The sequence below is a fragment of the Centroberyx gerrardi genome, chromosome 12 (assembly GCF_048128805.1).
Source record: "Centroberyx gerrardi isolate f3 chromosome 12, fCenGer3.hap1.cur.20231027, whole genome shotgun sequence".
Taxonomy (NCBI): domain Eukaryota; kingdom Metazoa; phylum Chordata; class Actinopteri; order Beryciformes; family Berycidae; genus Centroberyx; species Centroberyx gerrardi.
Genome location: NC_136008.1, coordinates 18,094,772 through 18,158,340, shown reverse-complemented (window position 1 = coordinate 18,158,340; position 63,569 = coordinate 18,094,772). Strand labels below are relative to the sequence as shown.

Sequence of the window (63,569 nt, the reverse complement as noted above, 5' to 3'; positions counted from 1 at the left end):
CCTCTGGGCTAAGAACCTGATGTCCTGCAATCCTAGTCCTGCTCTTGCACGATAGCCACAAATCAGTTTGGATCTGGGAAAAGTCCTTGACCTTTTGGCTCTGAGGTCGACCTACGTACCTGGAGAGAGGAGGAGGGAGAGGAAGAGGAGGCTGAGGAGCGTCTTCATAGCAGGTTCACTGTTCCTGTCTGTTGTCCAACTGAACGTTTACCTGCTGGAGTGTGCTGTCAAGCCTGTGTGCTGGCTAGGTCCCGTGTGTCTGTGTGTGTGTGTGTGTGTGTGTGTGTGTGTTTTTCCTCTCGTTCGTGTGTTGCAGAAGCACTTTCTCACAGCAGTTCCACCCATCACACGCATCATGATGGCATCAAACTGAAAGCATCCCGTAAATGCTGTTCTGCTTTGTGTGTGTGTGTGGTAATGTGCTAGAGGACATTCCTAGATCTTGTTTTGGTTTCACAGATACTTATCGTCTCTGCATGCGCTGTCACAGAACACAATGCAGCTCATTCAGGTCACCAGCACACGCACACACACACACAGAGCAGCCGTTCATTCAAACACTGTGGAGGCTGTGTGGCTCTGCTGGCTGAGGCAGCAAATATGATGTCGTGGGTTAATTTATGTGCTGCTGGTTCCTTTCTTTAGTCAGGAGGCGACTCCCATTTTACAATAAAGCCACCACCAAATCTATATAAAATAAGTATACTAGGCAAAAGTCTCTCGAAATAGCAGAATTGACATTGACAAAGTATTCGATTTGTACATAAATTTCAGGGGGGATGGTGGGGTCTTATGACAAACAATTTGATAGTGGCAAAGACAGCATGGAGGGTAGGGGACCAGCTGTTTACCCTTTTGTTTATATTGTAACAGCACAAAGGTAATTCTATATTCAAAAGACATGCAAGTTAGGGATGTTAGGTGTCAGATACTCCTGCCAATGCCCTTAACCAAGGCACTTTAAAGTAGTCAGGATGGGTCAAATACAGAGGACAAATTTCCCCAGGGGGATCAATAAAGTGTAACTTAACATAACTTAATACTCATGGCACTTTTATCTTATCCAAACTTTAAATTTATAGTTATCAAACCTCTACTCATGCTCGCTTTGTCATCCTCTCCTGCACAAAATTCAGCACATACGAAAGTAAACGCCTTTGTGCTCTAAGTCCCATGATCCTTAGTCAAATGTTATTTGGGCTTACGTGAGATCGACACACAAAGGGCTTCCTCCCTTTGACGGTGATTACCTGCCACTTGAACAAGAAAATTCAAACTAGGTTAATGTTGACTTCCCGTTTATTGTGTTGCCTGGCAACATTCTGTTGAGGGTGAAATATGGCCTAATGTTTTTTTTTTCTTCATTAATATAATTTTATTGTTAAAATGTCAACTAGATATCTAATCTCTGTTTAATCTCTGTTTCTCTTTTGCCCCGCTTCAAACAGTGTAGGCTAAATTATAGAAAATAATCATTATGACTCCTGACGTTTCTCACTCCTGTAGTTTTCTTCTTTTTGAAGAAGTCCCGCAGATCTACCTGCCCACCAGCCCACTTATAACAGCCAACATAATATATCAAGGTGTCATAGCCGCGTTGCAGGTTTTGCTGCGCCATCAACCAATAAAAAAACATGCATCCGTATCAGTGCAACACTACTACAGTACTATAAATTGTTCAGATCAGAATAAATAAGATCACACTATTTTGCAGAGAAAAAAGCATAATAACTTCCACTTTGGAAGCTGCTCTCAACACTGATCAGACCTTTACTGCACCAACATGACGCTTACACTTACAGTTTGGCTCCCAAGGTGATCCCAGCTATGAAATGAAAGACACAATTATATAATTTGCCATTTATGTTGATTTTAAAATCTTTATTATTTGCAGACATTCTTATCATGACTTCAGGCAGCCACATCGTCCTCATACCTGCCTTTCATATCACATCTGTCCAGTGTTAGAGAGAGGAATGCACCAGCACACACCCATTACACACCCATCACACGTGCATGCACACACACACACACACACACACAGACACACACACACTTGTGTTATACTTATTAGGACCCTCTGTAGATTAACATTCATCCCCTAAAACCAAACCTTAACGGGATATTGTGAAGGTAATTGGATCCTTAAGTAAAAAGACAGCACACACACACACATACAAAAGTAAGCAGAGGGTGAAACTTCCTTAACAGAAACCGGTGAAACAGTAACCATAATTACAAGTCTGTTGTCTCTGTTTGGTTGTCTTGTCTTGTTACACTTGTTGATACAGACACAGACACACACAACACACACACACACACACACACACACACACACACACACACACACACACACACCTGTTCAAATTTAAATAGGGGTTGGTAGTTCAATTTTTGTTTCGATTCACATGTTGTCAAAAACTACTTAGCAAGCAGGATGCTTTGCTCCAACAATAAAAAGTTAAACATCATGCACATTTGCTAACAAGCAGAGAACAGCGCCCCCTGCTGAAGTGATTAGTGTAGTACAAGCAGGGGAAACAGTAGGTTACTTATGTGATCCAGATTCCCTGAATGAATGAATGAAACAAACTCAACACAAACAATAAGGGAAGCGAGTCTTCATGGAGCCTTCAGTCCCACCTGCTCCTGGTCATGTGATGTATCGGTGTTCCTTGCCCTCAGATCATTCCTGCACTCCTGTGATTCTCAGAAGGGGCTGCAGAGGAGCCGCCTGTCGCTGCACTTGTTCCCTTTATTTGGGAACATATATAACTTACTATTCCCCTTCACCTGATACACTTTTGAGTCTAATGAGGAAGAGAAAGGGAACAACTTGATACATCAGAAAAACATATTTTATTTCAAATTTGAATAATTCATTCAATACAATGTTGCATTATGCCTATCATAGATGAATGTGTCCCATATTTTGTGTTGCATGAGTGTTCTGAGTGAAAGGGAACAGCTTGATACTTCAGTGAAACAGCTATATGTTGCATCTTCTAATAAATATAAAGGGCAGACTGCATTACTGGGATGTCATAGACCTGCCAGCAGGATATTTGCAGGGAACAGATAACTCTCCAACAATGTTACAGTCTTTTTACAATCCATTGATGGTGGAGACAGCCAAATATGTAATACTAAACATTATGCAAAAATCCCCAAAAAGATTTTATTTACTGACAATTTAGAAATATGAGATTTAGATTGGAATCTACCCACAGGGAAGTGTGTATCCCACTACTGTGTTTTTTTTTATGTGTATTCATCGTATTTTATAGTCCAACCTGACCAGACTCTAGGACTCTGGACCTCTCACATCAGTGTTTCATTATACAGCTATATGATGAGGGACGTGTTTGTGTGCAGCGTCAAGCATCAGGAAAAAACTTCTGTCATGGTTAATGCAGTCATCAGTTACCTATGGGTTTTTTTTTTCACAGCCTGGATATAAACATGATGAACAGAAAATGTGATTTGTGTGATCTGAGCAGAAACAATCAGACTGGTGACCATGTGGCTTATCTCTGTTGTCAGTTATCAGTGCCAAAATAAAAGTTGATTCAGTCAGCAAACACACTAATCATAAAGTTCAATCGAGTTACAACTAATGCTCGTCCAATTATATTTGGGGTTGAAGGCTCCGTCCCTCATGCTAAAGATTTGTCAGGAAGCGTTATGAATAAAAACCCCCAAGGGTGCTTAGAGACCAGAACCAAGCAGACACACATCCTCCTGGTGATGCAATACTGCCGATATAATCCTTAAAAAAACATGGCGATCCAGCATAACATCTACAGTAGAGCGCATCTCTAGATAACTGAATAAAAACCGCTGCATGGTGGAGGCTGGGGACGGTGGAGGGAAGCTTCATCAGCGCCAAGCAAAAAGCAGCAGCATCATGAGAGCGCAGCGGGAATGAGTGACAAGCAGCTCAGCTTCAGACCAGTTGGCGTCCTGCGAGGCTTCAGAAACCAGATCTTCTGTGCCCGTGTGGATCCGACTAAGACACAGGTTGTCTGTTCATTCATTAATTTCGGTGTTGAGTATTCATTCATTTGTTCATCCGTCCATCCTTTCCTCTCTCTGTTCCACGTACCCCTTCAAGGTCGATTCATTCCTCTGTTTTTCTCATAGATGCGTGTTTGTGTATTCGTGCATCATGCACTTCTGAAATAATTCATTCGTCCCTCTGTCCGTTTGTCTTCTCCTCACTGAGTCTTGAGTTTCTTGCTGTGGGTCCCAGGCTCTCGCGCTCTGGGCCTGGGGGCGGAGCGGCTGTTGGAGATACGAGGTGAGAATAGGATCGTATTGTTGTCATTTCAGTAAGCAATTCTGAACACACACATACAGAGAAAAGTCAGATAGGTGGATGGCACTTATCCAAATAGAAAAATACGCATCCCAAAGTTCTTTGCGTTTATTTGGAGGCCGTCCTCTACTTGGGACCAAATTTGTAGAATGGGACAGATGATTTGACATTAAAGTGTAAAATTTAAACCTCTTAGACCTGATTTCTCAACTGCTAGCCAGACTTGGGTCAAGTAGTATTTGAAAATACATGAAATAGTTTTAGCAGTTTAGGTGCCTGGAGTGTGGGGTTTGCCAGATAAGACAACATAATGTGAGGCAGAAAGTTGTAGCATGATTGAAAACCTGACACTATCTGAATGATACAGTAAGCCCCTCCCACCTGGTACTCCAAGCAGGTTAAAACTATTTGATATTTAATTGATTCCCGTAGGGAAATTCTCTTTTTGCTTGACCTCCTATCCAGGAAGGTCAGAGGTCATATCAGGATCAACTACAAAACATTAACTCCCAATAGTAACCTCTCAGATCAGACCATTCCACTGGTACCATGCTTTTGTTTACATTATCAACTGTATCAGTGCTGCTTGACTCAATTTTTCAGGGATTTAAAGAACGTCTTATTTCCATTTGATTTGATGTCGCAGCATTTTTGAAATCATAAAATGGGTTTGGATGAGTTTCATGGGGCCGAAAGTCATGAAACTCACTCAGCAGGATCATATGACTTCAATTATTACATTTAAATTCAAGTTTCAAGTGTTATGTGGTTTTCATGTGACGGTGAAATATGAAACAGTAATGTGTGTGTGTGTGCGTGTGTGTGTGTGTGTGTGTAATGTAGTGTGGGGGTGTGTTGTGGGATGCCTGGCCTTCCAAGATGTCAATTCAGCAAAGCAGACACAATGAGACACAATGAGCCAACGCAGAGTTCAACTTAGCACTGGGGCATCAGGGTCCCACACTGTGTACAATGCTCTGCGTATATGTGTGTGTTTGTGTAATATTATGTGTAAGCGGTGTGGGGCGTCCTACCTGCGCTGGTAGAGGTAGAGGAGGAAGAGGAGCTCGTCTCTGAAACAGGAAAGTTGATGGGAGGAAGAGTAGGATCCAGAAGAGGAGAAGAAGGAGACACAGGAGCACAGATCTGAGATCAAGGTGTTCACTCCCTGGAGAGGAGAGGAGAGGAGAGGAGAGGAGAGGAGAGGAGAGGAGAGGAGAGGAGAGGAGAGGAGAGGAGAGGAGAGGAGAGGAGAGGAGAGGAGAGGAGAGGAGAGGAGAGGAGAGGAGAGGAGAGGAGAGGAGAGGAGAGGAGGGGAGAGGAGAGGAGAGGAGCAGTAAGATTAAAATGGTTCCCCAAATTATTATGTAGAAACTGATACCCAATGATGGAACAAATGTGCTGCCAATTCCTTTCCAAGTCACTGTCAAGCAAGGCAGGATGAACAACATGAAAACTGGCTGCATTTTGTTAATGTAACCATCAACCATTTCTGGTCAAAGGATTCTTTTTTGTTAAATGTGAGTTCCCAGAAAAAAAGAAAGAAAAAAAACAGTTTGAGAAGCAGAGAATAAGCCGGCTGCTCTGATCTCTTGGCTACAGTGGGGATATCTGTAGTTGCAGTAATAGCAGTACTCACTCTGTACATCAGCACCGTCCCCTGCAGATGGACCACAGACTTCAACTGATAGAGAGTGAGGGGTGGAGAAAGGGTATATGTGTGTGGGGGGATGAGACAGAGAAAAACAGAGACAAATTACTCCATTTCAGTCAAGACTACAGTCAGATATTTTGGACCTGATGACATTTTAAAGGCTGGACTTGCTCTCTGGTCTGGAGGCGGGACAGACCTTGTGGTTGATGTAGAGCTGCGGAGCCATCGACAGGAAGCCAAACGCATAAACTCCTGACAGGAGCAGAGGAGAGTCAGGGAAAATTAAAGGAGAGGAGATTTATAGTGCCATTGTAGCATATCATTAAGGGCTATTATAAAACTGAATGCTTCATTTTAATTTAATAAGGAATACTGACAAGCCATCACTTAAGTACATTACAGAGCGGTACTGATAAATGAACAGATTAGCTGATCAATCGGTTAAATGATTTTTATGTCTGCTCCCATGCAAGCCAACTCACCAGTCACCAGACTGTTGATTAACCAGGAATAGTAGCTGTCAACACAACACAACATAGTGTTAACTGGATCAGAAGCACATATTTGGTATCTGTATTGGATCTATGAATTACTGTAGTATCTACTCAGTCACTGTATATAATGGCAATGAAATTGTGATAAATATCAGTATTAGTTGAAGTTTCCTCCATTAAAACAAACATTAAAAGCATGAGTAAACACCCCAGAAGTGCTCAAGACAAATTCAGGTCTGATTTGAATCTGTCTGCCAAAATACTAGGAAAAGTTTATACCAGAAAGTTCCAGCTAGGCTAAACAGATGAGTTGTAAAGTTGAACCCAATGAGGATCCAGCTCACCTCTTGTAGCGCAAGTAGGCCAGGGAGAAAATAGCTCCACTGATACACAGAGGATAGACCAAGTAGGACAGGTATCTGGCAGCCTAGACAGATAACCATCAACAAAATTAAAAACGCCTCAGGCAGAAATAAAGATCAGAGCCGTTTCACACATGCAGGGAAACATTTCAGATAGAAGCATACCATACCTGTGTGTCATACTCCACTGTCTTCCTTTCTTCTTCATCCAGCTTATTTACCTACACACAGCAAGAGGGAAGGCCATCAAAGATCAGAATGTATTCAACATCTCCATTAGGGGTGCAGCCAAAATGTTAGAGAATTGGCTTTTATGTAAATGCACTGTACTCACGTGAATGATGGACTTGGAGCTTTTCCACTGCATCTGGAACTTAAACACTTTAAACACCTTCCATACCTGGAAGGATGATGATTAGGGGGTTAAAGAGGACAGTAAGTAGCAGTTATCAGTCTTAATCTTTATCTTATATATATTTATATGTAAGAGTCAAGTCATGGTAACTGTTATACCTCTATGCATGCTCCCATCCCTACAGGAACCAGCACCAGCAGACTGGTCTCCTCTAGCAGGTGGAGGAAAATCAGCAAAGTGCTGAGACAGCGCCACAGAACTAGAAACACAGTGGGAGAGAAAGAGAGAGCGTGCCACAGTAAAGAGCTGTAAAGCCCGAACTCACAAAGAGTTTTTGGGCTGCATCAAAAGTGCTTTACCTCCAAAATGACCAAATCACAGTGTTATGCTTCTCACTAATCGGGTGCAATGATCAGTGAAAAATACAGTCACATTTGGCCTGTACTGGTCAAGCATATGCAAATGTCAATAATAAGGATTTTTACATGATGCCAATTAGGCGTGCAATTCATTAGTGCTTAACAATAACAGCCCCTCCAATTACTGTAGTGTAAATAAAATCTTTTGGAAAGTGGCAGTACGTCACAGGACATTACACACAGTGTGTTTAGTTTGGCTGCTCAGAATGGCTGCTGCTATTTCTGCCAGACACAGGGATTGTTGCCAAGTCAAGCTGTAAAGAGAGAGACAATATTCCTCCCAAGAAGATATCTATCCTCCAACTTTCAGAAGAGGAAGTCATTCAGCAATACCGTGTGCCTGTCTACCACCTGTGTGCCATATGGGCAAATCACATGCTGGGGCATTGCAAAAACCACTATCCAGCGCCTCCTTAATCTCCTTCATCTTGCACTCTACCATATTGTGGTAGATTCCATTTCCAGCAAAAGTATGATGAAAGAAATGCAGTTGTTCATGGAAATATCGCCCACCTACACTGACTGAAAATGCTGCCTGTGCAACATCGCCTCCAGTGCTACAACCTAGATCAAGAAGTGGAGATTGTGTGATGTGATTACGATGATAACATTTTCTCACCCGACTTCCTGGACATTCCCATCATGCTCTTCTTTTTTCTCCACGAGCTGATGTCATTTTTAAGGGCCAGGAACTCACAGATGAGCTGTAAAACACCACAGAAGAAGAGAACATACATACATTTAATTCTACAAAGCGTAACTTGTAACACTCCTGGACCGTCATATGCCTCTTGGAGTCCGACAATAACTCACAGTATGTTGCAAGAACTTTTACTGGGCAGCACTTGTCCTACTTGAGACTGGACTGGGTACTTTGAGACCCCGTCTTCTTGGCACTACTGTGTCATGATTTGATGTGTCAGAAGCTTTGTCTCACTAATCATTAGGCATTACCCTAAGGATCTTTAATTGCCACTTACCTTGTTAGGCAGAAGGAACCAGGGCAGCCTCATAATGTGTCTGCACTCTCAACAGATTAATGGTAATGCCCGCTTTATGTCAGACAATAAGAAGGTTTTCTGATTGCAGGCAAGTGGCAAACTGTGGTGGATTTTCAGGAAGCTGTGGCATTGGCCTTGGATATTGGATTTTGCTCATATTGTGTATTTCCTCACAGTAACTTCTTGAGTAACCTGTAGCTTGACTGGAGCTGACATTTTTGGATAACAGCTTGTGACACGGACCTGGACACCACAGCTCAGTCTCACCTCTCTACCTCTTGGAAGTCCAGACATCCTACAGTGTAATATGTGGTGTCGTATGGTCTTACATGGAGAGCTGTGACGAGTGCAGTCAGGACGAGCAGGTAGAGGTTGGAGTCCACCAGAGTTTCTTTGATCTCATCCACGTTCTCCTCTGTGAAGCCTGGACAGACACTTAGGTTTATAGCATCATGGTGAACAAAGTTTGTGATAAACTCATTGTCAAAATCACTCCTCAAACATAATTACATTTCACCAAAATAGAAAAATAGAATAGATTATCACTGTTGTGACCTCTTTGTTGTCATATCCATTAACACACACACACACACACACACACACACACACACACACACAGGAAGGAATATGTTTTCTATCTGTATTTATGTAATTTGTTGCTCTTTGAAGCACAATGTGATGAACCGGCTTTGTTAATATCTTACTAAGCCATAACTAACCAAACAATCATATCCAACCAGTAACTCACTAAACTTATAATCTTAACTCACCAAACTGTCGCAGGGAATAAACCACGTCTTGTAGGTGGACCCAGAACCTGAATCTCCTTAGAGAGATTCCCTCATAGGACACAGTGAGGGGGAGCTGGAGGGTGCTGCTGCTGATCTCCTATAAACAGTTAGATAGATAGATAGATAGATAGATAGATAGATAGATAGATAGATAGATTAATTCACAACACAATAATGACTAGATAAGGCCAAATTTAAATAGGTTATCTCCATAACATTAGAGTGTAAGTGTGTCGTACCATCAGGTCTCTCACTCTGAAGCTGAGCTCATCAACCAGCAGCAGAGGCAGGTAGGTCATCTGTCTGCCTTCCTGAGAGCTACAGGAGAGACAGACAGACAGGCAGAGAGACAGACAGAGAGACAGACAGACAGACAGACAGACAGACAGACAGACAGGCAGACAGACAGACAGACAGACAGAGAGACAGACAGACAGACAGACAGGCAGACAGACAGACAGGCAGACAGACAGACAGACAGACAGACAGACAGACAGACAGACAGACAGACAGACAGAGAGACAGACAGACAGACAGACAGACAGACAGACAGACAGACAGACAGGCAGACAGACAGACAGACAGACAGACAGACAGACAGACAGAGAGACAGACAGACAGACAGACAGACAGACAGACAGACAGGCAGACAGACAGACAGACAGACAGACAGACAGGCAGACAGACAGGCAGACAGGCAGACAACTTTGTTTAAAAAGGCAATTTGTAAGAGCACATTCTCATTTACACCCTGGTGGAGCTGCAGGGGGAATAAGGGGGGATTTTGCACACACACACACACACACACACACACACACACACACACAGACATAGTTCAACCTCAGTCTTCTGCTGCAGGTCACTGAGCAGTTCCACTGGAGCACTTGCCGATAAACTGTCTTGCTCAACACCTCTACAGTCGTTTTCTGAGAGAAGGGAGTGTGTGTCTTTTTCACTTCCCCCATCCAGATTTTCCTAACCTGACTGTGAATTTAAACTGCCGACCCTCCACTCAGCAGCGATCACACTGACAAATAGAAGTGCTGCCGCATATTTTCCCCACTTTTCTGTTGTTTCAGAGGGTAACTGGCAGTGGGAAGGAGTTACATATGAGTGAGGACAAAAGTTACACATTTAACCCTTGTTCAAGTTGAATCACTCATATATACAGCCATTAAAATACCTTGTACTCACAGCATTCAAGCAGTAGACTACAGAGAAAATAGCAGTTTTATGATGAGTATAGCAGCATCACACCAGAGACCAATAGCTCTCCTGCTGGAACCCCTGCAGCCCTTTCAGGGACTTCTGAGAACCGCCAAGGCTTTATGTGACTTACACTCTCATGTAGCGTCGCACATCGCTGGGAAGCCCCGCCTTGTTGAAGGTGAAGTCTTCTGACATCATAGTGATTGACAGGTGCGGCCTCCAGTGGGACACAGGATCCTCTGATCCGGGGGCGGGCTTCTGAAGGGGACACAAAAAAGGTACTTATGTCCACTGGGGTTTGACTCTTCACAGTGTGGTTTGCACCAAATGTATTTGATTTACAAATAACATATTGTGAATATTAAGCATAGGACGATTTGCTTATCTCACAATACGATTCCATACACAATATTGGGTTCACAATTCGATACAACCACGATACGATGTAATAAATAGGAGTTCAATGTCACAAATCTTTCTAGCAATGGCATTGTCTTGCTAGAATGTAAACAATTTAAAAATGTCGTTACAAAGTGTAAATAATATAATTTGGATGGAGAGCTTGAGAAATTATGTTGGGCAAGCCGTTTCATTTGTGATTACTACAGCAGAATGAAATGTAGCTAATACTGCGATTAATTTTTCTGCCCAATGATACGTATTGTCACATTTTTATTGTCACAGTGATTATTGGCTCGATAAACTGATGACTTTTTGTCCCGTCCGTTCTACCTTCTGCATGTCTCTCTGCCCCTCTGAGTATCTGAGGGTGATGTAGGAGGTGAGCAGAGCCGCATAGTGGACTTCTCTGCTGTCCTCCAAAGGTGAAACACCGGCTTTATGAACGTACACAACCGCATACAGACTGCCATTAGCACGAGTCTCCTCTGGCAGAGAGACATTCACCTGCCTGGAGAGAGAGAGAGAGAGAGAGGGAGGGAGGGAGGGAGGGAGGTGAAAGGGACAAAAAGGTGAAACAGACGGAGAGGAAAAAGACACAGACAGCCAGACAGACACAGATGGACAGATATAGAATGATGCACATAAGCTTTTTCATCCTTACTGCAAAATATTTACTGTCGATGACCGATGTGCGGTTTGTGTTTTGTACATTGTTGACCCCTTGTTTCTCTGCTTCTACTTTGTGAGAGGTGAAGATGTTAATTGAGGTGATGAGATTTATTGTTTGAAATGTAGACCGTTTTGTTGTTTTCCAACCATATTTCAATCTGCAGCCTCGATCATTTCTGACCAGTCACAGTAGCAAACAGCTGTGCTCACATGAATGTAGACAGAGGCCATATAGAGGCCAACCCACAGGAGTCTAACACTGATCCACTGTTCCTTTCAAACATACATTTAATGTCAAAGGTGCCTGTCTTCTCTTCTGTCTTCTCTTCTGCACCCACTACTGTGCCATGTGACAATTCAGGTGGTTACTATTTAATTGAAAAATTTTCCTATAGGCTATAAATTTGAAATCACTTCTTTGCTATATTGCAACCACTATGTTTCTGCTATGACAGTGAATAGGGTAATGATGATACTGAGCATTTCAGTGGAGTAAAGCTTTCATGGACAACCAGACATCGTATACAGTGTTACTGTACTGGACTGGTGGTAATGAGCATGACGACTTGTCCAAGGTAAATTATATAGTAAGGTTAAGAGACAAGATAATGGTTGTTTGGTTGGAATATCTCCATGTCAAACCCACCTTTCAAACGTAGAGTGAAGGTCAAATGGGTCTATTTTCATAATGAGGTTGAGCTGGCTGTTATCTGGCACCAGGCAGGTGAACACACTCAGCTGGATAACACAGGGGAAAAGAGAAGAGAAGAGAAGAGAAGAGAAGAGAAGAGAAGAGAAGAGAAGAGAAGAGAAGAGCACACTGCATATAACTCAACATATAACTCAATGATGAATTCATTTTTTCCCTTCAAGATTCATTATTTTGCTTAATTAAATGCAACCACTGATGTGTTATGTGTTATATTTAGGCAGGATATATGGTGGCTATATGGGACCTGTAACAGGTTAAGCATAGCCAAATTTCATTATTTTACTTGACTAAATGCCATGCAGACTATACATGATTTATCATGGGGCTTCATGCTAAGCAACTACAACACTGAAAAACATGGTCAAAGAGCAGATTAGTTTACCTAGTTCAACAAAATGATCAGGCCCTCAACTTCATGCAGTTTCTCAATGTGGCCCTCACTGAAATTGACTTTGACAACGTGATCCTATATTTGGCATGCTGATGAATTTTAAGTAACGTTTTTTTAAATAGATATTATAGCAGCATTATGGAATGAAACTCTTTAGTCATTCTTAAGCCAAAAATTAATAGAAGAGGAATACATTTTGTTACTGTAAATTACAGTAGCTTATCATCCTCATTCTTTCAGATAAACTAACACCATGGCAGCGCCCAAGTCGCAAAAGAGGCCATTGTGTCATACGTTTGTATAGTTTATAAAAACACGTTTAAACACACAAACACGGAAAACAGCGCAGGCCTGTACTGACCTGTAGTCTGGGTCTGTATGCCAGGTAGGAGGAGATGCACTGCTCTCCTCTGCCTCTGTCGCATGGCTTGGTGTTGAGGAAGCCGTACAGCAGCCAGGCGGTGTGCAGCATGTAAACCACAAACACCCCGAACAGGATCTTAGTGATGGAGGTCCTCTTACCCCCGCTGTCCCCGGATTTAGAGCAACACGACGGGAACATGGCTACAACAGCTTCAGCTACACCTTCAGTATAACCTACGTTACCAAATGCCAACACTGGAAAAAACGGACGTAATCTTGGTTTAAGAACAGTTTTTTTTATAGTATGATAACCTAAAATACAAAACCCAAAGTAGTCTAAGAGTATGATAGGCTACCAGTCAACTAAAAGACTAAAAATGTCAACACAATAAAGCCCCTTGCTTCCCCCTGCAGCGGCATCCTTCCGGTCCCGATCTCATCTGCATCCAGAGGAAAGATGCTGATGCTGACGATGGGCCAAAACACGCCTCAACGGCCGTGTCTACACTGGTGCTTTCAGCGCGATTTTCTGTGATCGTGTGATTTATTTTTAGATCTGATTATATACTATACACTAAATCTGTGCCCCACGAAAAATCACTATAATATTCCTATAGGGACTTAGTGTTTCTTTGGTACTTAATAGTGGGTTTGTAATGACCTTGGGTATTTTTTTATGTGTTGGAGTTCTTTGTTGTCTGTTGTATCTTGTGTGTGTGCATAAACACCTGTGAGGAGGATGAAATCAAGAGCTCTCACTCTGTGAAGGATCACTCTGCCCTTATTTCTAGTTGGCCAAAAACGTCATCGAGAGACGCGGTGGGGAAAAAATGCAGGCCAGTCTCCTCTCAGTGAGATTATTTCATCTAATGTTAAATTGGACCAAATTATTCTGAAACTTTTGTATCATCCGGAGCTCGTCATTTTATCTGTGATGATCAGTTTTTTGAGAGAAACAACTTTGTTTCAGGTCTGTAACAGACCAGTCACTGCGGTAACTGGCTCTGCTCACTCCATAGAGATAAAACAGTGTTATCTCTATGACTCTCTGCCTGAGACAAAACTGCAGGAGAGCGGATGCTATACGCTATGGTTATCGCCAACCTTTGCAAACCAGTAAGTGGACCAGTTTTAAAAAAACAACAACAACAACGAGTGATTTGCTTCGAAATAGACGATCTTTGACATACAGTACGTCACACCGCGGTGCATTGTGGTCAGGTACAGTGCTCTTGCCCCTGTCCTCCTGTTAGTAGCCATACTAGCCTTGGCTGTATTCTTGGACTAAAACACAGCTGTATGTGTTGATTTACGATTGTCTGCAGTTAGAGGCAAGTAACTGACTTGTATAACTTTGTCTCTTATCTACACAAGCGACTGTCACGACGAATATGAGATGGTCAGTAACGGCACAAGTTGTCTGTGGATGCTAACAGCTAACTAGCTAACATGCTGCACTGCATAACTGTTTTGACAACACTGTGAAGGAAATAACCTAGATAATGTGACTGCGTATTGTGCGTAACTAAACGGTTGGAAGGAAAAGAAAACTAGAAAGGAAGAAAACTAAGAGCATTTTCGTTACAACCGCCTGGCCTGTCAGCGTTAGCTTGCCTTATCCTTGTGTTATTGTTTTGCACTCTTGGTGCAACTGTGGAGCTGGTCTCTGTCGTCTGACTAACTAACTAACTACTTTACATCTGCTGGACAGCCTGAGGGGCACTTCAGGAAGACCAGAGGTGACTTCAGCATCCATCCCTTCCCTATTTCTATCCAATGGAGACTAAGTTTGCCTGCCTTTCCCCCAGCATCACTCCCTGCTGTTTTGTGCATTCCTGATCAGCCCTCCAAAACCAGTATGGTAGCTGTGTGTTGTGGCGGTGTGCGGGCACAGGCAGTGGAGATGAGGCTAAGCAGGGTGCTGCTGGCCAGCTGTATAAACTGTAATAGGATATACCTGCCATTTGGTGGAAGCTTTTACCCAAAGCGCTTTATAAGTGCTGTAAGTCCATACATTTCTAGCACGGGTGGGAGTCGAACCCCTAACCCTGGCAGTGCTAGTACAATGCTCTACCCGCTGAACTACACCAAGCTGGGATGGTACAGCAAGAGCTACAGTAATGTCAGAGCAACCGGCTGCTGCAATCAAATATCACCCGTGTTAAGAAGACCTCAGTCTGCTGCGGTGAGAAAGGAGACCCTGCTGCAAGGAGGTGCACAGTGGCATGGTAAGGATGGCAGCTTGAGTTACTAAATGGCTTACTGTTAACAGATGATTTGAAAAAAACACGATTCACTTTTACATTATTCTGTTTTGACATTTTATTCTCAAGCATTTATTAAGTTATGTTCTTCTCTGTTCAATTGGACAATTTTGACCATCTATTGTTAATCATTAAATTTCCATCTTTCCCCACTGTAATACTTGGTATGTTTTTGCATTTCAATATATCTACGTACTATTTTTTCTATTTTTGAACTAATGAAAATTTTTGCTGTGTCTCACTGTTCTGTTACATTCTGTTTTATAGCTGTGATTGAGGAAGGCATTTTAAATTAACATTGTCCTGAGCTTTGTCACTTTTCTATTCTACTCTTCATTCTACCCTTCTCTATAGCTACTTGAGATTCAAGACTACGTGTGCTAGCTGCCCATTGTAATGCAGCTGTGTCCAAGGCCAAGGTCTTGCCTTACATGTGACATAGTTTTTCCTTGCATGTGACACAGCTTTGCCTCTTCTTTAAACAGTGTCCCTCGTCCGCACCAGAGTGACAGAAGCCTCCCTCTCCGGTGTGGCTCCTGCTTTTGTTGTGGTAAGATGAACATCAAGCCCAGTTCATCAAAAACATCTTAGTGGTCACTGGCCATAGTAGGCACTTTGTCATCAGTTCTGTCCCATGGCCTGGCTGGACAGGGACAGAGATCTAGATAAATCCAGCATGTACTTCTTGAGGCCAAATGTGGATACACAACAACATGTTGTCATAACATTTAATATGATCACATCGCACAAATCACACACAATTTTAAGTAATTGAGGCCTTAGTCATGCCAGGAAAATGGGTGAATCAAACGGCAAAATGCATTTGGAGAAACGGATCCAGACCAGTGGATTTCACAGCTTTCACAAGTTGTTATCAGCTTACATAACCAGGAATTACATCAGGCTGGATTTGGACCCATATTTCCCACATGTCTAACCAAAAGTCCCGTCATGCATCATGCATACATGTATTGTGATACAGCAAAACTGGTGATTTTGAATAGTGAATGTTTTCAGTCACCTATTTATTGTTTTTTTTGTATTTCACAGATGAAGTTTGATACAGAAGGAAATGTGACATCATTTGGTGAGTGTTGGAACATGAATCTATCAGTGTTCCTTTGGTTTGAGCTGTAAAATTGTTTCTGCATTAAGTTTCTGTATTAAGCAAAAGCAAGAGTTCCTCTCAGTTTTCATTAAGAAATTTTGTTGTTGAGACTGATGCTGGGTTATCTCCCTTGTCCTGTGATGTGACCACTATCACCAGAGTGTACGTATCTTTTTCAATTTATCCCTCAAGTACACTTTTAAGTCCTAGCCAGTGACAGTTGGACATATAGACTTCATCTGTCCTCTTGCTGTGTGACTTGTAGGTTGTCCTGTAGTGTGTCCGTCCCCTGATGGTCGTGTTAGCCCCGTCTCTGTGTGTGTAATGTTTGTTGTCCTGCAATGTGAGTTCTGGCTTCACCGTTTTTATTAAGAAAAAGCTGAGAGTGGTGGATGCAATTTGTTGTGACCTCTGCTTCTGGTGTGCTATTATCATGGCTTAAGAATATATAAATAGAAAAGTGCACACTGGTTTGCGTATCATTCACTTTTTCCCAAATCCTCTTTTATAACTTAGACATTGACAGTTGGATGTGTGCACACTGCCTCTGCTCTGTTTTTTGTGTGTGTCATTTTTTTTTTTGGTTCCCTTCCCAGTTATGTTGTGTGTGTGTGTGTGTCTGTTTTTTTGTTGTGTTTTTTTGGTTCTGTGGTGTGAATATTGTTCTTCTGGTGTGACCTCTTACAGAGAAGAAGAAAACAGAACTGTGCCAGGAGCTCAGTCTTCAAGCCAGAGACCTGCGCTTTCAGCACAGCACCAGCCTTACTGCTAGAAACAACTGCATTATAATACGGATGGAGGTATGCTCTCTTTCTCTCTCAACACACAGTTCTAGCTCAGCACCGGCCTTACTGCATCATCATATGCACGAAGGCAGAGTATAACTTCTCCTGCAGCGCTCATTACAGCCATCACTTCAACCGAAGGCATTTAGTGTTGGTTTCTAAACTTGTCTGTTTGTAAGTGATAAATGATGTCATCTAGAGGACAATGTAGTGAAGTGAAATGATGAAAATAAGAACAAAAATGTGTAGCCTAAAGCCCCATGGAGGCATACTGTCAGGAAATTATTTAAGTTTGTGAATTATTTTATATATTTATTAAAGCAAGCATGCCCTTTTTTTTGGAATTCAAAACAAAGCGTTAAAGCCGAATATCTAATGAACTTATACCCATTGCGAAAAGCTGTCTCGGAGAATCACTTACACCACAGACGGAGACAAAATGGGGTTCTGCGTTATTACAGTGAAAAGGCCGCTTTCAGTCATGGCATCACACACTCCTTCCCCTGGAGCATCACTTCCCCAGTCCACATTCCTTGGCCTGCACCACAGTCGCCTGTCTGGGGGGCCCGGTGGAGACGGCGTAGTAGAAAAAGCAAGAGTCCTCCTTGCTTATCATTTTACAGAGGTAAACCGGTGTCCCTACAGGCTGAGGCAGATCTGATTTGGTCTCCACCATTGTCATGTTTAAGTAGCCACACTCTTCATCACACCTGATGATGGATGAGAGAACACGATCAATTATAAAACACCTTTTCAGGCAAAAGGACTCCAGTTAATTGGAAAACAAACTATTGTTAATGTTCCTCATTAAAAGTAATGGGTAGTCCTATGTGCAAGTTGTTGAACCAGCTTCCAGTTAGCAATATCTATTTTCAATTATTAATGCTAACAAGCCATTTTTTGAATAGAAAAGGACACTTTGCCCTACAATATAACAAGTACCTGGTGGAGAACAATAACTGAAACTAAAAGTCAAAATGTCCCGGTATCCCTTTCAAGAGTGAATTTGTTGGCAGAATAAAAAAGAAAAAAAGAAAAAGGCAGAATAGTGGGAGGAGATGATGCGGGGGAAAGTTTCACACACTGAGGCAATGTCCAAAACAGCATTTTCTACCTTGAATATACCGTACTATACTGAATTTGAAATTTGCTCTCTTATGCTGACTCAGAACTAACTGATCTATGCTTTGTTATTCCAGAATCCATTACTGAAACGCATTGCTCTCTGTACCTTCATACGTTTCTAGATTTGTATTTTCGCTTGTGTAGAATAAAAAAAATATATTTGTAATTTGTTTTGTAGCACAAAAAAATCTACAAAGAGTCATAGAGGTGAACAAACATTTGAGCATGACTGTATGATGTTTCGCGTTTCAAAAAGACACCAGAACCTCAGAATTCATCATTTCAGCCGCTATAAGGAGCGATGAGCAGCGACCTTCACAGAAAACCTAGAACTTCTTTGTCAGCTGGAAAAAAAAAAGTTAGTGTTTCATACCTCTTCATGCACATTATCACAGCACCTTGTGGTAAAAGCAGCCCATTCTCACCTGTCCTTCTTGCCCCCCGTCCCGAACGCCCGACACTCCACACACTCACTGTGCAGCTGACACCCCCCTGCACAGAAAGGGCACTCCTCACAGGTTGGGCCTTGGTATGGGTTGTTACATCTGCAGCTCCCACACTCACAGTTCCCGTGGCCGTTACACAGATTGTTGTTGGTCGCCATACAGGAAGCGGTTTCCATGGAGCAGCTGCAGTCGTCACCGGTCCAGTCGTCGTCACAGATACACTGCCCACACTCGCACCTCCCGTGGCCTCCACACATTCTGTCACATCAAATTGGTAACCGTTTAAATGCAGCTCTCTCATTTCTCTACGACAATATAAACGGATTTTCTCAAATTTCAATCAAATATAACGATGTGACTAGACATTATTCAGTCAAGGTAAGGTATAATAGGCTTGTTGAGCCAGATGAGACCAATGTTAGATTTTGTAACAGTCTAATCACAGTGTAAAAATGGAAATAAGGAGCTGTGATCTTAAGTGTTGCTTAATAATCCTTGCGTACCTGTTGTCGTAGTGTGGACAGTCAAAGTTGGCGCAGTTGCAGAACTGTCCGCTGTATCTTTCTCCAGGGTTTGCTCGCTTGTCACACTCACAGAAGCCCTCCACGCACTTCCCCTGGCCGCTACACACCGGGACATTTGGGCCAGCGCGACAGGAGTTTTCATTCGTATCTTCATTCGCCGAAAAAAATGAATCGGAGAGTCTGTGGCAGCGGCGTCCAATGTAAGGCAGGTCGCACTCGCACTGACCACACACCAGAGCCCCGTGGCCACTGCAGGCAGGGCTGTTTTCCACACGGTCTTTCACGCAATCACACACACCTGGGTGAAAATTGGTTAAAAAGACCACCTTAATACTTGATACTTCAGCATGTTTTTTTTTATGTTAGTCCTGGCTCTGCAGTCGTACTCACATTCCAATGTTAGCTGTAGCTCCAAACTCTGTGAGAAGCTTCTGGGTGTGATTTGGACTGACCGGGATCCAGTACTGTTCTGCTTCTGGTTTGGGTTGTAGTTGTCACTGTCACTGAGACACTGAGCAGCCTCCACATTGACCTAGAGTTAGGGTTAGTTATTTTGATCATATTATATAAGGAAGGTGTTCCTATGTTTTTTTATATACAGAGTATGTGTGTATATATCCATGACAAGTATGCTGACCTGTATGACCGAGGGGTTTCCAGTAGTGATGCTGCTGAATGTAATGTTGACTCCTGCTGGCACGGCGCTGGTGTCCAGGGTCAGCTCAGTGACCGGCTGGTCTTCAGCCAAGGTGATAGTTAGAGGGAAGGACTGGCCCACACCCGGCCTCAAACTGAGGTTCAGCTCCTGGGGCTGGAGGAAGATAGCCATGGGCTCTAATGGCTCAGTTCTGCAGAGGTTGAAAAGAGATGGGAATATCAACATCTTAGAAACCATTATGGCCTGCGACAATCTACAATATAATCTTTTTTCTACAGTCTAATTTGGATTGAGTTGGAAACTCACTGTATATCAATTAGGGGGAATGGGACACATGTCTGTTGCAGCCTAACAGGTGTATTTTACATAAAAGTCTTGCCTAGTGTAGCTTTAAAGTAGCAGAATTGCAGAAAGTAGCAGAAAGAATTGTATATTGGGGCTTTAAACAAGGCCACCATACCTGCTGTCATTCCTGACAACCTGCATGCCGCCCTGAGGGTGATGGATATGTCTTTTATCACAGCCTGTCCTCTGCAGCTTCTCTAAGGTGTGACAGCGAATTTTAGCTCTGGGGTTGGCACACCATGCACACCCCGGGCCAGCCTGGATGCACTCGCTGCAGTTGGAGGCAGACTTGGGGCACGTTTCTTCTTTGGCCCAGCTGGGACAGAGTAGACCCAGCAGCAGGCAGAGACAGAGCAGCTTCACAGCCATCCTGCAGTTACAATGTGGCATTAGGATGATGTACTTCAAGCGAGCAATTTAGTTTAGTAAATAATCAGTTTAATTCAAGGATTTCAATAAAATAGAGAACATAAGACAACACAAGAACAAAAAGCAAATAAATTCAGACAAATTCTTTTAGTCTTGGCTGCTGAATGGTGAGGAGCAGCCTACATGAGGATCTCAGGCTGTGCTGCAGCTACAGGGTTTAAAGGTCTGCAGTGACGCTTGAGGTCAAGCATCACTGCAGAACTAATCAATACAATTTTGAGGCTAGATTTTGAATCTTTTTGGATAAGTTCTGTCATTTTTAATGGAAGTGAACATCCTATCAATAGAAGGGTCTTTGACTGTAGCTAAGAGAAGGAAATAACCAAAAATACAATTATTAAAAATATACATATGTTATCAGTTTCTTTTCAATCTGGAAGAAAACCCCATTAATATTCAGTGACCTACCAGTCTGTCTGTCTGATGACCGAGAGAGAAAGCAGTCAGAAGAGAAGACAGTACAATAAACTCTAATCAGTCCAAGTGACCGCAGCATAGAACCAGTAATATACGTGTTATATAGGCCTGCACTTTGCTTTATGTCTGACAGCATGTTGCTGCTGGCAGTCTTTCTTCATGTCTCTCTGCTTATGTAATTGATTATGTGCTAAATAAACTACAACAAATCAAACACAAATAAAATGCAGTGCCAGTACATTACCTGAAGTCTGGGTTATGTATTGAATCTTTCCCTTGCTGCTGCTGCTGCTTCTTCTGCTAATCACCTCTGCAGACTGTGACAGACAGAAGAGCTTCAGTCAGACTTATATTGACTGGCTCTGAATGGAACTTGCATAAGTGTCCACTGATCCAGTTTTTACTTTGTGGCACTAAATGTCTTGTCAAGTAATATTAGGGACACAGAAGGGTGCTTCTTCTGGATCAGTGTTCCTTGTTTCACAACCAGTTTTTCATTGATTGGGCCTGTTCCCTCAAATATTTACAGATCAAAGTTAGCTATGTGACCCCCAATCATACAAATGCTACTCCACATACACAGCCATGCATGCCCTTATAAGCGCACACACACACCCATAACGTGAGGGTAACAAAATGCCAAAATCAGACAAACCTGTGAAGAAAAAGCCATGGATCAATTGCTAGAGACATTCAAGTCATTTAAAACGTTCAGGTGCTTTTTAAAGGATCCCCTCTTCATTTTCAAGAACATCATTTGATAGAACATCATAAAAACGAAACAGGACGGACAAACCCTGTCTTTATTTGGTCACATGCAACCATCTACAGCGCATGCACACACACACATGCATTCAATGGCGCCGTGAAATCTATCCTCCGCATTTTCCCATCTTGGCCCGTCCTTCCTCCGCGGGGCAGGCCAGGAGCAGTGGGCAGCTATTTACAGCGCCCGGGGACCAACTTCTTTTTAATGTCCATCACTGGTCAGGCGACGATCTTCTTGCATGTTTTTAGTGGGGGTTCTTATCGATGTTATATGGAGGAAACCCCCCAAGTGAGCACAGGGAGAACATGCAAACTCCACACAGAAAGGCCCTTTTTACGAGATAGCCCACCTGGGCACTAGGCACCGAAGGCATGGGGGGAACATCATCACATGGGCTTTGATAAATAACCTGAAAATTCGGATTAAAATATAGATATTTGGCGTAAGCATATTGATCCAATATTGTGGCTGAAAGTACATATTGCAGTGGGTTCTAAAGGAGCGATCGCCCTGACAAAAACATGCAATCAGAATTATCTCCCCTTCCTTCTTCCTCTTAATCCCTCCATCCCTCTGTCCCTCCCCAGTCTTTGAAAGCCATCGTGACCCCACAGTGCCTTTTGGTGTTGGATTTCCGCGGTCTGGGTTTGGAGCGTTGGTTGGTGCTGGAGCTCGCCCCACAGCTCGCATCACAGACACACTCTCTGCCCTTCGAGTTCAGAGCACTGGAGGCCATTCTGCAGCACAGGGTAGGGGAGTTTAGACATTTGTTTTTGTGTGTGTGTGGGGGGTGACTGTGGTCTGAGCTAGATGAAAAAACAGGCCTTGTGAATTGAGGACACAAAGGGAAATGAGGCTATGCTCCAACACGGAGTTAACTTGTGCGTAAGTGTTCATATGCCGATATCTGTCTTCATGTGTCTGTGTTGAATAGGTGAACACTCTGCAAGCCCGGCTGAACGAAGTCCATCCAGTGATACTAGACACATTGGAATCCCTGGTGGATCCTAAACTGCTTTCTGCTGACAGAAGTAAACTACATGTACTGCTACAGAACAGCAAGAGGTAACACACACACTCACAAATATGCGCACACATACGCATATACAGTATAACATAGTCATAGAGTGAAAATGGATTCTAACTGATGGATTTGAGGAATTTGGTTGGTATCTCTGGGACTGGACTGCTTTTCATCTTATCTGTCAAACAAAGTATTCTGTCTCCATTAGTGATTGTGTCTTCTACTTCACTGATCACGCATGCCGTGCCTCAAGGCTCAATTCTTGGACTGATATTGTCTTCTTTATGTATGTTACCTTCTTGCCCACAGCATTTGTCAGCATAGCATCTGCTTTATCCTCGCAAAAATTCCCTTCAACTTAATTTTGAAATCCTTGTCACTGGCCCTGAATATATCTCCAGGCAAATTCAGCTGTCTCTTGGAGCTTTAACACTGAATGCCTCTCTGTCTTTTTCTCTCACTCAGAGTTAGACACAGACATTAAGGCGTTTAAGGATTCATTATCTCTCTCCTGTCTCTCTTCTGCTCTCTCTGTGTCTCTGTCAGTTTATCAGAGTTGGAGACGGACATCAAGGTGTTTAAGGATTCCTTGTGGAAGATTTTGGATGAGGAAGAGATCATTGAAGAACTCTGTCTCACCAAGTGGACAGACCCGAGAGTTTTGTATGTTACACACACACATATATGCACACCGATGTAGATTAATTGTTTTTTTGTTTGTTTTTAATGTACTTGGGCAGAAAGTAATTCAAACCAAAACCATTGAATTTGTAAATGTTAGGTAATGCTGCTTTAATGTCCTGATCTGTGATTGCAGTATGGTGCCCTCTGCTGAAACACTGACCACCCAGCACTGGCTTGTTTACATACTGATTTATGGAATTATCACCCTAACATTTATTGTCTTACCTTTTTATACAAGGACTGGCAACGAAACAAGGTTGAACATGTATTTTGAGGTAGTAAAATATTTGTTAACATTTGTAATTTTTGTTATTCAGTAAAATGCACCCGTATTTTCAGCTATGAGTAAAGTATGCTCCAAAAAAACGGGTTTTCCATCTAAAATTAAAATTTTTGAGAACTATTGGAACATACCCGAAGTATAGATCATCAAATGAATTGCTGAAAGTTTTTTCTTAAAAATGTTGGCCTTTTTCTGCAACTTTCTTTTTTCTTATTTTTGTATATGTGTGTGTCTTCATGTCTGTTTGCGTGCCTTTCTAGTGAGGAGAGCAGTCTGGGTATTGACCATGCTGAGGAGATAGAGCTCTTGCTGGAGAATTACTACATGCAGGTAGTGCTGCTGCCTGTTCAAAACCAAAACCACATCTCACTTCCCAATCACATCTAAAACCTTTGCACTCTCTCTTCACAATTCAAATGCTTTAAATGTAGAGCTTGATAAGGTTGTCATATCCAACCTCTCCTCCTAAATGGAGGATGTATGCTTATCAGTAAATTAATGTGCTTCTATTTATATTGTGAATAGATTGAACTCTGAAGGGCTTTGACCCCAATGAAGAGAAATGGTACTTGGAAGGGGATGTGCAAACTAGTCCATACATTAAGATCTGACCAGTCTTAAACACAATATTTTCTATCTGTATATGTTTATACTGTGAACTACTTCCTTAATTGTTGTACTTGAACCTGTCCACTCGTCTTTCTTGTACCGTGTAATGTCAGAAGCATTGATGCACCAAGGCAGATGCCTCTTACATGTAATGGACTGAATCAATAAGTGATGTTGATTCTTACTGACTGACTGACTGAGAATGTACACACCAAGTCATATTTGTCATACATGTAATGTACTACTGATAAACTTGGTTTTGATAGAGATTGTAAACGTCTCCATGCAGGCTGAAGAGCTGGGCAACACGACCAGAGAGCTGAAAGGACTGATAGACGACTCTGAGAGTGTCATCTTTATCAATCTGGACAGGTACACATGTACAGCATATGTATGTGTATAAAGATATATATATATAAAGTCTGTCTGTCTGTCTGTCTGTTCCCTAAAAGACACTTTTATTCCTCTTGAAATGAAATTATATGAGCTGTTATCTTCCCCTTTTGCTTTCTGTCTTTCCCTAGTCATCGTAACGTGATGATGCGTCTGAATCTACAACTGACGATGGGAACCTTCTCCCTCTCCTTATTTGGTCTGATGGGCGTGGCCTTTGGAATGAATCTGGAGTCCTCCTTTGAAGAGGTGAGTCAGCTCCCTGTTAATGGTCTATCCCAGATCAGGAGTTTGACGCCAGCTGTTGGGCCACTGTTGTTTTCCACTGGTTTTGCTTAGATTTTCAGTTTCATAATATCTCAGTATGTGCACATTATAATTCAAATGCAAACTTTTATCATTTCCTCTGGCGCTTTATTTCTTATATTAAAAGTTGCAAAGAAATTATTTTCCATCAGCTTAAAAATATATGTGTACATACCTATATTTGATCTATTAAAGACAAGCAGGATTGCAGCTAAAATACAGAGTTGTCCATTTTAGTTTTATTTCTGTGAAATGTGATGTTTAGTGCTGTATCATTTGATTTTGTGGGTATGTGCATGTGGACCTGCATGTGTCTGATGTTAAGCATTCATGCCTGCCTATGTGTCTGTGTGTGCTTACCTCTGTATGTGTCTGTACCCACTTAATGTATGTGTGTTTGTCTGTTTACTACCAGGACCCGCGTGTTTTCTGGCTGGTGACAGGCTTCATGTTCTTGGGCAGTGGGCTGATATGGAGACGACTGTTATCATTCCTAGGACGACATCTAGAGCCTTCCATACCCCGACCGGTAATGAACACACACTCGCACTGAGGGGGACACATTAACATATTTTGTCCACCAGACACACTGATTGGTAGATTCAATAAATCACTTTTTTTGTTCTGTTGAGTTTTAATCAGGAATGACTGATGAATGAGACCGATTGAAGATTAAGTGACGTTTCTCATGTTTGTGATTGCCCCAGATCCCCCCAGTGTGGAAGAGAAATCTGAAGGCATCAGACGTCAAGGCCGGAGTCAGATGATGGTGGCACTGCACCCTCTGCTGCTCCACCACAGACCTGGAGCCTCCACAGCTTTAAAGGTGCTGCTTTTACCGCCCTGGACCTCCTGACTGCTCTGCAAAGGCTGGGAGCATTTATTTTAACACTTCACCTCATTCTTTTACCGCTCCGGACTCCCAGCAGAGGTTGAAACTAACTGTATCCAGATGTCTGAAGACAACAAAAAATGCATTTGACATGGTCAGACTTGTCTTTGGGGATAGTCTGGGAACAGCCCTTTTTGTTAATGTGTGTTCCTGTGTCGCAGACATAAACTTTCTGACATCTGTGTCAGCACTGTGTCAGACGTTTGGTTGGTTTGCCCATATAGAGTGTGGATTAAGTATGTGGGCAAAAAACATTGCTTTGTTATTACTGGCTTTTGTGCTGGTGGGAATGGATGGATGCCAGAACGAGTGTCAGCATTGGAACCGAGACAGAGAGACCCAATAACAACAAAACTAATACGACTACTACCTCACCTGCAGTTATAAGTCTTTAATTTGATAGGTGAAAAATGCATATTAGATACATGAAAGCTTATTATATGAAATACATTACTATATGACCTTAATGAAGTTGTAAAGTCTATTGGTTTTATTAATGTTCATACAGAATGATTTCTTAGATGATAGTTTGTATGTTCAGTAAATAAGAATTTTCCCTCTCTATATATGCAGTTGTTTAACAGATTTACAATGAGTACAACATTGTTGCATCAGTTTGAAAACAAGAATTATTTTCGAAATTCCTGAAAAGACTAGGTAAGGCTTTAAAAGCAGTGATACACAGGACAACCTTTTGGGCAATGCTAATGGAAAACAATGCAGCATTGTTGCCTCAATCACATAGGAATAGGAATTTGAATAGTTTTTTGACACTGTCTCATTTTGTTTGCCCGAAAATTGCCCAGCATGTCACTACCCTAAAGGTCCACAATACATGAAGAGCATGAAGAGTTTGACTTTAAAGCCGCTATTTACTTTCTCTTGTCCCCTTCTGAGTGAAAGTCACTTGTATTCTTGATGTTGAAGGTGGAACTTCTGTAAAAAATCCTCTACCAAAGCAAAGCTTTGCCATTCCGGGCATTGCTGCTTTCGTCCAAAGCTCTCAAACACTCTGCGGCCGTGGCACACATCTATGAGACAGAAAACTCCAAGGCATACCAAAAATGATTGCTTGGAAATGTCAAATGAACATGTATGATCATAAAAGGTGGTCGGCAAACACAAAGAGACAAGAACTTGGAGTAAGAAAGTTTGATCAAAGACTTATTGTGTTGGAGGTTACAGAAATAGTTTGGTTTGACTTTGGTTTTCTCCCACATTCGAGCAAAATCTACACACAGCTGAGCTCAGTCCACAACATGCTGACTGACAACCAACCACTGCCTTATAGTACTATGCATTTTCTCTAACAAGTCTGGCTAAATCTCAACCACTTGACCACTGTCTCCCTCCTATTAGTATTTATTGAACAGGTTCACTTTGACAGTATTGGTAGAGCCCAAACAATGAAGGATTTTCACATGTAATTTACTAACATAAATGTGTGGATATGAGCTGATGCTGATAATATCTGTGTCCAAAATATACAGTATAGTATCTGTCCGCTCTAATTATGGTGTCCCAGTCATCAAGAAGGCAATTCCCTCTCAGGTAGTACCATGTTTTTCAGTGTGTATGTATGGAAATTACCTATTGTGCTGACCACTGTGATAGTAGTAAAGTGCCATTTTGTCTATATGCCAGAGTACAACTTCATGTTGTATAAATAAAATCTACTAATTCAGATGCATTTGATAGTTGTGGAATATTTTTGCCATAGAATTAAAAGGAATAGAAAGGTGTACCGTGGCAAATTCCTTTGGCACAAAGAAAGCAAAAAGTGGCCACCATAGACTTTTGATTGATTTTTTTATTTTTATTTCCTGTTTCAGTGTCATGTGTAAGGTTTTTCAATGTGACTCAGTTGGTATGTGATTTTTAGTTTGTTGGAATAACCCCTCTTCTGCACTAGGGGGAGACACATCTACTATTTAAAATACAGGCAGTTAGCTGATGCTCCTCTACATACAGCAGTGGAAAAAGTGCAAACTGGTGAGTCCCATAATCCCAGGTGGCCAAGGAATGAACAAGTGCAATGAAAAACAGTGTGAGGTATATTGTATTTGAATTTTATGTGTTTATGAAATGCTGCATAATAAAAGGTACTGCAACACATGTAAATATAAACTTGACATACAACCAGTGTTGATGATTATTTAACTACTTGTAGTTCAACCACTAGTTTTGTTTATCTACATTTTTAGTTGCATGGTGGTTTATTAAAATTAAATTGTTGTTGTTTTTTATTTTTTTAGTTTATTACATTTGGTTATGTAGATAAATACAAACTAGATATTTATTTAAAAGTTACATGATTGTTTTTTTTTATCTCCCCCTAATTCCACCTCAACAACTGGATATAGCTTAACTACTTTTTCCCACACTAGTGTTTGTTTGGGAAACTATATTATTTTTTAGAATAGTTAGGATGTAACTTAACATCTTCCATTGTGAGATAGTAATTTGGTTTCCCCAACGCAGTGATGCTGTGGTATGTAATAAGGTGGGTAAATTATAAACTAAATATAGAATCACCAAAATGGAGAACAACCAACAGGGCAGACAAAAATAATTAGTTACATTTTCAGAGTAGTATTGATTTGTTTTATTTTCGTAAAACCTAGGTCAGCCTAAGACTACTTACTACAATATATTCCAGTGGTTCTCAACAACATATTCTATGAACATATTAGTTTATAATGGTAGGTAAACAAACTCCACTACATCCCTGCCCAAGTCTATGTGACACAGTCCAATAACAGTATAGCTGCCATTTTAAATATCTTTTTCGGGAATGTAGTGGAGGGTATGCCCAACTAAACTCAGTTCACCCACTTTTTATTTACAGAACAGAGTTTTTACCACATTTTTAAGCTGACATAAATCTTTATGAAATAAATCCATAGTACACATAGTATCAAACTGGTGTAAGTTAAATGGGTCTTTATGGGGGATAAAAGCATAAATAAAAACTTTTCTGAAACTGTTATTGAATTTTGTTTGTAGTGGTGGTTGTTTGCCTCAGGATGATCACTGACTGGAGGTCATAGTGTACCCATCTTATTATGCATTTGTTCCCAATACATCCATGATTTGTTCATTGAGGAACCAACTGCTGCTTCCTCAATTAACGTCACACCGTGCTGACGTCACTGCGGGGCCACGCTGCGCTGCCAGTCCAAACAAGCTCCTTCCCTTCCAGAGAGAGAGACCATACCTCACCGGGCAAAACAGAAAGAGAGAGAGGGAGAGAGAGCAACTCCACATCTGATCAACGCGTCTGGGAGCTGTTCAGAAGTGCAGAGATTTGACAAATAGTCGTAAAGATCCGCGATAAACACGCCGACGTGCCGAGGAATCAGTTGAACGACTTTTTTTTGTTTCTGAGCGTATACAACTTAGTTGTTTTTTTTTACAAGTCTATTTTTCCTACTTTCACTGTCGTTTCTTCTGGGAAATTAAGATGAGGAATCTTTGGTTGGTGTTCGTCCTCGGACTGGCGACCGGGTTTGTGAGTGAAAAAGTAAGTCCAGCTGTTTTTTTTTTTCTAGTTTGATTCATTGTGTTGCCAGTTCAGATTTAACTACCTGGATATTAGGTGATGTGATTTAGCGTCTTTGTTTTTATCCTGTTAAAAGCAGCAGTAAGCTGTAGGATAAGTTCCGTATATGATTTTAGGGTTAGAAAAGGTAAACATACATAGATGTTGTTCAGCCTGTAGCTTTTAATTTCTTGTGTTTCTCCCTAGAAAACCACAGGGAGACCGTTTTAGCCTATATGTGAGGTATTAGGAAAGGTTAGCTTGTGCTCTAACTAGTTCAGTATGTTTTAATTTTATTTTCCCCCCAGCTGGCATAGCCTACTTATTTCACATTTCTTTTTGAGCTGTGAAACTACAGGACTAAAGTGTGTGGTAAAACTAAGACACAAACAACAAAGCAAAAGAAACTATTTTTGAATCGTAAACAAATGCTATGTTCTCCTTATCTTCCACGAAGCAACAGTATTTACCCAAGTGATGTGTTAGTTGGCGAACTGAACCTTGGTTCACTGGTATTTAACCAAAACACAGTGTGTGTTCAGTTGGTGTCAAGTTCACTCAGGGCCAGAGCCAGTTCAGCCTGACGTTCATACCCAAACCCCACTGAACCAAGGCACACTGGATGCCGACTTTCTCACTTTCACAAGGTTTGGGTCAAGTTTTAAAATGCACAGTGAACACTAGAGTAAGTCATGCTGTGTGAATAATCACAAACAGCATAATAATGAACATGTGGAAAGGGACAAAAATGCTAAGAATTAGAAACGGTTACAGTCTGTCTGTCTGACCTAACAAGTCTGTCCTGTCTTTAGAAAAAGCTCTCTCTCTCTCTCTCTCTCTCTCTCTCTCTCTCTCTCTCTCTCTCTCTCTCTCTCTCTCTCTCTCTCTCTCCCTCCCTCCCTCCCTCCATGTGTGTGTGTGTGTGTTTTGGAAAAGTTGGAAAACACCTGGAAGTGGCCGGGGTAAAGCAGAGGGTCTGTACTTTGTCACAAACGCACAAATATGGTTGCATGATTTATAGACCGTGGAAGTGCTGAATGAGAGAGAGAGAGAGAGAACATCGGCACCTCTCCAGAAATACAGGATGTCTGTGATTTATGGACTGTATATTCTGAATGGGAGAGAGCTGAAACCTGAGTCAGTCCCGCTGAATTTGTGGACTAAGAACTGGAAGGGCAGCAAACTTTGGCCAAAATATGAGTTCAAATATTACAAATACTTGAAACCATATTCAGATAGATTTTTTTCCCCCAGGGTGTTTGTGGGCTTTAAAAAAAAGTCTAAATGTATGGCCTTAAAATATATAATTACATTTTAATAAAAGGGAGAGATCATAGAGAGGCAGAAAGGGGATGGACATTATAATGTAATTTGTTTTCCATGTAAACCCCATGAGCCAGTGTTTCATCTTGTAATGATTTTCTAATTTGCTCTGTGGCGCTCCAACAAGCTTTGACTCCCCTTAAGTTGACATCATAAACTGTTGGGTGTGATTGGTGGTGGTGATGATGCTGCGGCGGATGTTGCAACCGTCTCTCTCTGGAAGGTATGAGTGTGGCTGAGCTGGCTTTGGAATGACTGGTTGCGTTTGATTGTGTTGCTCTCATCTGAAGGATGAACTGTCGAAACAGGCTTTCTGCCTGTGACGGATCGTGAGTCGGAAGTTGTGTCACTTACTGGATGGATGGATGACTCATGAGTCACGGTGCGTCCCAGCCAGCAGGCAAGTCCAGGCAAGCAGGCAGGCAGCTGTGTGGGAAACACTGAATCCTGCCCACCCAGAGGGCAGCGTGTAGGGAGCATGATGAGGGTGGCACCAATCCTCATTATTATTACTCATTGTTTTGATGGTGTTTCCGGAAAACACATTTCGGAAGCATACATACACTAAAAAAAAGACTGAATTCAAAAAGAGATAAATAAATGGTAACTAATAATATAAAATAATATTGAAAATGTGGGTTGAAATCCTCTGCTGTCCAGTAGTGTACATGCTCTGCCCGCTGTACTGAGGTCAGTTGTTCTGTGTCTGTCACTTGGCTAGATTGTCTCACTGACCTTTCATGTGTTATCAGGTTATCAGATGTAGCCGGTGCCTAGTCATACCTGGCTGGATGACTGTCTCTCTGTCTTTCTTCGCATCTGTCTGACGTTTGTCCTACTTTGTAAGTTGTTGGTCTGATTTTCCAATCTCAGCATGTCCTTGGGGGCTGTTCGCGCCTACATATCAAACAGAAAAGGGTTTGAAAATAGGGCTAAATAGGTTGTTGCTGTTGGAAATGCCACTGAAACATGCTGACCCTTTGGATTTCCACATAGATTGGTGGTCGGGGAAAATCACATCACTTTCTGCCATGTTGCACAAATACAGCTCTTGGGGAAATTCTCTGATACTTATAAACTGTTTTAGCCTGTGATTAGGCTGATATCCAATGCCAGTGTCTGTACAATCCTACCAAATTCTATTCAGACATGCAGAAGTTGTATCAAACTAGACAAAACACAGAATACCCTTTCACTCTAGGACGGCTCTCATTTAATTTATTGGTTAATAATGTGAGTCTGTAACTGTGATTAAGGGCGACACAAATAAACTTGACTTCCGGGGTTCAAACATTTTTCGTGACTTGTAGCATTGGTCAAACACACACACACACACACACACACACACACACACACACAAAAACATGGTGTGGCGTGCTGCTGATATCTAGCTGATAGATGATGACAGGTCTGTTGTGTATTTTAGCTGTTACACAACCTGACGGCTCTCTCATTATCACCGGAAACGTAGTAGGAACGACGCACAAACTCCAACAGTATGACCAGCTCATAGGGGAAATACTGAACAATAATAGCTGTTAGCAGGTTAGAGAGACACTAGAAATACTAATTTGCTGATTAAAAGAGTTAATATGCCCTCAGCCCCGCCTCACACACCCACACACACCCCTCCTGTGATGATAAATCTACTGCATGTCTGTAGTGTTACACCACTGACCTGGCTGTGGATTGTTTCCATAGAAAACTGTCTTCACTGTGACAAAGCACTGGGATGCCAGATGGTTAACGTATATACGATGTGTGTGTGTGTGTGTGTGTGTGTGTGTGTGTGTGTGTGTGTGTGTGTGTGTGTGTGTGTGTGTGTGTGTGTGTGTGGATGTGGATGTGTGTGTGTGTGGCATGCACATATGTATGTTTTCCAGATGTGTGTAACCTTTTGAGCCACTGAGTCAAGTCTTCCTGTTAATGTAAGCATGTTATGTACGCATACAACTTCTCTCTGGCAAGATGGATAAACAGACAAATTATTTTAGTTGATTCTGTTTACCTTTATTATTTAATTCAGTCTTTATTTAGATAAGAGAGGCCTGAAAAAGCTACATGCCCCTTGGAGTGACTGACTAATTGGCTTGCTTTTTGTGTCTTGTCTGCTCATCAAAGGTAGTGACATAGCTACACAGCATCAGCAGCCATGGCCAATGATTTTTCAATAAAAAAAACAATAGGTGGTCTGATTAGAACAAAACCAACTTCCCTTTCATTGCCTCTCACTGAGTTGTCTCCTTCAACAAAGTAGTGATGGAAGAGACTGATATAGCTAATCCTAAGTCTGTATTTGTTCCTTTTTTCCTTCCTACATTCCTTCCTTCTTTGCTTCCTTCCCTCCATCCTTCCTATGTGTACAGTAAACTGTATCTGTTCATATCTCCATGGTCCAGGTAGCTTCACTGCTGAGCCTGTCACACACACACACACACACACACACACGCACACACATACAGACATACATACATACAGGCAGTAAGTAGTTCAGAGTCAGGAACTACTGCCTTGCTGGGGAAGTGTTTGTGTGTGTGTGTGTGTGTGTGTGTGTGTTCGAATACATGAGTGTGTCTCAACTCGAAGTGTGTGTGTGCATGGGAGTGATTTTGTTTAAACTATGTAGGTGGTGTGCTTGGCTGTCTTTCTGTCAGTGCTACATCACACCAGTAGGCCGTAGCTGTAGTGGTTGTTCTGGCCTTAAAAGGGAATCCCATTCATTTTAAGAATGTACACACACTGACTGTTCCCCTGGTCTGGGACAGTCCAGTCAATACGAACATGGACGTGAACTAGTTTTCTCTCAAAGCCAGAAAGCAGAGAACCAAGACTACCGACTGTCATCTCCCTTTGAAAATGAATGATTTTTAGTTTGCCCCATCCACCCCAATCTGAATGCAGCATCTGGTTTGTCTCACTGTGATGTTTTTCTGTTGGTATAATTGTGTTATGTCTCAGCTGTTCAGTTGACAGTTTTACTCGTCCAATGCACAGCCAGCTGGAAGAAACGTTAGATAATATTCTGCATCAACTTGTGTCTGGTTTCTTAAATTGTGGCTCAGCACACAAAATGGGAATTTAGCTGAAAAGTTGAGCTTGAGTCTGGAGTATCTAGCGACTCTGTATCCCTGCTGGTCTGTCTCATTAGGTGCTGCTTTATTGACGCCAGTTGTTTCGTTAGTGTAAGAATGCCATCAGTATAGTTGTTCTTTTGGTTCAACATCAGTCCACGTTAGTAGGGGAAAAAAACAGTTTCTCATCTGTGTCACTCCTGATCTCTCTTATTCCATTCCCATTCTGTTCCTCACGGCATCAAAAATGATTAATCCACCCTTGCAAAATAGAAGCAGAAAGTAAATATATGTATATCAACATTAGCTGTCGGGTTTTGTTTGTTGCCTTATGTTAAGTTTGGCCCACTATTGGGCAAAAGTGGCCAGACTAACAGTGCGCTGCAGAAAATAGTTCCCATTAACATGCTAGTATTGGCATAATATCATCATAACAAGCCTCTGTAAGAATTTATTTAACTCGGTAGAATGTTACTTCACTCAACTGTGAATATTTTATGCATTACCAAAAGACATTATCTACTATCTTCATCACTTGTTACTAGAAACATATTATCCCTCTCTCCCTCTTTCCCCTTTCTCTATAACTTTTCCCACTCCCCCTCCTCTCTCTTTCTCTCTCTCCCTCTCTCAGCACCTGTGTTAGTGGAAGCATACTATACATACCAGACATACCTCAGGTCTCAATGGGCCATATTCATCCGTGTCTGTCTGTGTGCGTGTGTGTGTGTGTGTGTGTGTGTGTGTGTGTGTGTGTCTTACTACCAACATCTGCTGAGCAAATCCTCTTCCTCTCTGGTTGTTTTTCAGACTGTTCATGAGGTTTGCTTTCTTAGATTCATGTGTTTTACTGGTCCGTCTGAGCTGTATGTCATGCAATGTCAACTCTCCGCCTTGTTTTCTTCTTGATTTATCGTGGCTCGTTTTATTCAGCCATAGACAATCTCATATCTCAGCAACTTTTTTCCACCTTAGGTTGAGGCTTGTTCTCTTCCCTCAGCGTAGGCTTTAGATAAGACAAGTAGGTTTTTGGTTTCCATCACACTCATTTCTGTGTAGTGTCAAAGGTTTGGCTTGGTGGGTGGTTTTCGTGGGCTTCAATTTCAATATACTAAACAGAAGTTTTGTGTGTGTGTGTGTGTGTGTCCTCTTGTCTGTTCTGTGCATTGTCTTTGAAGCTGCGTCTCTCTCTCTCCCTCCTTCTCTCTCTCCTTTAGATCCCCTCTGTCTGGCTCTGTGTAGCCTCACAAATTACTGTCACAACACATGAAATCGACAAGAAACCAGCCTCCATTTACATGCTACAATATAGATGCAATACATACTATGGATACACACACACACACGCACACACACACACACACACACACCCTGTAGTTGGCCAGTGTAGATCACTGGTTGTGAGAGGTATTGTCTCGGTGCAGACTTTCACATGTTTTCAATTAGTGAAAGGAATTCTGCAAGTGTGAATGCTTCATGCCGCTCTCCATCTCTCTCTCTCTCTCTGTGTCTCTCTTCTCACTCTCCTTTTCTCCCTCTTTCTCCCTCTCTCTCTTTGTGTCCCAGTCCCCCTCTGTTGCAGCCGATGAGTAATATTTCTAATAATAATAATAATGTCTGTATTTTTCTCCTTCCAGCTCTTGGTCTCCTCCCAGCCGTCCTCTCTCTCTGTAGACGATCTGTACCTGGAGGGACGATCATCGGGCGACTTCCCTGTAGATGATGAAGATGATGAAGACTTCGGCTCAGGCTCTGGATCAGGAGACTGTAAGACCCTGTCTTCCTTTTCCCTTCTTAGTTTATTAAAATTTGGCTTGTTTGTTATCTTCACTGGTGACTGTGTTTTAAATGTCCTACTTGAAAACACGTTTAAAAACAGGTGGCAAAATATTTAAGAAGAATGCACACATAAAAAGGTGTAACTATAGCACTTTCATAGTAATAGTACTTTACTCGAAAACAAATTCTAATTATAGCTTTATCATTCTTTATAACAGCTGCCAGCCCTCCAGTCATATTTCTTCACATACAAATTCCCTGGCAGGTTTTTACAAAGCTTAATAACATTTCCTCATCTGATAGTGATAGAGGGAAGTAGCTGTGTGTGTGTGTGTGTGTGTGTGTGTGTGTGTGTGTGTGTGTGTGTGTGTGTGTGTTTGCACATGTGCCTATGTATATACTGTATGTAGTTTATGCATTTGATCTGGACAACTTTTTGCCTAAACCAGACACTTCCACAGTAGCAAAATGGCCAAAGACTTGAAATATTAGAAATGATTAAGTTCAACTCTTCAAAACACACACACACACACACGCACACGCACACACACACACACACACACAAAAACAAATGCTTCTACATTCACAAGCACACACTGTGCCAGATGTTTGTCCTGAGGTGATGTGGAGTTAGCCAGGTGAGGTTTTATTAGAAGCCAGCAGATGTCAAATACTCTCCGTGTTTATTATGAATGACTCACCTTTATTCACACTATGAAGAATCTGCTGGAACATTCTGTGCCGGCATGAGACTAAAATGTGGTTAGGTAAATTCTATAGCTTTGTGGGAGTTGTTCGACATTCACCATCTGCACATAACACATTTCACAACGAGAGCCGTTTAGCCTTTCAGTGTTTGTCCGTGCCAAAATGCAGTTCTCACGCTATCATGCAAATAACTTTTAAGTGCTAGGTTTGGGTTGGTGGTGATTGGTTCCTCTTCCCCCCAGCTCTCAGTGATGTCCTACAGAGCGAGGTGATAATGAGGAAGATAAACATCTTCCTCAACACCTCTGTGGCCACACCCACCCAAGAACCGCCTCGGAATCAGCCGACCACAACGGCAGACTCTCCTCCCAACCCACCAACCACAGCAGGGGACAGCCAGGATCCACCAACCACAGTGGAGGACACTGTGACATCACCGTATATTTTCCCTGAGGAGGAGAAGGAGACCGAGATGGAGGTAGAATATTGTTTTTCCTTTTTATACAAATCATTGTTGTCCTGGAGAAGCAATTGTTGTTTTTTTTTACAATAATTGTCTCATGGGTAGAAAATGTTTCATGACCCTGGGACCAAGCCAAACTACTGATAATGCATTGTAAAGTATCAAAAAATATGTCAAAGGGGAAAATCAATCCGTTTTGGACACTGGAAAAATGCTAGTTTAAAGTTTCCCACATTTTCTCTGTCTTTGTGCTAACCAACCTGTGTCTCATGTCTTTATTTCTGGCCTCTCCTGTATGATTCAAAGCCCCAGATCACAGATACACAGATCCACCATATGCAGTTTTGGTTTGTGACAATGAGAGTTGGCTAGCTGAGTGACCGCAGGAGTCTACTGAAAATAGTGCATCATGCGTTCTGCTAACATGTCTGCCCATCTTTGTCTCTCGCTGTATTTCTCTTTCCCAGGAGCCAGGGATTGGTCCAACATCCGAGTTCATCTACAGCACCAGTCCCAGCTCCACCAACCTGCCTCCCAGTGAAACCACTGCAACCAAACACAATGTAGACATCAGTCTAACCAAAGACACCAGTGACGGCGTTCTTTCTGAAGACAGCCGGGATGACTTGACAGCCGAAGACGGTCGAGATGAAGTCCTGACCAAAGAGGGTCGAGATGAGATTATAGCCAAAGATGGTCGAGGCAGCAGAGTATATGACGCGGACGATCCTGAAGAGGTGACTTCTGAGAACGTATGGGAGAGGACTGAGGTGCTGGCAGGTACGGATGGAGTTCCTCTTTACTTCACATTGAAATGTCCCGTCTGTGTCTGCAGTATGAAACCCCCCATTGAAACACAGTCGCACAACTGTCTTAATGAATCAATTAACTGAGCTTTTGACAAATAACAGTATGTGAGGACTAAGCATTTTTTTACCTTTATTTTTAGGATGCATGAGGTTTGTTTACATTGATACTGTTAAAGCAGACCTGTGTTTTCAGTTATGATATGTTATAAAAGTTGCATGCAGTTTATTTTCTATGTTTATGCCAAGCTCTTCTAGAATCTGTGTTGATTTAGATTGCTAAATACATTCTAAATTTAGGCTTTAATAGCTGTTAATGTCTCCAAAAGGTCAACTTTTCATGAATTTAGAAAGAAAAAAGGTTAATTTTTTTACATGAAACACTTTGACACTTTTTGAAACTCAAGAAAATGTAATATCTTTATATTTCCTTATCCCCTCTCCAGCGGTGATAGCGTGTGGAGTGGTTGGATTCCTCTGTGCCGTTTTCCTCCTCCTCCTCCTCGCCTACCGCATGAAGAAGAAGGATGAAGGTAGCTACGACCTGGGAGAGACCAAAGTTCCCCCGACAGCCTATCAGAAAGCACCTACCAAGGAGTTCTACGCCTGAACTGACCAATAGGGACTTCGGAATGTAATCTGTCACCCGCCAATCAGGACTGAGAATGGATCTTTGACAGCTGAAGATGATTCCTCACGTTGAAGTTGGAACTCTCCTCTTCTCTTCTCCTCGTCTCTCTTACTCTCTTCTTCTGCTATCCATTCTCCCCTTCCTCTGCATAATATTCAGGGTTTGTGAAGAAGAGGACATAAGGAAAAAAAAAATTGTGAGCGTGTTAAAATGCATTCCTATCATTCTGTTCTAGGGAAGGAATCAGAGATCGATACGCATCCTAAATATTAGGAAAGGAATCTACTTAAAACTATCGAGATGTATCCCATTCCTTCTAGTCTAGGACAGTAATCTACTTCAAAGTATTGATAACATTGTGCTTTTAGACCGACCCCCACCACTTCGCCAAGCTGAAGCGCACTGGGCTGGACCTGGTTCTGCATTACAGAGAAACTGTTTGTCCCGTTTGACAGAGCTACAGCTGACCGGGCCCAGCTCAGCTCAACAGCGTGAGAAAGGAAACTTCTACATAGGACAGACTTAACAGTGTTTTGAATGCTGTTAGTTGAAACGGTACTAAGTATGGAATTATTATTACAAGGAGCTTCAATAGTTAATATCTTTTCCCCTTTATTTGAGGTCAAATTGGTTCTGTTTGTTAGCAACTTGTATTGTTATATTTCATTTCATGTATGCTTTCTTTGCTGACTCAAAGATTTTTTGTTGTTATGTGAGTTATTTGTGTCCAGTGTTGCTATGAGAGATTTTGATACTCTGCAGGTACATATTTTTAGTTTTCTCGCAAAATTTTGACTCTTGTACAAACGACCAAATATGACTGTGCTGTATCTGTCTTTTGGAAAATTATTTTTCAAGAGCATCTCTAATGTGTGTTCATGTAGATTAGACTTCTGTAAGCCATTTTTTTTTTTTTAACTCAGAAGAGATTATGTCATTTCAGTTTGTGTCATTATATTCACACAGTGGTAGCCATTGTAAAAGTCCCTCAACCCTGCATCTGTCCAACATTAGTAATGTATTCAGTGGTAGCTAATGTCGTAAGCAAGCCAGTGCAGCAGGGACGTCTACCATGGCTACATCTAAGTGGAGCCAAGGCTAATGACTATAATTCAAAAGCCTTAAAAGTGACCAATGTTTTCTGACTGAAACCAAAGCACATTCCGTTCAGTTATAATAGCGGGTTTGAATTTAAAGGGACAGTGACAGCATTGGTCTACAATCTATAGAGTCAAGTCTTATCCAATCAGCAGGGTTGGAGAGGTTAGTTTCAAAATGTAATCTCTTACAGACTGCCAGTTACCTCTTTTTACTGAAATCAGCAATGTAACCCACTGGAATATTCCAGCTCAGTAATGTAATCTATATACTTTCATTTACTTTTGAATTACTTTGACTATTGTTGTAACCTGATTACTGGAATATCATAAATTGTAATCGGTTACAATGCCAGTCTGAACTGTTCTCTGTCCTGAGTGTAAGAGTCAGGATCTGGATCTGGCTTTTCCAAACCACAAACTAAACCTCAACCAGCCAGCCAAAGCAGGAATGTTCCTGACCAAGAGAGATCCTTTAGGGTTACAAGGTTTCAAGATGGGGACAAAAGGGGGTGGTATTCTATTATATAGATTTATGTGAAAATGAATGGGGAATTAAAAATGTGCCTGCCTATGGACTCGTCTGTTAAATCTGAACCAATCACCAACTGTTTACAAGGCTTCATCTCTTCAGCCCCTTTCTCGAATTAGAGAAAAGCTGTCATGAAGCTGCTTTATTGTTGGCCTCATCTTCTTTATGAAGAGGTCAAACCAACTTTTTGGTCACCAAGCTGTCTGATTGGTTTGTGATCAGCAGTCAATACACACATAGAGGCGGGGCTAAGCAGGTAAACCATGCCTTATGAATACACACTCGTCCCCTATCCACAGATTCCCATCAAAACCACATAATTTCAGATCGTTGTCGTATTTTCATGAATCTGCCATGATGCGAGCTAAGTTGACTTCTCTTTAGTTGTATTTAATGTCAAATAAGTACAAATGTTAAAAATTGATATAGGCATTAAGAGACTTGCAATGCTGCTTGCCATGTCGTGCTGCCAGTGTGGGCAGTGAGTTTGTAAAGGCATTTGTTTTGTTTGTTTGTTTGTTTTGCTTGCTTTCTTGTGTAAAAGGTCTTCTTTGACTTGATGTCAGCCCCCCATCTGCGGCCAAATTTGTAGCCTTATAATTATTTAGTTTGATTCATTTCAGGAGGCAAAGTGGCATCAGTGAAAGTTACCCATAGGCGAGGTGTGTGAGGGTATGTTTTGCTCTCTTTAGCCAAGGCTACTTCATTACTGTTTACATAACAGACGTTCCAATGGCTGAATGGAATGAAACTCTGGGATTTTCTTGGGACCAGTTCGAAGCAATTCCAGATGATCTGACTGCAAATGAGGAAGAAACTACCTATTCTCTATGGCTGGAACAAACAAGAAGAGACAATCTGATCACTAACCCTATGTGACTTACTGTGCATAGCATATGCTATTTGCTGGTCACTTTTATCCAAAGTGCCTTACAGTACCTACGTACATACATTTCTAGATTTTGGTGATGCCAGTGGGAGTTGAATCTGTAGCTCTGACAGTGTCAGTGCCATGCTCTACCCACTGAGCTGTACCACATCTGCAATACTACTGGGTTAAAGTCCAGTGAGCCAGTATGGCCAATATGGCAAAAGACCCAGGAGAAACAGTCGTTTCTGTTGTCAGTGCCAAGAACAGCTCAGTGGGTAATCTGTCACTAACCCATACCCATAAAGGGTTAACACCTACTGTCAATCCAACCTGTGACGACACACACCATCTCTTTCTCTGGTTTCTCTCTTAATTCTATTATCTCTGTAGGTTTCTATGTTGATGATACTATAATTTATATGTATTAATTTATACATAATTAGACCATAATAGAGGTAATATGTTAGTGACAATATGGAGTGTACAGTATTTACAGATGTTCAAAGCCTCTTTGTGCCTACTGCTCTGATTTGTTTTTTGTTTTGTTTTTTTAATTTATGTCTTTACTGTATTTGACTGGCCTGGGTTCAATTCATTTTCAGTTCAATAAATTGGATTTCGTTCAAAATTTAAATTGTGATTTTTTTTTCATATCCTAGCAATAAATTGAGCAATTGAGAATGAATACTATTAGTATATTAGTAAATCAATTGCAATTTTAATTTTGATGGAACTGAATATGAATTGACTCTAGCCTTTAGTTTTAACAAATCAAGTCCTGTACAGTGGTGGGGACCGACGACAAATCATATTACTGATAAAATGGTGACATAAGTGCAGGAGGTGGCCAACAGAACTGTGTTGCTGAAACAGTGTTGTATCTTAAGAGGTTCACTACTGAATAAAAGATGTGGCTTTGATGCAATGCTGAAACAGGGGTTGTTGTTTTTCATTCCTCAGATTGGTTTGATTGTAAGAGCAAACTCTTTCTCCTCCAGCTCACACACACATGCACAGCACAGACTTGCAGATGCATTCACTCAAAACTGCATGTGTGCTAATGTTCAACTGTCTCCCTTCTCTCTGACATGATCGCTCTCCACCATTCTGCCCCTCTCTTACTTTCTGTCCTCCTTCTGACCTTCTCTCTTCCACCTCTCCTCCTCTCTCTCTCTCGTTCTCTCTCTCTCTCTCTCTCTCACTCTCTCACACACACACACACACAATCTGAGAGCTCAGTGGCTGCTGAAGTAGTAATTTAATGTTTCCCCACAGTATTTTGGAACCGGAACGTTTTCATAAACTGCACTGTTTCCCTCTTGTGCTTCATTGCCAGGGTTGTGTATTTAGTAGCTGAAAACAAACAAACAAACAGGCAAAGGCAGTGTTTTTCAAAGACTGGGTCAGAACCCAAAGTTATAGGCAGATTAAAATGACTTCACTAATAATTCTGGAGAAATTCCTGCTTTTAACAGATGAAGGCTTTTGACTGGACACTTCTAGTTTGGAATGAAGCTAGTGGTTACAGTATGTTGCATTGAAATGTCCTCATCCCTACAGTGCAAGCTCGACTGAATATTGTGAGCTTTTAGGTAAGCGCACTAAGAAGTACATTTTGTGACAGTGGTTTGCACAGTAGCCCACAAAAGCATTTCCTCCTGGCGTCAAAAAGCATCCTCTTGAAAATGTAGATGCCAGAAAATGTTTTTTCAACCCACTGTGCTAAACCAGGCCAGCAGCATGTGAACTGAGCCAAATGGTCTGATGCTCTCAAAAACCTGATGATGCAGAGAAAAAACAAATGGCAGAGGAAACTCAGCAAAGGAAGGGGGCGGTGAGAGAGAGAGAGAGAGAGAGGGGGAGAGAGAGAGAGAGAGAGAGACAGAGAGTGTCCAGTATGTATATCATTATGAAGAAAAGGAAAGCCAAATAGCTCAGAGTAAACCGCACTGAAACTGCTTCAAGTAGGCTACATAAGGTCAGTATGGAGGGGAAAAAGAATGGAAGTGTGCCATCAACAAAAAAAATAGTAAGTAAATAGTCAACAGGAGTTATGATCCTTTGGAACATTTGTAGTTCTGCTTGTTGTTCAAAACTGCACCACTGTCCTCAATATGTAAACTCATGAATAAATATTTGTGATTTTGTGTGTTTGTGGACTACAGCTCACTTGTGTGTCAGGATGATGCTGAATTCTGACTGGAGACAATGGTCCATTTGGTCCATGATGGTCTTGACAGGTTGACTTGCAGTGAGATGCCTTCCTCACTGAGTAAATATTAACCTGACCTTCCACACATGGTGGAGCGTTCACACCGGAAGCCAGTGGCTGCAGAAGCACTCTGTAATGAGAGACTGCTGGTAGATGAGGACTGAGGCTGAGAGCTCGTACCACAGCTTGAGATCTGGGCAGAGTAACACTGTGTTTTGTTTTTTTCACAGCGCGGATACAATCCATTACTGGCATCAGACAGTTCTCTTCATTTTTTTGGGCAACCAAAATGGTTGACAAGGACATTCTGAATTGTCAGAAGAAGACAAATGACAGAAAATTGCCTGCAAAGTCTTACATAAGAAATCTGATTCAATACAATGCAAGAATAAACATAAACATAATGATCATAAATACAAGATACAGGCAGTCTTGGCAGAGATTTAATTTCTGCCATTTAACAATGCAAGTAGTATCTTCTTTTTAGAGTGCAATCCACAAATCCAGCTCGATTTGTGGATTCAATCCATCCACGTTCAAAACGTCATGTTATCCTGACTGATAGCACAGAGGAAGTCTTCATAAAACACTAAGGGAGTATGACGATTTCTTCTTGGAAACCTAACAGAAAGTTACTGTGTGATGTCTTGTGGTGCAGTTGTGAGGCTAATTCCAGGTCCGATGTCTGAGTCTTCAATTAGCCACAAGGTCAAAACAAAAAAATTGAAGCACACTGAACATTATATGAATCATTGATGCCACAAATAGGTGGTTATTTAAAGCAGAATCCCACCTTCACTGTGAAGTGAACTGACATTTTCCAAGCTGTTGCATTCAGCAACACTTCTCATGTTTGCTCTCTTACTTCTTTCTGAGTTGATAGAAATTACTGTTGCAAATGTGAAGCTGCTGCCTCAACAGGGAGTTGAACCCTGGGACCTGGACATTCAAAGTTGACTGCTCTACTGTCTGAAATATGAGGAAGCTCCTATATCTTTTAGAACAATCTCATTTTCATCTCAAGAAGCATCATCACACTTGAGAGCGTTAGAAGGGAGCACTGATACTACTTCAGAGATATCAATTTTGGAATGTATTACAGTCAAAAGTCTTTTAACTGAGACTTTTAAGCACTTGGCCTATGGTGGGATCACATTTGCAACTTTATGCTTTGTTCAGTGTTACAATGCATCTCAATTACAAGGAAATGCCGACAAAAGAACTTTGGCATAAATGGATCCCTAAACAACATCCGCCAAACTGTGAAGAACCTGAAACCCTAATTCTACTGATAAAACGTCAGATAACTTATCAGTTTATTCAGTTCCTGACAGAAGCTAGTTGCCTCACTTGAGACAGGCCAAACCTGTTGCATCAAGCTTGCCAGAATACTGGAACAAATAAAGTCAGATATATTTTCAGCTCCAGTTGGCACCAGGCATACAGACATATCAGATGCACATGGCACGGTGTTATTACTGCCGCACTCTGTCCAATTACCGCCTTTAAATGGAATTTCGTAAAAAGATTACCTCCAAAGTGAAATTAAAAGTCATCAGTGAGAAATGTGTTTCATGAGACTGGACGGTGACAGAGGAAAGCTCGCCGTGAGAACAGCATTGGATGCAGCAGGCTTTCCAGATGAGCATTTGAGGTGTAGCTGCTGCTGGCCTGTGGGGGGAAACCTGAACCAAAAACCTGCTGGGTTCTAATAAGTTGAGGTCCTCGTGCTTTCTCATATCCTATGATGAAACAGTGAAGTTTACGCTAGTAATAAGCTGCTGGTTCCAGTTTGTAGAACCTGTGATGAAAATGAGAACCTTGTTGCTCCACCAAAAGATGTGTGCGAGTTTACCAGCCGTACTTATTTTAGAGACACCAATTTTGTAATGTATTACAGTAGAATGTTATGTATCTGATTTAAGTGCTTGACAACAAAAGGAATCATGACGACGGCACTGGAACATCTATTAATGGTTTGATTAGACTCAAGTTCCATTTTAGAGTGAAAGGTGTTTGACAATATATGTATTTTCATTTCTCATCAGACAGATGTAGCCCTTCTACTTCCTGACATTATTATATAGAGCTATTGCACATTGTTTGAAAGGGTATGAAGATGATTTTGAGGCATACTTAGGGTTGCCACCAGCATGACCCCAAAGAAGAGGACACTTCTGCAGGACAGGCGGAGTGGGTAACCATACAGCTACAACAGCTACCATAGACCGTAAATAATACACATACTGCTGCACATGCACACACACAAAGCCCAAAACAGGTAAGAGGTGATTTGGTTATAAGTCAAATTTACAATACAGAACCCTGTCTTAATAACCTGTCTGCCCTGTCTGAGCCAGTCATCCAAGCTTGGCCTTTCTCCTTCACCTTTATTTAAAAAACACACAGAGAATTGTTTTTTTTTACACAAAACATAGGAGCCAATTATACAAGTAGTAAAACCATCTCCAAATTCAAATTCCTATAACAATTTGGCTAAATATATTTTAATCTAGTATGACATTTTTTTTCCTTTAAGTCTGGGGCCCTTCGTAGAAGAAACCAATATCCTAAATAAGATGAGCTTCATGTAAAATCAGTGTGAGATTTTGATAAATTTCTCATACTTTTTCAAATTTTGCTCCTGAAAAACAAACTTGGAATGTCTCACACAAAACAAGCAAAACATTTCCTGCTTCCATACAATATAGGCCAATATTACTTCAATGGTTCAACCCTGTCCAGCTCATCAGCTTCCACACAGGTTTTCTCATGGAAGTATTAGCAGTAGAAGGCTATATTTAAAAATACTATTTAACTATTTAGAAAGCATAAAGTGATACAACAAAGCTATGACAGTTTACAAGCATAGCTAGCAAACGTGAGCTAGTTAGCTTTAGGCTAGCTATAAATAGCTAACTTAGTCAAACTACAGACATATTAGATTGTCATATACAAAATGTAATAACACTGTCCAAAATCATGTCTCCAGCAATCTGTACCATTCCAGCAATGTTTGCTCAGTCCAATGTTAGCTGCGGGTGAACTTAAACACCGTTGCAACACAGTAATTTAGCAATTAAACAAACGTACCTGGCCATGAACACCCACCTGAAATCCGTTTGGTGAACCCAGATAGATAAGAGAAAAGCTCAAAAGCCGTTTTTCATTTGGATGATTTGATAACAAAAAGTGATCTGCCACTAGGCACACGGACCGTTACTGCTGCAGACTCTTCATGCTCATTTGTTGAGTTTGCAACATTTATTCATTTTTTGGAGAAAGGTAAGCTCAAACTAAAAGCCTTATGGTATGAATTTGACTTAATTTATACTCGACGTGTAACGTTAATCATGTTGCTGTATTGGACTAAGGTCACACAGGTTAATTTACAGGTCTTATAAGTTAAGTTAAGTTATAACATGTTGAGGGAGTCGTGGCAACATTCATATATCACCATGAGTGTCGTTAGTTTAGTAATAAACAAGTGCAAGGGACAGCAATACAAAGTCAACTGGAAAGGTAAGGAGGATGTTTTGAGACAGCTGAGTTACAGATAGCCTGCTTACTCTATAGACATTAAGCTAGGAGCTAACGTTAGCAATGTAATGGCAACTGGTTACTCTATCATCCAGTATCATCCTTGCATCACAGGCTTGCTGTTTGAAAAACCTTAAATATCTTTTAAAAGTAAAAGGAAAAAAAAGTATTCTGGAAGGTACGAGTAATATACTAAAATAATTCAATTGGAATCTCATATTATTATGGGACAGTCTCTGATATGACTATGATTTTTGTGTGATTTAGAATGAAGTCCTAGTCACACTGATTAACAGTTTTTTCCACTAGTGAAAATATTATTGGCCCAGCTCTCCAGCTGTAAATGAACAGAGGAGATATCCATTAAGACTAATTCAGTTAGACTGTAGTGACTATTTTTGTTTTGTTTCATCTTGTCAATATTAATTTGTATGTTGAATCAATTCTGTGCTGCTTATTACAATGCATTTCCCTATTAGGGGTTAATAAAGCAGCTATCAATCCATCAAGACTTTCACATGTCTAACTGTACTGATATTCTTCTTTCTCCAGATGGCTCGGGAGGGCAGAGCACCCTTCCTCCTCTCCTCCCTCTCCCTCTTCATATCTTTCTCTGTCCTGTTGTCTCTCTGTGACTGTAACCCTCGCTCCACTCGCTCCGAGGGGTCAACAGATGCAGCCAGGGTCGAATCCAATGGTACCGCACAGAATGGTACAGCAATTCCTCCTACAATCAGAAATGTAGTCAAGGATGTAGGCCTAAGTGTGCAAAGCAGGGCTGGTATCAATTTATTTTTAATTTAATCAAATAAGGAAGTTGATATTCTTCAAAATTGAAATATTGAAAAAAAAAACAGTGGCATGGGAATCCAGTAACTGAGAACAAATGCTGGATCACTATCCATGAATTACAGGTTCTGTTGAATGTGAATACATTGAACTGAAAGTGAATTCACCCCAGCTCTGATACATACAGACATCCCTCTCTATCAAGGGTCCTGGGCTGAAAAGTGTAAGAAAAGTTAAGAGATTCTTGATGAGAAAGAAGACTCAGAGGAAAAAACTGATTTTCTTTTTGTGTGTTTCTGTGTAATCCCAGTCTCAGACATGGTAGCGAAGGTCGCAGACTACGCTGATGTGGCCAATCAGATCATTGACCTGGCCGTCTCTGGAGCCGCCCAGCACCGCTCTTACAGACGGCTAGCCGACTTCACCGACGCCATAGGGCACCGCGTCAGTGGCTCACACAACCTAGAGAAGGCTATCGATTACATGTACAAAGCTATGAAACAGGATGGGCTGGATGTGCATCTGGGTGGGTCTGTCTGTCTAACTGGATGTGTGGACTAACTTTGCCATCAAATACATGTGCAGCACCGTGTGTATGTGTGTGTGTGTGTGTGTGTGTGTGTTGGTTTGGGGGTAAGAGAGAGAGAGTTTTCACCTAGGTGTGATACGTGCGTGGTGAAGAGAAATATCAGACTTCAATTTCAAATATGAAGGGATCTCTTCCAGCAGGGTCTATTCCGCTGCTAAATGAAACAGTGAGATTTGTTTTTCTGACACCCCCCACCCCTCCACCCCCCCACTCTCTCCTTTTTTTCTCCAGAGCCAGTCAAGGTCCCCCACTGGGTGAGAGGAGAGGAGAGAGCGGAGATGGTCGCGCCAAGGGCCAAGAATCTGGCTATACTGGGACTGGGCAGCAGTGTGGGGACACCACCTGAAGGTAAAGATCATATTCATACTCTATTACACTGTATAATATCATATAATATGCCACCCTATACTGTATAGAGTATACTCTATAGAATATCAAATAGAACATATGACATTCTAATTCTCTCTTCCCTTCTCCCTCCCTCTCTCTCTCTCTCTCTCTCTCTCTCTTGCTCCCTCTTCCTCCCCCCTCTCTCCTACTCTCTCTCCCTGCTTCTCTGTTCTCTCCCCAGGTATCGAGGCTGAGGTGATGGTGGTTCGGTCTTTTGAGGAGTTGAAGCTTAGAGCCAACGAGGCCACAGGGAAGATTGTGGTCTTTAACCAGCCGTTTGTCAGCTACAGGAAGACGGCCTCTTACCGGGAGAACGGTGCCTCCAAGGCTGCTAAAGTAGGAGCTGTAGCCACACTCATCAGATCCGTCACTCCATTCTCTATCAACAGGTATCTATCTATCTATCTATCTATCTATCTATCTATCTATCTATCTATCTATCTATCTATCTATCTATCTGTCTACCTATCTATCTATCTATCTATCTGTCTGTCTGTCTTAAAAATATGCTCAAAAGTTTGTGTACACTTTGACTATACATTCTGCTGTGCTACTAAATAACATAGAAACTGGAAAAGTCAAATAAAAGAAAGATCTAGTGTGCACAAGTACTCGCAGTAGTAGTAGTAGTAGTAGCAGTAATAGCAGTAGTAACAGTAGTAGTAGTAGTAGCACTAGTAGTATTAGTAGTAGTAGTGGTAGCAGTAGTAATAGCAGTATAGCAGTAGTAGTAGTAGTAGTAGTAGCAACACTACTAGTAGCAGTAGTAGCAGCACCAATAGTAGCAGTAGTAGTGGTAGTAGTAGTAGTGGTGGTAGCAGTAGTAATAGCAGTATAGCGGTAGTAGTAGTAGTAGTAGTAGCAACACTACTAGTAGCAGTAGTAGCAGCACCAATAGTAGCAGTAGTAGTAGTAGCAGTAGTAGTGGTAGTAGTAGTAGTGGTGGTAGCAGTAGTAATAGCAGTATAGCGGTAGTAGTAGTAGTAGCAGTAGTAGTGGTAGTAGTAGTAGTGGTGGTAGCAGTAGTAATAGCAGTATAGCAGCAGTAGTAGTAGTAGCAGTAGTAGTGGTAGTAGTAGTAGTGGTGGTAGCAGTAGTAGTGGTGGTAGCAGTAGTGGTGGTAGCAGTAGTAGTGGTGGTAGCAGTAGTAATAGCAGTATAGCAGCAGTAGTAGTAGTAGCAGTAGTAGTGGTAGTAGTAGTAGTGGTGGTAGCAGTAGTAGTGGTGGTAGCAGTAGTAATAGCAGTATAGCAGCAGTAGTAGTAGTAGCAGTAGTAGTGGTAGTAGTAGTAGTAGTGGTAGCAGCGCTAGTAGTAGTAGTAGTAGTAGTAGTAGTAGTAGTAGGAGTGGTAATATTCAACTGTATAGTGTGTTTGCATCATACTACTGCTAATCCACTGCAGTGCTGAGAGTTTGAGAACACAGATGAATAACACAGATGAACACAGATGAATAAAATCTTTGGTCTATTTTGTCAAGAACAGTGTCTACTGGTTCAAATCCTGAGAAAGGGAGGTAAAACATTAAGTACTGTTGAAGTGCCTATGGGCCATGCACTTGACCCCCAACTTCTTAGTCAGCTAGTCTGGCTAATTGAAGGTCAAATCTCTCTCTCTCTCTCTCCTCTCTCTCTCTCTCTCTGTCTCTCCCTGTCTAGTCCCCACACAGGATGGCAGGACTACCATGATGGAGTGGAGCGTATTCCCACAGCCTCTATCACAATGGAGGACGCGGAGCTGATGAGTCGCATGGTGCACAGGGGACAGAAGGTCGTGGTCAAACTCACTATGGGAGCCAAGACTCTGCCGGACGCCGACTCATTCAACACAGTGGCTGAGATAGCAGGCTGGGAGCACCCTGAGCAGGTAGCACGCCCCTCTGACTCATCTGTCCATCTGTCTCATCACGCCTCAGTCCCTCTCTGTCCACCTACCTCGCAAAACAAGAATCACACCCACTGAAAAATAGATGGGTCAGAGGCGGAGCTGAACAAGAGCTGGCCGGTTTCAATCTGTGCAAGGGAGTTGGATTTGTTAGCTAGGCAACAGAACTTGGTGTATAAATAGTCATTTTTTTTCATTTTTTTTTCACAAAGAGTCTCTCCATCTCTGACTCCTTTTCTCTCTTCCTTAGTCTCTCTTTCTCTCTCTTTTCCCCAGTGAAGCTACAGCAGTTTGGTGGGAGGAGGAAAGAGTGGTGTAACTTTGCTGACTCCACACATTCCCACAGCTGTTTAGTTTGCCTTTATTTTTTCTGTATGCATGTGTGTGTGTGTGATCTGATCTTTCCAGAGAAACACTTAAGCTCTACTCAGCTGGAAATAGTGACAAATACTAGACATTATTACAATATTTTTAATGGTTTCTATGGAAAGACAGCACTATGGAAGTCTACTTTTAACATGTTGGGTAGACAAAATCCTCCATATCCATCACAAACCTGAACAGACTGCATTTTTCACAAATCATCGCATTTTTGCTGCAATGCAGTCTAAAAATCTCATGATATTTCACTGACTGTGATTTATTTCACAGTCAGTATACTGTGCTGTATATACCTTGTTTTTAATTTTCATACTTAGTATGACTAGGCGGCTGCTACATTAAATAGTTAAGTGATAAAACAATGGACTTCAAGGAACAACAGTTTAAAAAAACGTTCTTTCTGCAGCCAGTATCTGGTCTGGGACAGCTACAGCATAGCAGAGAAATGAGGGAGAGGCTTCTGGTTGGATCTGACTGAAATCTATTTAAGTTTTCTGTTTACATAACCTTGAGATGTCACCTGTGTGTCATGCGCTTAAGGCCGGTATGAGATTTCAACAGTGTGATTGATGAGTCGTGTGGGTGTGTAGGTGTGTAGGTGTAAGCTGCCTCGGGCATGGGTGTTTTTCGACTTCAGCTTCATTGTTAATGAAGTGTGTGTGTGTTTGTGTGTGTGTGAGTGACAGAGAGAATGTTGTATGCATGTAAAGTGGGTTTATCTTTTGGTTTCCTGGCTGGGAGTCATCCAGTCATGTGCCAAAGAGGATCCTGTACACTGTGTGGTTGTCTGACAGGAATATTGGTATTATTAGATGACGGTGGATGCTGGTTGCAATGGGAATCTAGACAAGATTACTGACTTTTATTGCTAAGTGGGAACACAAGCTAGTTCTGCCTCATTCTCATTGCGTACAATATACTACAAATGTTCCCAAGGCTCGTAATTCCAGTGGACTCCCTTCTTTACATAGTCTCTTCAGTGGAACTTGTGAATGATGAAGTGGAACTACCCAAAAAAACAAAAAAAAAAGTCAGTCAGGAGACTTGGATTAGAGGAACGGAACAGCACTGATGTAAGCTGTTGCTATTCTGATCTGGGAACCAACGCTGGTCCCTCATTATAGAAAAAGGAAATGAAACACATGGCATGGTGACATCATCTCTTTGGAGTGTGCACACCGGCAGCAGTGGAAATTGTGGCGTGTGTGTGTGTGAGCATGTGCGTGCGCACATAGAAAGATGAACAGTTGAGGTTTAGTGAGTCATTTCCACATTTAGCCTTTCAAAACCACTCAGTGTCATCAGATGGTGATGGATTGGTTGGGTTGTTTTCCACCCACTAAATTATTAGACTGTCCACCTGAGTTATTCAATATATATTTTATATCTTGTCCTGGTACAGTAGAAGACTTTTAGTTGATTTCCACTAGTGTCTTTTTCAGGTCAGGGATGTTGTCTGGGTGCATGGTTATGCCTCAAATGATAATCCTGATTATTTTGCTAGCTATTGTGATCATTAATCACAAACTGGTCTAAACTACGTCTTTTCAAAGCAGTGAACCAAATCTAAACATCTATTTTGTACTTGGCTTCTCATAATAATGTAAGCTATGTTGACTTTAACATATTTAGCTGTCTCCACTGTCAACAGACTGTAAAAAGCAATGCTACCAGGCATAAAGTGAGACTAGTAACAATTCTAGTCAGTTAGCTGTATCCTGCAAGTACCCAAATAGACTACAGTATGTTGATCTGTAGAGGCCAGGATAAAAGAATAACAATACAACAGAAAAAAACTATCCATATTTGGTTGAAATCTTAAATGTGACCATCCTTGAAGTATTAAGTGAAGTACAAATGTCTAGTAGCCATCCAGCATTGGAGGTAGACTGAACTAAGGGATTTGTCATAAGCGGGTAAAAGCCAGTGTGTTTGTGAGCAGACAAAGTCAAAATACAAAGAGTCTACTGTAAAATCCCTGATGCCTTAACCTCGGATAAATTCCGACATGGAAAACTTACTGTACATGTTGGAGGAAATGGGGTGAGAGGTACGTCATTGGGTTTATCATGTAGACAATTCTGGCATCGCAGAACCGCTCCACTCTGCAGTGATTTATTGATCCTGGCTACAGCGGCATGCCTGTATGTGTGTGTCTAATGTGTGTATCCAGAAGATACATCCATTCATATGTGTCTAAGACATAGCAGACACATTATGAACATCGTGCACGGTATAATTTACCACAGGGAGCGAACAGTACTGTAGGGACAACATGTACAGTGGACATTCCTCCAGAAATGTTTTCTTGGCAGAGTGGAAAGGCCACTAAAAGCAAAAGCAGTTACACATTTAAAGAAATACTAATGAACTTCTTTTACTATTTGAGGTGTGCTTGATTCTACTAGATAGACTGTGAAAGGCCATGACATTTGCATGATAAGATAAATCAAGCACTCTTTTCTTCAAGCACTTCAAGCACTATTAAGCATTCAAAAATATCTTTGTTTTTGTTTTTCCCCAAATTGGCTGTTTTCTAACAGGGAACACACTGGCATGCATTTTGATGGGATACATGGCGTCTGGGTCATTGTCCCGGCTGTCCTCCGTCAGGTCAGAGAGGGTTCAGTAACCTCGTACATCAGGTCAGGTACATCCCGCTGACTGGAAGCCCACTCCTTTTAATTCCAGGAAATGGGCATGTCAGTTTGTACTGTGTGTTTGCCTGTTTGCTTCCTATTTCTCTGTCTGTGTGCAGCAGTTTGTACTATAAAATACTGAGTCGAGTTTGCTGAGACAAGTAATTCAAGTAAGTAGTTTAGAATCCATATTTGGCAGCGTAGCTAGCATTAAACTAATTCACATGTGTTGTTCTCTCTGTTTTGTGTCATTGATGTTTGAATAAAAACTATCCAGGAGATCATCTGGTTCCCATGCCGGTTCCATTGGGATCACTGCTATGTTCCCTGAATCCTTGAGTTAGGACACATGACCACAAAAAAGAAGAAGTTTGCATTCCACCCTCCTTATTAGTTTTTCAAAGATAGGCAGGGAAATAAGATATAGAGTGTGAGAGCATAGCTGCTCCCCAAATATCAGATAAGTTGTCCTGTAAGTAGTTGAACATCATACATCCAAGATGCTGCATTACACGACAGTCTCATCAAATACAATATACTGTATCATCATGTACACACAATATATCAAACTGAATTGACTTACATTGAATTAAAGCTGGTAAAATCCCCCCAAAGAGTTTTGAGTGAATACAAACCTGAGGGAACGTAGGGTCAAACTGGATCTGTACTCAGTATTGTTCTTAAAAGTTCGGAGTCAGAGTGGGAATCTGCACTGATAAAAGTGGTGCTGATGGATCCCGACTATGAATGTGTTCTGTTGTCTCTGTTTCACCTGACATCTTTCAGATTGCATTAGTTACCATGGCATCCAATGGAGTGGGGAGCTTTCAGAAAGACATGTGACTCCGATCTAATTTGCCTCTTCTGTGTGTGTGTGTGTGTGTGTGTGTTTGTGTGTCTGTGATTGCGCGTGTGCTACGAGTTTAAGTAGGTAATAATTTGGACTGTCAGGATGTGGGTCAGTTGCCATGATCTCTGTTTCTCTCCCTCTCTTTCTCTCTCCCTCTCTCTCTCTCTCTCTCTCTCTCTCTCTCTCTCTCTCTCTCCCCCTCCTTCTGTCTATTTCTATATCTCTTTATCTGTCCTCCCTGCTAGGTTGTCTTACTGAGCGGTCATTTGGACAGTTGGGATGTGGGCCAGGGCGCCATGGACGATGGGGGAGGAGTCATGATTTCCTGGGAGGCCCTGTCACTCATCAAAGACCTAGGTAACAGAGACAGGCACACAGGCACATATAGGGAGAAGCACATACACACACACACACACACACACACACACCAAAACACACAGAGAAGCTTAGACAGAAAGAAACATTCACAGAGCAATACACACAAAAATTTGCATAGACAGGAACAAGCTTACACAAGTATATATAGAAGCAGTCAAAGTCAAGTAAAGGATTAACTTTATTATTTGCTTTATTTAACCAGGTTGTCCCACTGAAATCAACAACAATCTTCTTTTCAAGGGAGACCAGCCCAAGAAAGTAGCATGAAAACACATGTAGAAGTTGTACAGAAGCAGCATGCAACCAATGTACAAAAGCAAAATGCAATTGAAGCTACATGAAAGGGAGAGCCAATTAAAATGTTCTTTCTCAACGCTCCAATAGTCAGTCAATGAGTCATGAAGTGGGAGCAGAGTACATGAAAGCACTTTTGCGTAATTCAGTTCTGGACTTGGGAACAAATAAAACAATTCCTGTGACTGTAAACAGTAATTTCTAACTTTTGTAGAGACACGAGAGGACAAATAATTCAGAAACAGACTCAGAATGCGGATTGGGCAGGTCCGTCAAACTGAGAATACAAGGTACAATGACAAGTGAGAGCTTTATGCCTGTATCTGTGTATGTTGTGTGTCTTTATATGCATCTTTGTCTCTGTCTGTTTCCAGGTTTGCGTCCAAGGAGGACTCTGAGAGCGGTGCTGTGGTCAGCTGAAGAGCAGGGCGGAGTCGGAGCACAGCAGTACTATGATCTACACAAGGTACAAACTACAGTTTTGTAATCTGCTTGCAGTTCATAAATGTAACTGCTACTGTTGTTATACTGCTACCACATGTACTACAGAAATTGGTCCTCCTAGTATTACAGCTGAGCTGGGACCCGTCCCAGCACCCTTCAACACTTCTCAGTGGGATTTTTTGGGTGTAGGATGGAGAAAATACAGAAAACATGAACATAGTGGAAGCTGTGCTTCACTTAGGGATTGTCTTGGACTCTAAATTAAATTGTCACCCTTACACTCCTCTATGTGAAAACACAGAGGGTCCAATTTCCCCCTTAACCTCCATAGTACAATTAGACAAGCGTGTAACACCAGAACATAGTGAAGCACACTGCAGAGAGCGGAAGGTGAGTCTAACAAATAGAAATAACTCTGGACTGAGAACGGGACAGGACTTGGCTGGCTACAGACTTGGTTTCTGTCTTTGTTTAGGATCAAACCAACAAGTTGGACTCAAGTTTCTTGCCTTAGACCTGTGGCTAGCTAGCAAGAATGGAAAACAGAAATGGGCTGCACAGATTCCCATCTCTTAAATAAGCTGTTGCACAAGAACAGACTGAATGGTGGAAAGTGTACAGTTTGCTTAGTTTTACTTGTGTGGTCACTCTTTGTCAGATTTATTTTAAGATTATTTTAAAGGCATTATTGCTTTACTAGAAAGTTTACAGTAGAGTAACAGTAAACTTGATAAAAAGAGAGGGAGGGATGACATACAATGCAGGCTGAGTCATATTCAAACCTATAACGCCACAACAACCATGTATGATAAGCCACCAGGAGGCACTAATGTGAACCATTTTAATGCATTTAGTGTCAACTCCCTTGTGTGGAAAATGAATCAGATTTTGCAGTATAATATGTTGGCTAAGCTTGCAGGATTTACCTATTTTTAGGCTACTAATCTAGTCTAAAACTAAATGGAACTAAATGGAAACCTTAGCTAGCCTGCAGTATTTTATTCAGCCTGCATTACATTACAGAGACTTGGAAGGGTTTTGGAAGCGTGACATGGCCAGCAGCATTGGATAGCAATTTCTCCCAAGTCGGTCTTGAAGAAAAATTGCGGTACTGCACTGGACAGGCCTTGGCCAGCTACCAAACTTTTCTCTCTGCTAAGGATCTAAACAGAAATCTACAGTCAGATAGAGTTTCCTTCTCTATGGCTTTGGATCTACCAAGCCTGACACATAATACACTTGATTTTTTATGATTATATAATGGCATTTTGATTTTTGTTTCAATGTTTCTACATTTATTAATTTGATTAGTTTATAACTGAGGATGACAGGAAAGAAGGCAGAGAGGAGAGGGATGATATGAGACTAAGGTACTGAGCCTGATTAAAATGCCAAAAACAACAGTTCTGCTTATCTACCAAGAGTACACAAACACAAATAGACCAGATACAGTTTCAGTTAGGCAATCAAACACAAACATTTAGAAAAGGGGAGTCTAATCGGGTGATATGTCAAAGCTAACTCAGCCTTTTTTCTGGACACCTTGGTGTTGAATGTCTGGGTCAGGGATGGGGTTAATTCACTTCAAATCACTTCAAAATTACAATTCAAAATGAATTAATTTATTAATTCAAAACTTTGATTTTAATGTCCTTTACTGATTACAGAGCATTTACTGTGGTTGACTATGACAACCCTCTCATGCCAGTATTTAAATTTTAAAGACAAGCTATTTCCTGAATTGATTGAACTGAAAGAGAGTTGAACTCGAACCGATCGAGTGTAGAAATTCAACTTGAGGAAATTGCCTGGTGTGAATCCACCTTAACCCTCTCACTGTGCTCCGTGTCTAACCAGTAATCTACAGCTGGACTGAGGTCATTTCTTCTCCAGCCTGCTATTGTGCAATACTGTGCTGAATGTCAAGTGTGCACTTACTGGTTAGAAAGCAGCTGTAGTGAAAATGAACCAGGCTCATTCAAGTTCAGCTTCACCTCCTGAGACTTCAGGTGAGGTTAATTCACTGGCTCAACATTTTCACTGGGCTTGTGACAAAAGCTTGGAGCCACTTTTCTGTGACCCATGCTCTCTTTCTATCATTCTCCCTCACCCCATATCTGCTCTGTCTTCTTCCCTTCCCCCCCCACCCCCTCCCCCCCCCTCTCTCTCCCAGGTGAATAAGTCTGACTATAACCTGGTCATGGAGTCTGACATGGGGACTTTCACCCCGGTGGCCCTGCAGTTCACTGGCAACGATGCAGCACAGAAGGTACATCGTCACACAGTTATTAGTTATGGAAGAAAAGTTGGGCGTGGGAAATAAGTTTATTATTACAGTATTATGTCCACTCATCTAGTGCCAGGTCGCACCTCCCTTTGCCTCCAGAACAGTCTGAATCCTTCATGGCACCGATTCTGCAACGTGGTGGACACTGAAATCTGTTATTTGCCTGTTTGTGTCCCGCCTCCTAGCTTGCATGATTTCTTTTTACCTTTATGTATACAGGGAAAATCCCCAGCAACACCCTGCTTCACCTTCATACTCACATTCAGACCACTGGGAGCTGCCCAGTACAACCACAGACGGGGAGGGAAGGAGAGTGTGACTCACCCACATTTTTCCCAGCCGGTTCAGGGATTTGAATCAGCGACCTTTAGGTCACAGGCTCGCTTTCCTAACCTCCAGGCTACTGCCGCCCCCAAAGATTCTCAGACTTCTCCCCTCTCCAAGCTGTTTTTACCCACCGGACTGCCACTGACTCAGTGTTTTTTGTTTGTCCCACCATTCTCAATAAACCCGACTCTGTTGTGCGTTAAAATCCCAGGAAGGCGGTCGTTTCTGCTGCATGAACCGGTGCAGCACACCCTGGTCACGTGACTCAATGTCTGTAGGAGCGATCCTTTTATTTTAACGTGGTGGTGTACCTAACAAACTGGCCACAGCGAGTATACTGTCTAAACTATAAATTAAGATAACAATGTAATGCATAAGTCAGACAGTATGCATCGTGGAGCTTTGTTAAATCATGTTGAATTTTGTCTGAAAAGCACTGGCATATCATCAACGGTATTGTGAGCTGAGCACATTGTTGTATCTCTACTGACAGGTGATGGAAGAAGTGGTCAAACTGTTGGCTCCCATTAATACGACCCAGCTGGAGACACCCGCAGATGGGGAAGACATCTCACTTTGGATGCAGGCAGGCGTACCAGGTAGGTTTCATCAATCTGTCTGTTTGTCTCTGTGTTTCTCAGCAAGCATTTGACAGACGCTAAATATTCACAGGAGGATATTACGGCCGTTTCTAAAGCTGTTTTAATATGAATGTCTTTCTGTCACAAACACAGACAAGACTCTGATATAGGAAGCATTGCATCCTGTGGTTTTGGTTTTCTCATATCAGTATGGTTTGGTAGTAGAACTGAAAATGCTGTGTGCACAGAATCACATCCTTATTTACTGTAGAGAAACACAATAAAGAGAAATGGGGTTGTATTCACTTTTTAATTCAATTTATTGAAAATGCGGATTTAAACTGCAGTTCATTTATTAATAACAGAGAGAAACTGTGCCTCGTAATAGCTTTTTAGTTTAATTTTGGATGAAAAATTAGCTTCCTGAATTGATGAAAGTGGATTGACGCCTCAACCATGCGCAGGTATCTGTACTTTCTATTTGACTGTTTGTTTATCTATGTGGTTTTGGTTGAAGAGGTTTAGTGGTCCAACCTGACACTCTGTCTCTGTCTAGTTTTGGTAGAAGTGAAATTGCAGCGCACGCAGAAACACATTATGGTTTGACATACAGAAGAGGAATTGGGAACAAAAAACAGAACACACAAATAATCCTTATATAACCACACAAGTTAATCAAGAATGCGTTCTCTTTATTATACAGCAGTCAGTGACCTGGGGGATTAGCTGCTGGTGGAGGATGATTTACATACATACAATAACAGTCTTGCATTATGAGCCACTGAACAATTCCACTGGAGCAGCTGGGGGTTCAGTGTCTTGCTCATGGGCACTTTGACGTAGTTGTTTAGAGAAAGGCGGCACTCACTTTTACTTTCCCCACCATTTCCCAGCCGTTCTGGGGATTCAGGGATGCTTTCACAATCCCGCTTTTCTAACTTTAAAGGCTTCTACTTTATGAAAATATCATCTACTATTGTGATTATATTTTTCCATAACAGCGCAATCTCTTGTCTGTAGACTCAAAATGTAAAGGTTATGAAAAGTGAGCCTTTTAAGGCAATGAAGGTAGACAGTGCTGCCCTCAGCAGGGATGCACATTGGTAAAAGAGGTTTTCCTCACTCTTCTAGTAGAAATACGATGTTTCATCTGACTCAAGAGCTAGCGTTTCAATGGAAAAGGAACAGGAACAGTTTTTCATGATATTAGCCATGCCAACGTTTGTGTATGGCAGTCTGTAGAGTCAGCAGGTAGCTACACTAAACCCCACAAGTGCCACTGTATCATTCTCAGAAGCCAGCAGCAGAGTTGACTGGACAAGAACCATAAAAGTGGTTTTAAACCTCAAACAACAACTTTTAGCAGTCAGCAAAAGCACTGATTGCCTTATCTTATGGTGGTATGTGTTGGCTTGTGTGTGTGTGTGTGTGTTGGCTTGTGTGTGTGTGTGTGTGTGTGTGTGTGTGTGTGTGTGGTTGTGGTGTGTTCTAGGAACCACGTTGGCTCCTGGTCGTATTCCCATAATCGATTCCTATACCTGTTACAGTTTGAAAATAACACTAATTTGGGACCGTCGTCCTGTAACTAACATTATCCTGGTTTGCTTTTGTGTGATCGTTAACACCAGATGATGAATTTTGATTGTTACATTTTTATTTTTTTTAGCAAAGACAGCTAATTTTTCAGCAGTGTGGGGGCTGTCACTGTTGATGAATGTAGAAATAACACTTGGTCAAAGGTAACCAAGCAGTTAGGATACATTTTGATTTATTTTTTGATTTATTTTTTTGATTCTCCTCAACTAAATGCAGAAGTCCAAACGTCCCGGCTTTAGCAATGTGCAGTCCACAGTGCTAACATTGTTAATCACACAGAGGTATGAACGAAACTCCAGGGGAAGGATGATGTGAGAGGCTGTCTGATGAATCACTGAGACAATTCTGCTATTTCAACACTATGTTACTTCTCCCCCAACACACGCAAACACACACACACACACCACCCCCACCAGATATCATCAGCGTCATACACAGATACAGAGTCTACTTGTCAGCCCACACATTCCCCACTTATTGTACCTTTTCCCCAGTTGTATCTTTACAACACACACACACACACACACACACACACACACTGTCCCACTTTCCTCTCCTCCTGGACACTAGAACCTGGTAGCCTTGAGTATAGAGAAATTAACTTTTGATCGCTGGGTCACTGATTCAAATCCCGTTTAGGAAAGTAAAAATTGTGAAATGGGGACTTTAATGTCATCAATGACTAATGTCGGTCTCCCACACACTAACATTTGGCTTGGTTCCTCTTAATATTTACTAAAGTTACCAGGACACGAGTGCAAGGCTACTGGTAAAACCACAACAGTCAGGCAACATACAGACACAATACACAAATAAGTATTTTTTCCATATATTGTGTTCTTTAAGGCTGCAATATACTGTGCCAGGCAACATGATGGGAAACATGATGAGGCTGTACTTACCAAAAGTGAATGGGTAAGATGTATGGCAAAGGGAACCGCTAAACAAGAAGTTTCTATGTAATAAATGCAGGTGTGTCGGGGCAGTTCCTTTAGCTTGGATAACAATCCGCTTCCCTATTTACTGTAAGACAATGTTGCTGATCTCCAGTGTCTCCACATGCTGCCTTTGTATCATTATAAATACAACACAGTTCATACAGACGATTACAGAAACAACCATTTTATAGGAAGTATAAAGAAAAACACACAAACCAAGCATCAGTAAGTTGACTTTTTACCCCTGCCTGTGAAAACATCATCAAAAATTGTTCGTTTTTTTATCCATAACCAAACCAAAGCATATCCATGTTCTCTGTTTTTTTAACAATCTAACTGGGAGGTTCGTGATAAAAAGGGCAGCACAGTAAAAAAAATATTTTTTTTTTTGTGTTATTAAGTACAGAATGATGACAGAGAGGTTTTTCTTTCTTAATCTTCTCATGGTTCTCTCCCACACTCTGAATTTAACGCCTCAGGTTGTTTTCCACATGCTTGGATGGGACTGGAACAGCAACTTTGATGCTTTAACATTTCAGGAAATCTAGTTGTGTGATGTATTAGTCAGACCAGCTCTTCCATTCCACAGAAACGTCCCTGAGGATGCAACCAGATGCAAAGACGATATTTTTAATCTGAAAAAAGATATAATGGAGTCCAGAATTCCAATGTTTTTAATCAGAAATAAGACATAATAGAGTCCAGGATTTTCTTTAAACAGTTGAAACAGTTGATCAGAATTAGATGTTAATTATATTCTTAATCCATGTCCTCACTTAACTCTCTTTTCCTTGTCTCTCATCCAGGTGCTAGTCTCCATGTGGCAGACAGTAAATACTTTTGGTTCCACCACACTGAAGGCGACACCATGACCGTTCAGGACCCTCGGGACATGGACCTCTGCTCGGCATTGTGGGCCGTGGTCGCCTACGTGGTGGCAGACCTACCGGAGATGCTCCCCAGATAGCCAATCAACACGCAGGATACTGACCATCCACTGATTTGTGAGACAGGATAATGACTTCGGGCTAGTACATGAAAGGTGCTATACAAATAAAGTTTATTATTATTATTATTATTAATAAGTACTTGAGATTGAATGGCCTGACATTAGAAATTGTCAGTTTATATTTACATTTTGAATTGATTGAATTGAAAGTGAATTGTCCCTGATGCAAGTAGATACTGAATATTGAATGTAAATGAATGTTAAATGACTCTCCTCTGTATTTACTAATCAGCTTCTGTATTTTCTACAGTAGAAGTCGTATTATTTCAGCATTAGATAATAGTTGAAAGTCACTTAGTTGAATAATAGTTGCTTTCTATCTTGCCACATTCTGCTTATCTGAGTCTCAGGACCAAATTTATATTTTTTGCCACATTTTCATCAAGCTTGATTGCATTGTTGTAATATCTGCATACATTTATAGTCATATATCTTTTATAAGGAATCCTTGCAATGTTGACTAGTTAATGACATCACTTCTGGTGTGTTAATAAAGTTTTACCTATTGAACATTGCTTTGAACTGAAAACTTGATTTTTACTGGTCAGTTTGTTTCTATTACAGAGGAGAGAGGATAAAGTGAGAGGAGGTGAGGACGGAGGAGCCATAATCTACTTTGGGTGTTTACATAGAAAGGAGAGGGGAGACGAGAGGAAACAGGAATGGAGAGGAAGAGAGGAGGTGTGATAGGTGAAGGGAAGAGAGGAGTCAAAAGAAGAGAAGAAGGAAGTAAAAGGCTGAAGGGGCAGTAAATAGGAAGAGAGAAGAATATGCAGAGGGGAAGAGGGGAAGGAAGGAGGGATTCATCATTTCAGAGGAGCCGCAAAGACAGATGCAGTAGATAACACACACACACACACACACACACACACACACACACACACACACAGCTGGGATATCTTAACCCAGAACAGATAAGTCAGCGCTCCAATGGGGTGATGTCAGAGTTACTCAGCCAGCCAATGCAGATCGTTTTGAAAACACAGATGAGTGTGTGTGAGAGAGAGTGTGTGTAGGTGTGTGTCTGTGTCATGATTGTAGAAACATAGACATCTGTGTCGCTTTTTTCCTGTGTCTGAGTCTATTGTGTGTTTGTAGAAAACCATCAGACTGTTTTCTTTCCCCATAGACCAGTCACCCTGATTCACACACACACTCCTGTCGGTGAAGAAACATCTGTGTGTGTGTGTGTGTGTGTGTGTGTGTGTGTGTGTGTGTGTTTTCAGATAAATTGTGTCAGGATTTTTATGAGACTCCAGGCACACTATGGGGTCATTGACTCTCCCTGTACTACAACTATCAAAGTATGTGTGCAAAAATGTGAAACCAAAGACAGTGAAATCAGACATTAGGAGCTTTTTACAACACACACACACACACACAAACACACTGCACTGTCCTACTTCTGTCCTACATGAA

The 63,569-nt window shown here is 41.5% G+C and overlaps 4 protein-coding genes and 1 long non-coding RNA gene across 5 annotated transcripts in view; 3 read left to right on the top strand and 2 right to left on the bottom strand.

Annotated features, from left to right (window-relative positions):
* LOC139923416 (uncharacterized) overlaps positions 1–292 on the bottom strand; it is a 2,827-nt gene extending 2,535 nt beyond the window's left edge. The window contains exon 1 of the long non-coding RNA XR_011785185.1: positions 212–292. This is a non-coding gene — a long non-coding RNA (uncharacterized LOC139923416). The remainder of the gene's footprint in view (positions 1–211) is intronic.
* Positions 293–4,217: 3,925 nt separating this feature from the next.
* LOC139923415 (lipid scramblase CLPTM1L-like) lies at positions 4,218–13,354 on the bottom strand. Its single transcript, XM_078287335.1, has 17 exons — positions 13,139–13,354; positions 12,321–12,412; positions 11,336–11,513; positions 10,734–10,858; positions 9,634–9,712; positions 9,374–9,491; positions 8,933–9,027; positions 8,222–8,306; positions 7,342–7,442; positions 7,163–7,228; positions 6,999–7,049; positions 6,811–6,893; positions 6,455–6,489; positions 6,169–6,224; positions 5,958–6,002; positions 5,353–5,486; positions 4,218–4,284 (listed from the first exon to the last, which is right to left on the bottom strand). The coding sequence occupies exons 1-17, from the start codon at positions 13,337–13,339 to the stop codon at positions 4,218–4,220; spliced, it is 1,611 nt and encodes a 536-aa protein (XP_078143461.1). The 5' UTR covers positions 13,340–13,354.
* Positions 13,355–14,427: 1,073 nt separating this feature from the next.
* mrs2 (magnesium transporter MRS2) lies at positions 14,428–28,316 on the top strand. Its single transcript, XM_078287170.1, has 12 exons — positions 14,428–15,368; positions 15,890–15,954; positions 16,455–16,491; positions 17,200–17,312; positions 22,598–22,759; positions 22,945–23,075; positions 23,581–23,697; positions 24,262–24,331; positions 24,900–24,982; positions 25,135–25,252; positions 25,725–25,838; positions 26,017–28,316. The coding sequence occupies exons 1-12, from the start codon at positions 14,999–15,001 to the stop codon at positions 26,074–26,076; spliced, it is 1,440 nt and encodes a 479-aa protein (XP_078143296.1). The 5' UTR covers positions 14,428–14,998; the 3' UTR covers positions 26,077–28,316.
* A 1,091-nt stretch (positions 28,317–29,407) lies between these two features.
* On the top strand, positions 29,408–41,956 carry LOC139913591 (uncharacterized). Its single transcript, XM_071901646.2, has 5 exons — positions 29,408–29,724; positions 35,774–35,903; positions 36,866–37,101; positions 37,554–37,866; positions 38,339–41,956. Exons 1-5 carry the CDS (start codon positions 29,665–29,667, stop codon positions 38,500–38,502), a joined length of 903 nt encoding a protein of 300 aa, XP_071757747.1. The 5' UTR covers positions 29,408–29,664; the 3' UTR covers positions 38,503–41,956.
* Positions 41,957–47,327: 5,371 nt separating this feature from the next.
* Positions 47,328–62,108, top strand: LOC139913580 (carboxypeptidase Q-like). Its single transcript, XM_071901634.1, has 10 exons — positions 47,328–47,487; positions 47,875–48,090; positions 48,385–48,501; positions 48,725–48,932; positions 50,201–50,408; positions 54,542–54,653; positions 55,343–55,434; positions 57,586–57,681; positions 58,520–58,625; positions 61,948–62,108. The coding sequence occupies exons 1-10, from the start codon at positions 47,328–47,330 to the stop codon at positions 62,106–62,108; spliced, it is 1,476 nt and encodes a 491-aa protein (XP_071757735.1).
* Positions 62,109–63,569: the final 1,461 nt, after the last annotated feature.

Excerpts from the sequence above, each read along its gene's own strand:
- LOC139913580 (XM_071901634.1), top strand. The coding sequence starts at position 47,328 with ATGGCTCGGGAGGGCAGAGCACCCTTCCTCCTCTCCTCCCTCTCCCTC. Across the intron at positions 48,502-48,724 it reads TGTGGGGACACCACCTGAAG|GTATCGAGGCTGAGGTGATG; the intron begins GTAAAGATCATA and ends TTCTCTCCCCAG. Across the intron at positions 55,435-57,585 it reads AGTACTATGATCTACACAAG|GTGAATAAGTCTGACTATAA; the intron begins GTACAAACTACA and ends TCTCTCTCCCAG.
- LOC139923415 (XM_078287335.1), bottom strand. The coding sequence starts at position 13,339 with ATGTTCCCGTCGTGTTGCTCTAAATCCGGGGACAGCGGGGGTAAGAGG. Across the intron at positions 9,028-9,373 it reads TTATTCCCTGCGACAGTTTG|GCTTCACAGAGGAGAACGTG; the intron begins GTGAGTTAAGAT and ends GTGTCTGTCCAG. Across the intron at positions 6,894-6,998 it reads CAGTGGAGTATGACACACAG|GCTGCCAGATACCTGTCCTA; the intron begins GTATGGTATGCT and ends TTATCTGTCTAG.
- mrs2 (XM_078287170.1), top strand. The coding sequence starts at position 14,999 with ATGGTAGCTGTGTGTTGTGGCGGTGTGCGGGCACAGGCAGTGGAGATG. Across the intron at positions 23,076-23,580 it reads CTGCTACAGAACAGCAAGAG|TTTATCAGAGTTGGAGACGG; the intron begins GTAACACACACA and ends TGTCTCTGTCAG. Across the intron at positions 25,839-26,016 it reads AGCCTTCCATACCCCGACCG|ATCCCCCCAGTGTGGAAGAG; the intron begins GTAATGAACACA and ends TGATTGCCCCAG.
- LOC139913591 (XM_071901646.2), top strand. The coding sequence starts at position 29,665 with ATGAGGAATCTTTGGTTGGTGTTCGTCCTCGGACTGGCGACCGGGTTT. Across the intron at positions 29,725-35,773 it reads CCGGGTTTGTGAGTGAAAAA|CTCTTGGTCTCCTCCCAGCC; the intron begins GTAAGTCCAGCT and ends TTCTCCTTCCAG. Across the intron at positions 37,867-38,338 it reads GAGGACTGAGGTGCTGGCAG|CGGTGATAGCGTGTGGAGTG; the intron begins GTACGGATGGAG and ends TCCCCTCTCCAG.